Source organism: Eptesicus fuscus, chromosome 7 (assembly GCF_027574615.1).
Source record: "Eptesicus fuscus isolate TK198812 chromosome 7, DD_ASM_mEF_20220401, whole genome shotgun sequence".
Classification (NCBI taxonomy): Eukaryota; Metazoa; Chordata; class Mammalia; order Chiroptera; family Vespertilionidae; genus Eptesicus; species Eptesicus fuscus.
The window spans coordinates 85,626,059-85,693,763 of NC_072479.1; the positions used below are offsets into that span (position 1 = coordinate 85,626,059).

Genomic DNA, 67,705 nt, shown 5'->3' on the forward strand with positions numbered 1-67,705 from the left:
AATGTTCTCAGTTTTATTGATATAATAGGATAAAACTTGGAAAAGTGAAAGAATTCACCAGTAGTACAGAGTGACTTGCTTAGCTGGGCCACCAAAAGTTTTGCTTTCAAAGGGATTAATTTGCATAGTTGTGTTGTTTCTTCAATAGCATGATTTTTTTTTTAAGAGCACATTATTCTTGGTCAGGGCTTTCTAGAATAATAAAGATTTTACAATTAATATATTTCATTTCTTTTTCATTTGACATGGGACATAGACTGGAAAATCATCTCTTTTCTTCTTTATAATACCTGGAAACTATCACAGGTCAATGGACAAAAGGAACACACTATTTGGATATTTAAAAGGCTTTCAACAGCAAACCTAATGATTTGTTGACTTTAGAATATTTTCTAATCCTGAATAAGTGCTTTTTTATTTATAAAATCTTAAGTTTATAAGTGAAAATGCCTGGTTTTATAAAGAGCTCAGTTACATTTGTGTGTTTTTTTCAGTCCTGGTGGATGGAGTTGTTCAGGAAGCAATTTTCCCATGTTTGTGTTGGACTAAATGAATCAAATATTGTTGGACTAATTTGCACAATTCCAGACTAATTGGAGAGAGTCCAGTCATAGCAAGAAACTGATTATTCTTCCTGGAACAGTGCAAATCACTGCCTTGGAACCAACCAAATGGCCACTGCTTTCCTAAACAATTGATTCTAATCACAGAGGTAAGATATATAAACAAAGGAGGAATCATAGAGACTATGTACTTTACAATGGCCATATTCCACAAAAGCAAACATGAGGCCAGGTCAAAAAGTTTTAATTTGCTTACATCCAATGTTTTACTTCACCCTTTATGTCCTAAGATTTATTGTTTTTACTAAGTGCCAAGGATTGCTCTCAATACTTTTAATCCTCATAAAACACATTTAATCCTCATAAAAACTCTATAAAATTGGTACTATTATTTTTCTAATTTTTCAGATGAGAAAATCAGTTTCCAAGAGGTTTCAATGTGTCCAAGATTAATCAGTCTGTAAATGCAAGAGCTGCTGAAAAGAAACTATAGGCTCAAAATAGTGTCACTTGGGCTAAAAGCCCATGATACCAAACTTAGATTTAATACCTGATTTTAACTGCAGTTTCAACTTTTTGCAGAAATATAATTTTAATCAACCAGTCTGGAATTTTCTAGTCAACACCAATGAGATACACTGTCATGTAGGCCCTCTCCATTGCCCATAAGAAGAAGAGACCATCTACATGATAAAACACTTGCCTTACCCTCTCTTCCACCCCAAAGATGTCCTGGTCTAAAATTAATCCTTTACTTTCTTTTGTTAATGGATCCCCTGCCACACTCTTCTTCCTCTAATACCTTCTTACTACACTTCTATTTGCTGCCAAATTCAAGGCATAAATGCCTTGAGAAGAATAAAGCAACTTTGTATGTTGGCAATGCAGGGAATAGCAGATCTTTGTGCATGGAAGGGAAGGATAAGTAACCAAACATAAGACTCAGGAATATGGAAACATGTGAGACTACAGACTAGCCAGAAACAGTATTTTGGTGCTGTGTGAAAAATTCTACAATATCCCAGATCTTGGGGGATAGATTCACCCACAGGACTTGGAAATCCAGTCACTGTTCTTGCTTCATACAGACGAATTATATTATCCCATCTCCTATAATGCCCTGGAACATATTAATATCTTAAAATAGTATCATGCCTTATGAATATTGTTTCAAATCTCTATTGGAAACTATTAAAGGAGTGCTTTTAACTTGCAAAAGCATAACTTTAAGTATTATAAAGAAATATTACTTTATTCTTTTTCCTCCTCAGTATGCAGGTGTACTGAGCTTTTTAAATTTCTGTGGAAATTATATTACTTTATAGGACTAATCTTAGCAGCAAAATTAGTATAATTTAAGCTAGATTCCCTGCCCCTAATATCTCCACAATTGCCTGTGCCTGAAATTCTGCTACTAAAGAGACCTTTCTTTTGGCCTTGAAGCATTTTTTAATATACACTCGCTTTACATTATAATACCCATACCCCAGATTAGCTAGCACTTTCATCATTATTATTAAAATAAATTATAATGACAGAAGGAGGTTCTTCAAGGGGGGATAAAAATGGAATGTATGGGGTTCTAAGACAAACTTTTCTATTTCCTATTTAGTCAGAATTAGCCCAGATATATTTCTTCCCAGATGCTATAAGAATATTTCTTTTTTAATGAGGTGGCCGTTAACTTTTCTTTACAGAATATGTTATGGATTTCATAGATCAATAAAATAACAAAATAACAGTTAGAAAATTGACAAAAGATGGCTGATTTTTTTTTATTTTGCAAAGGAAGGAATTGAAAATTAAAAAGTACAACCATTTATTTTTACCATTACTCTATAAAAGAAAGGACATTTGGTATCAAACATGTGAGAAGAATGTAAACTCAGAATGAAGAACCTAATTTGTAGTCAGGTTTCCTTATTTCCCCAAGGACTAATGCAAACTTTGTCAACAACACCAATACCTTATTCTCTGATATCCTCACATCATTTGAGAAGCATTACTCTAGTGGTTCTCAACTGGGGATAATTTTGCCCCCCAGACATTTGGCCATTTCTGGAGATATTTTTTGGTAGTCATAACTGTGAGAGGTACTACTGGCATCTATTGAGAAGAGGTTGATTCTGCTAAACATCCTACAACACACAGGACAGTTAACACAACCAAGCGTTATCCAGCCCCCGATTTCAGTAATACCAATATTGAGAAACCCTGCCTGGCTGGTGTGGCTCAGGGGTTGAAAATCGACCTATGAACCAAGAGGTCACAGTTCAATTCTTGGACAGGTCACATGCCCGGGTTGTGGGCTTGATCCCCAGTGTGGAGGAGGTGGCCGATCAATTATTCTCTCTTATTGATGTTTCTATCTCTCTCCCTCTCTCTTCCTCTCTGAAATCAATAAAAATATAATTTTTTTAAAAAAGATTGAGGAACCCTGATCTAAGAGATCAAAGGAGTAAAGAAATTCCAGTATTGATAAGATAGCAGTTCAGAGCAATGCTTCTTAGGAAGGTCAACAGTGTCTTCTTTCCTGGGTTCTATGATTCCAACTAGGGACTTTGACACATAGTTGAAGCCACATGAGTATGAGTTGGTTACCATTTAATCCAATGCATTCCTCATTACCGCTCATTTTCCAGGCTCCATTTGCAGGAGAAAATGTACATGAAAGTAGCTGGCACAGTGTCTGGCATGTAATAAAAGTTTAATAAATGTTGTTTTCATGTTTTTCCTTCTAAATCTTTGTTTTTTTCTGATAAAAGCAAAAATAAACACAAAATGGCTTCATGATTTGACAATTCAGTTTGCTTGCTGCCTCAATTTCACTATATCCTATATCTTGTTCTGCGTTCTAGCTGCTCTGCTCATGCTGAATCCTTTTACTTGACAGATTCTTTCTTACTTCTAAGTTGTAGAACATTTTTAACTTCATTTGGGACCTATGGCTTACTCCAACAAAGAGGTATCACACTTTCAAGGAGGTAGCTGTCCCTGCTGCTTAGGTCTGTGGTAGGCACCTGTCTTACATCTTCTATTGCTCCCATCCAGGCAGTTATCACACTATGTTATAACTGGTTTTGAAAATTTCTCTCCCATTAGGTTGTAAATCTCTTAGAGTAGGCATCACATATAGCTTATTAATTAATTGTTGAATTCCTAGTGCCTTTTTTTAAGGTTTGGCAGGTAGTAAGTGTCCAAGTAATTATTTGTTAAATGAATGACGAACTCTTTTAAACAAATTATCCTGCTTTTCATATCTTGCCTGGAGGCCTTTTCAAGTAATAAGTAGTAGGCATTGACAGGAGTCTAAAACAAGAGGGAAATGATGAACTCCCATGTGTTATATACAGTTAGCAATTTGGATGCCTTGGAGGTATCCCTGAAAGTTCATGATCACCTATGAATGAATTTATTAGAGAAAGGCAATTGAACCAGATTCTTGAATTATGTCATACCTTGTTCCATGAGTGTCATAACAGCAATTCAGATTAAAATGCATGATATTTATCATCAGAGACACAAAGTCAGAGTTATAAGGAAATGTGGACTGGCAAAATAAGCTGTGAAAAAGTATTTTTGAAAATATGACTCAGGCCATAGCAACACAATATATTTCCATTAAATGCATTATTATTGTGCCACTGTGATATTAGAAAGTGGCAGGAAGACTGAGTTGTAAAGTTACATAAAATAATATGGCATGAGTCATATATAAAAATATTGTTTTAAATATCAAAATGGTAATCACACTGAGTTAGATGTCCAAACCAGAAGGGTTACTCACGGTAGTTTGAAGATTGCTCAAATGGTCACAGTGAAGTAGTTCAGACCCACTCAGTTAAGATTATTTCACTTTTACATTACTATCTTTTCATTTATCAAGTAAAGGAAAAGATGCACAAGAAAATAAGGATATAACCTCCAGCACTTCCCTTCAACTTCACAGAAGTCCCATCTTAATTTGTTTTATCAATCCAGGAGTTGACAGGAGAGAAAGTTCCACTGGTTTAGAGAATCCAGAATCACAGATTAGCTAACTTTTATCCCTTTTATTCTGGGAGAAGGTGAAAATCATACCTTTATAGATTTGGCTGTGAACAAAACCAACTCTATGTCTATGACCCAGATGTCTTTAAGTTTTCATGTTGTGATCTTTAACCAACCTCACTGTCCTTAGCTGACACACCAGAGCCTTCTAGTTTATGATTATCTATATTCCTTAAACAGTAGCCATAAATATTTTTGTTGGTGATGATCTGAATGGCATGACAACTGAGATAAATATCAAATAGGTGATAGTATTAATTATAAACAATCATTCATCACAAGATGACCAGTAGGTATAGCATTCTTTGTCCCTTTGTCCTGTCAATCATTACTACCTGAGTTATCCTATATAATAATCCTATATAATAAAGAGGTAATATGCAAATTGACCATCACGCCCTCACAAAGATGGCTGTCTATGACCAGACTGGCAGGGGGGTTAATGAGGGACAACCAAATGACTGAATAAGCAGGCTGTGTGGGGCAACCAGGCCAGTAGGGGAGTTAGTGAGGAACGACCAAACAACTGAACGGCAGGCTGTGTGGGTTGACCAGGCTGGTGGGAGGTCCATGAGGGGTGACCAGGCCGTCAGGGGGATTAGTGAGGGATGACCAACTGACTGAACAGCAGGCTGTGTTAGGCGACCAGGCTGGCGGGGGGTGGGGGCAGTTAGAGGCGACCAGGCCAGCAGGGAGACAGTAAGAGGTGACCAGGCTGTTGTGGGGGGGGCAATAAGAGGTGATTAGGCCATCAGAGAGCAGTTGGGCATGATTAGGCTAGCAGGGGGGCAGTGAGAGGCAACTAGACTGGTGGGTGGACAAGTGGGGTGACCAGGCTGGCATGGGGGGCGCAGTTAGGGGTGGCCAGGCCAGCAGGGGGGGGGCAGTTAGGAGTGACCAGGCTAGCAGGAAAGGGGCGTTTGGGGGTGACCTGGCTGGCAGGGGGGGCCGTTAGGAGAAATCAGGCTGGCATGCAGAGGCAGTGAGGGGTGATCAGGCCAGCAGCGGGGGTCAGTTAGGGGTAATCAGGCCAGCATGCAGAGGCAGTGAGGGGCAATCAGGCAGGCAAGCAGGTGAGTAATTAGGAGCCAGTGGACCAGGATTGTGAGAGGGATGTTCAACTGCCATTTGGACAACCAGCAGTTGGACATCCCCTTAGGGGTCCCAGATTGGAGAGGGTGCAGGCTGGGCTGAGGGGACCACCTCCCAAGCACGAATTTCATGCACCGGGCCTCTAGTACTATATAAAAAGAAAAAGTCCTGCAATAAAAGTCTGTTAGTGAAGAATAATCTGTAAAGACTGCTGCATCATCTGTCTGCTCTGACCCTACATTGTTGTGAGTAAACTACCTCATAATAAATTCTATTATATTCTATGAAGTTGCCTCAGCAGTCTTTGGTTTTAAGATACTTTCACATTAGGGTATCCATTATACCTTTGCCACACCATCAGACAGTACCTCACCACTCCTACTTAATGTCCAGGTTCCAAATTAAACATTTTTTTGGCCCCACAGCTTAGTAACCTCTTCCAAATTTGCTTTATTGCCACATCATCTACCTTATTCAAGCTAAAGTGTAATAATAGTCCTGGTATGGAGTATAACATTGATTTAGGCTCCTGAGTTTGATATATTAACAAAATAAAAACTTGAATATCCTCAAGTGACACCTCTTTGGTGCAATCCTCTTTGATTCAGCCATTCTCCAGGTAGAAAACTTTCTAAAAATTTTTTTTTTCTATTATTGCATTTACATGGTTTGAAGTTGATTTGGGGGTTATCTCAGCAATTATATCACCCTATTCTTGAAGAAAATGAACTATATACAAATTTTTTATTTCTATTGAATGATAAACTCTAAAACACATCCAATTAATATTCTTTAGCCAATAAATAAACCTCTGTGTTGAATGGATAATATTAGTTGAAGTCCAAGGATGGAAGCAGCAATTCCTAGGCAAATGGTGGTTTCAGTGATGAACTACATAATTATGAATACCATATCATATTTTTATCATCATTACAAATCTTTCTTTACCTTATCCATTCCTTGTCCCATGACTTTAATATTTTCTCTAGTAAAGAAAAAAGTTATAAAACTAAAGATGCCTGAAGTACCATATCAGTGGTAACATTTTGTATGACTCCATTTGACATTTGTCTCTTTATTTGTCTGTCTGCTTGGATGAAGTAATAGTAGTTAGGATCGGTGGTGGTCACTTAGGCAAAATGAAATATAAAAACTGACCCTAAGTGACTTAGGGTAAAATCCTATATTTAACAGTGTTGAACTTTGCCCATTAAAAATAGTAATAATAATAAGTGGCTCTATAAACCCAGTCACATCATAAGTATTTAGTTTGCCCTTCATTATCCACCTATTTCTCCTTTTTTTTTTTTTTATTTTGTCACTCATCCACAGGTTGCTATTGTGTGATTAGAAATTTCTTGGCAATTCTAACAATCAATCAGTGTTGCAGGAGATAAAGATCTGAGAACAAGAAGGGCGATTTCACTTGTCAAGCTGGTTGTTCCTTTATAAGGAAAAGGTGATTTCCCTTTTAATGGATTACAACATCAGGAACTGGAGAGCTTAGTATAGTTTAGTTTAGTTTAAAACATAATTGACAGCCTATACATTACTAATCTTGGGCAATATTCTTATTTGTAGTGTTTGCTTAAACACTTTATAAAGGTGAACTAGAAGTTCAAGATGTTCTCAGGAACTGTGAAATAGATTTCAAATTTCTGAAACTTACAATGGACTATCATTATTTATACAGCTGGAAATCAAGAAAATGTATCCCCATTATTTCAATAACTTTTAAAAGATATAATGTTAAAATGACACTCCCAGGCATTGCCTCAGATTCAACTCAGTGATGGTAGGAAAATAAACCAATATTGTCCCATGCCTGATGAATAGCACCCAGCTGGAGTTGCAGAGTAGCCAGCCAGATCTTCACCAGTCTTTCCCTTAACATTGGTTATCGTTTTTCCCTTTGTAAATGTTTTTTTCCATATAATGTTAGCAATGTCTGTGATATCAAGCAACATATATGTGATGTAATGATTCCGAATCTTTATCCACATTTTCAATTTTTTTCAGAGCAGCAAATTTTTATTTCATCTGTCTATCTGGAATCATATTTCTGTTGTATTGCAGTAACTCCACACTTAACATGCTAAACTTAAATCATCACTTCATCTATATGTTCATTTTGTCTTCTCTCTCTTGTCTAATTGCAACAGCATTCAATATTAGTGTCGATCTCACCCTCTTTCTCTTCTTCATCACATATCAAAACCACCTCAAGTTCTAGCATTAGAATAACTATATGTTATTTAATATTGCTCTTCCTCTGTAACCTAGGATAGTCTTTGAGCAAACTCATACTTCTCTTACTGCTATTTTGCTTTCATTCATTTCTGTTATCTATGAAGTACAGAGTTATTATATTCATTGCTCTTCAAAACTGAACCTACTATTTTTAAAACATACCCAATATTTGATTATAATCATAGTTCTCTTCAAAAAGCTGTTACTTCAGTAATAATTTCTTCAGTTTCTACTCTACCTGAAAAAGTCATAATCATGTTAATATTTCCAACTCAAACCTCCATTTTTCACTCTTTTCCAGCTTTCACATATATCTTTTTAATGTGATTCCATTGAGCATTGCTCATAGTTTCCATAGAACAGTGTTTGTATCACATGGCATTGCAATTTATGCTTACATATCCTGCTGGGTGAACAGTGAACTATTCTAAGAAAAGAAGTAGTCTTACTCATCTGTTTATCCTCAGAATCTGGTTCAATACTAAGTCCTTCCCAACGAACATTCTCATGATGCCCTATAGTTTATTTTCCTCTGCAACACTTGCCATAATTGTAGTGAAATAATTAATTTTTCAATTAGTTATTTAGAATTTGCCTTTCCTGATAGAATAGCTCCAATAACTTATATTCATCTCTTCATTCCAATCATATACCATAATTCTGGCAGATAGTAGATAATCAATAAATATATACTAAATGAATATGTGAATAGAAGTATTTCTATAATAGGAAACACCAATAACGTAAATAGTATTGAGTCTGTCAAGTGACAATGATGTAATATCTGTTTTCTATTATATATCCCTTTCCTCAGTAGAAACATACTGAGAATTTAGAAGATAGTACATTAATCCATGTCCTATCATATTCTTACCTATGAAAATATCCTTTAATCTCAATTTATAGTTGTGAAAGAAAATTCTTCCCAATCACTTACTGTCTGAGTGACCCTATGAAAATTAATGACTTTTTCTGGTGCTTTATTTTTCTTATTTGTAAAATGAGAATAAATAATGAATTTAAAACTGTATTTCATAAAGATTAAATGGGATACTGTCAATATCAGCATATAGCACATTGCCTGTTAATTAAGTACTAAGCAAGCAGCCTCCCTCTTCAACACATTCCCCCTTGCTTTATTGTCATTCTCCCTCTCTTTCCTCCTTCCATACTTCTTCCCTCCTTTCCTTTTTTCCTTGATTTTCTTCTTCCTCTCTCCCTTTCCCCTTTTCTTTCTTTCTCTCTCTACTAGAAGGTAAACTCTTTAGAGAACTGTGTCTTATTCATCTTATTATCTCTAGAAACTAACACTGTTGCTAATAAATAAGTACTCACTAGGTCTTGTTGGATTCATATCTGAATTTCTGGAATAAGAGTCCAATAATCTCAGGACCATGTTGACCAGATAAGATAAATTGAGTCATTTACGCAGAAAAAAAAATTACATTTGGAAAATAAAACTATTTTAGATAAGTTTCATTACTTTGTATTTTTTTCAGCATTGAGAATAAAGAATTGGTGGCTTTGATTTATAAACAATCTGCCTTGTGGTGCTGCTTATCTTGAATGCTGATGAATGAAAGTTGTGAGCTTCCATTGTTTTGGAAGCTAGTGACTTAATTTATCTTATGAGTATGGGGGGTGGAGTGTAGAGAGTGGTTCTAATAATAAGTCTAAGGCATGAGGGAAAGGTATTGGTCAAAAACAGAGCTCACAGCTTGACGATCCAGTGGAGAGAGAAAGTAAATCTTAAAACTGGTAAGGCAGGTCAACAATTGAGGATTAACAACTTTAGAGGAAAGGCAGAAAAAAAAGTCCTGAATAGGAATGGGAAAGGGAGCCATGTTTTAATTCAACTGAGTGAACAACATCGTCAGAGTTGTCATGAACACAGTTCTGCACTGGAATGTGAAATGTGGTCATCAAGGAGCCCTTGTTGTCACATTCCCTAGGTCTCATGGTTGCTTGTATTTTACCTTCCATTACAGCTCTCATCCTATCTAGTAAAAGGGTAATATGCAAATTAACCATCACTCTGTCACAAAGATGGCGGTGCCCAGTCCTCTCAGCCCCACCAGAGTCCCTCAGTCCCTGGGGGAGGGGCAGCCGCTGAAAGCAGGCAGCATGAGCGGCCTGGTGAAATGCTTGCTTCATTGCCACGGATGGGCTTCTGGCCAGGGGGAGCCTCTGGGCAGCAGGCATGGAGCAGCCAGGCCCCGCAGACAGCTACTGGCACACAGATTCGTGCACAGGGCTACTAGTCTGTTATAATTGGTTATGTCCTTTTTTCCTTTGTATTTGCTGTTGCACTGTTGCAAGCCTATTTCTAAAAGACTGGCACCAGTTCTTGTCTTCTGTTACCTGTAATAACTACATCTATATTTGAACTAGAAAGGAAACATGATGAAAGGAGAATTACCACTGGAGACTCCGTCAAAAGTTTGCCAGTTTCTTTGGTATGGTTCATTTTCCTGGTAGAAATGGTTTACAATCAAAATTATGTTAAATCTTTTTCTTTTCTACCAAAAGTGACTAGTATGTGTGTATGCAAGCACAAAAATTCAACACATTTTCTTTCTTTTTTTTCTTATATTTAAGATACAAAAGGATATTGAACATTGTAAAATAAGAAAATCATAGTAAATGTTGAATGCATAGCAACTTTTTAATGCTGTATTCTGTAATATGAAATTATAAAAGAATGACTTAATAGTTTCAATTATCTGTAAAATGAGCCTGCTTTGAGATATCTATTTGTATCTGGGTTTTGGCAACATCAGATATGCTACTTCTCTCAGAAGCCTGGAAATTTTACCTTTCGGGGATTGCCCTAACCACAGCTCCTTAGAGGGGCAGTTTTCTTTCATGTGCTAATTCCTACAAATTAATGCTTTTGATACTGCTGCTAATTCCTACAAATTAATGCTTTTGATACTGCGGTCAGCCCTGTGAGCAAGGTACTACTTTAAACTAATGAACTCCTAAGTGTCACACAACTGCTTTCTTTGTTTTTCTCTTTCTTCCTGTCCAGCCTCTATAGCTAATTCCAAAAACAGCAGCATCAGTGAATTTAAGAAGGAAGTCGTATATTAAATAACAACCCCCTGGAAAATAAAGGGAAAGGTGATCTAAGTGTTATTGATGGTTCTTATGATACTTGCTCCAAAAAAGTAATTGATCCTTCATTGTGTGGCTATAAAAGCAACACTGTACAGAGAGAGGCAGAGTAGAAGGAAGGAAAGACAGTGGAGAGTTGAGGCAGCTGCCTTCTAATAAGAGAAAAAGAGAGACAGAGAGACAGAGATAATAGTTATAGTGAACTCTTTATTGTTCAGGCATTGGGATAAAATGGTGCTCACCCTGCTTCTGAGCACCCTCTGGCTTCATTTTACTGTGGCTGTGGCTTCAGAACCGTAAGGGAATATTCTGCTCTCTATTCATACTAAAGCACTAGCAAAGGAACCTCATTACACCTGTTCTGTGTTAGCATTTGATACTTTACCACTTCTGAGACTGAGTGCTGGTTTGCCTTATACATTTTTAAACAAGTGCATAAAAAGAATTGACATATTTTTTAAGATACCTCTCTCTGTATACTTAACATTTATTGTAATGAAAAAAATGTGTATGTTTCAGGGCCATTTCAATAAGCTAACATTGCCTTTTATGCGTGTTCTGCATTTCTCCTACGTAGGCAATATATTCTATGGGTCTCCTCTGTGATTCAGAGTCACTCTACAGAGAAAGCCTGTCTCCACCTTTTAAACCTTAATGAGTCTGTATCCTTGAGTATTGTCCTAGAGTATGATGAAGTCAATGTCACTATTTTTGACCAGCCTGTGGAGGAGGAGAACTTCTATGCTTGTGCAGATTTCCAGGTGAGGCACTGAATTTGCCATTTCAGAACTTTGGATGGGAACATGAAATTATTATTTAAAATTTCATTTTAGAGGGATAACAAATATGGATTTCAGGTGACTTAGGAAGCTAGGGAATAAAACAAGAGAATTTCTAAGGCAAGAAAAGAAATGAAAATTAACATAGGCAAAAAATGTGTGGGATATTACCGTTTTCTATTACATGGAGTGATTAAATGTAATTACTGCTTTTTGATAGATCTGTTCAACAATATGAGAAAACAGAATCTAGGTAAAGGGAAGCAGAATTGGAATTCGGGGCAACAAAAGAAATGGAAGGCAAGAAGACATAAAAAGAAGTTTATTAAAAACTTTTCAGCCAAAACCGGTTTGGCTTAGTGGATAGAGTGTTGGCCTGTGGACTGAAAGGTCCCAGGTTCGATTCTGGTCAAGGGCATGTACATTGGTTGCGGGCACATCCCCGGTAGGGGGTGTGCAGGAGGCAGCTGGTTGATGTTTCTCATCGATGTTTCTAGCTCTCTATCCCTCTCCCTTGCTCTCTGTAAAAAAATCAATAAAATATATTTTTAAAAAACTGTTTTCATACTAAAAAAAAGAAATTAAAACAAGTAATCACAGTCTCTCATTAAGAAATAATGAGCTTAAAATGCTCTCAGACTGAGAAGCCAAATTAAGACATTGTTCACCTTCTTAATGTCTACAAATAATTGTCCCATTCTCTGTTCTTTAACATAAACAGGTTTCTCAAAAGTCCTCTGAACAGTTAGCTTTTGTGACATTGTTGGCTAAGGGTGATACTCTTGAAATCTTTGAGAGGAGGTCCGTAGCACTCATTTCAGAAGAGACAGTAACCTTCGTGCAGACAGATAAACCCATCTACAAACCTGGAGAGGATGGTAAGTCAATATTCACATTTCCTTTGTATCCTTGACCTTACGAACACATTCTTCAAATTTAGGGCAACCCAAACATGGGAATTTTAGTCTTAAGTTTATCCTTAATGTTATAGAATCATGGATCTCTAGAATTTTTGCTGGTTGAGTAGGCCAATTATAAAATAGTTCCCTCAAGCTCCAGTAATTGAATGCTTTGCTTCTTAAAATTTTGCATGCCACTTTTATTTTGTACAAATTCTAGTGACAGGCATACATAAAACAATGGTTACAAACATGGGATGTGGAACAAAATTATTTGGTTTGAATTGTTGCTCCATAATTTACCAGTTGGGTGCACAAGTTAAATCTCTATTTAGACTCAACTTTTTAAATCTGTAGAATGAAGATAATCAAAATATCTCACTTATACAAATATTGTGAGAATAAGATCAGATTGTCAATGTAAATCAGTACTTAGGCCATAGTAAAGACTCCATAAATGATATTTATAATCACTATTATTATTATTCATTTTAGTAGAAGTAATCATAAATCTGAAAACCAAAGCAAAGCCCTTATATTTTCTTTATTATTGTAAGTAGAAGATAGCATAAAGAACACTAACCAAGGACTCAAAAGAATTTGGTTTTTGTCTTAACTTTGTTAATGATTTATTGGCCTTTGCCAAGCAAATTCTGATCTTAGAGATGTAAAATAGAGGGCTAAGTGAGAGCATCTATATATTATGTTTGATTTGTTGAAAAGAAATAAAAGAATTGAAACAGAATTTATATGGTGAGATTTTTTTTTTTGGCTGCATTATATTCTCTCTGTGGAGTTATTAAAATGCTATGATGGACAGGTATGTGTAAAAAAATAGCTAAGATGGTTTTCTAGAATTCTGCTCAAATTAATATACTGTAATGTTTGTTAACATCAATACATTTTTCCCAGAAAAATTATGTTTAACTCCTACCATACATATTTCACATTTGTCCTTCTTTGACTCATTCTGCCACAAATTCTGGTGGTGGCAGTAGCTAGTGTCAGCTTTAGTAGCAACCAGCGTCATCAGCAGAAGAATTACAATTGTGCAATAAGAGATCTTTCCAAATGGAACTCAAGGGATCAAATCAGAGTTAGGGGAGGAGGGCAGTACTCTATGATAGGAAAGCAATTTATTTCCATGTCTTTTTGTAAACAATTATACCTAGGAGAGAAATAACAAGAAAAAATATTGCTCCCCCCCCCCCCTTTTCTTTTAGTTCAAATTCGCATTGTGACACTGAATACCAAGTTCAAACCTGTTGAGGAGTTGGTGAGTTCAATAATTTCTAATGATACACTGAAATTTAAGCAAGGTAAACAAATCTATTGCTATACAAAGTGTTGTCAGGAAGTTTTTCATAAGTATGAAAATAGATTCTAACATAGAGAACTTTACAGGTATAGTTTCATTGCTAAACCTCAAATTTAAACATAAAACTTTCATTTATCATGAGTTAATTTATACTTCTTTAAGACTATTTTTCATCATGTAAGGATGGATTGCCTGAAACCTTTTGTCCTCTGGGAAAATGAGAGTGAAGACTCAATACTTAAATTAAGTCGAATAATCTTTATAAATGCAATATGTGGCCAAAAACAGTGCACTATTACAATATTAACCTACTTTGTTTTCCCTCTTGCAGTATCCTTTAATCAGACTTCAGGTAAGAAATCGTTTTTTTCATTTCCATTATTTTAAATATTCAGATAAATAGTGATTTGTGTCTGGTTTTCATTATACATAGTTACAAGTTGAGATAACTGAAATAGCGGAGGAGAAAATCTTTATATACACAATATAAGACATCAGATGAAGAACTAAACAAAGGGCTGTCGCTTTTAGTGTAGTCTGTGTGGCAAGTGCAGTAACTTAGGTTTTCAAGGAAAAGAAAAGATTGAGCTCTTTTTAAAGGAGGTTTATGTTTAAAATTGCTTAATTTTGGCTGCTGGCCCTTCTCAATCCTATTTTAGCCATATCTTATTTTAAGGAAATAGAAAGCATATACACCTACAAATTTAGAAATTAGCTAAGAAGGTGATTTTATTATTATAATAGAATTTTGGTTTTCAGGAAATAGTTAATGGAGTCTCTTTCTACTAACTCAGATCTTTAATATTGTGCAGTATGGTAACTAAATGTATTTGAAGTCTTATGCCTATCAGAAAATAACAATCAACTCAAACATATATATTTGAATTTCTACATAAACTATATGTACCATTATTATTAACTAATTATGAAGGTTAGTACACTGAGATCTAAGTTTATTATTATTGACTAGAGGACCAGTGCACAAATTTGTGCACGGGTGGGTTCCCTCGGCCTGGCCAGTGATCAGGGCCATGGGAGGGGCAGGCCTGCCAGGGGGAGGGACCGTGGGAAGTTGACCCCAGCAGCAAGCTAACCAATGGCCAATTCCATGGGGAATTGGGCTCCCGCTTCCCTCCTGTCTGGTTCTGGGGTGCAGGTGAACCAGATTTGGGGCTGTCAAGGCCCCAACAGTAAGGTCTGGGTCAATGTGTGTCATAGCTACCGGCCGGTCGTTCGGTTGTAACAGTCGCTTAGGCTGTTATATATATAGATTATGTGTGTAAATACATACTTCAAATAGTCTTTTTAATTTGAATGTTTTTGACTTTGTTATCTGAGTGAAAAATAGGTCATCTTTCTAGTAGGATAAATATCAGGTTAGCCATTTTTAATCTTTCTGCATGATTAATTATCTATGAAGAATATTATCTTCACAGCCTATTTAAGCTAGTATTGTGTTCCATAGAAAGCTTAATTAACATTAGTTTAAATGAGTAAAAATGTATTGTCTACATGAACTATATGTCTGAGTCTAGGCACTTCAGTGTTAGGACAGTAACAGCATAATGTTACCAAGGACCTAGGCTTCTTCTGCTTCTTTACCATCCTCAATGTCTTGTTTTATTTTCAATGCCAGCTGAGTCTGATTTTCTTAGAAAGAATTTTTACCCAGTGACTGACACTTACATTTAATTTGCCATCACTGAGTCACATGGGCAATCCTTCTTAACCTTTTGCACTCGGATGTCGAGTGTGACTCGACACGGTTAGCATTAGAATAAAGGAATTGAGAAAAAAGCAAGCAAGTGCAAAGGGTTAAAAGGAAGTCTGGAAAATTAATTTAACTTTCTAGACATTATTGTAGAGGAAAGAAAAGGTGAGCAGAAAATAATGTTTTTGTTTCTTTGTAGAAATCTTTTCACCAGAGTTTCTTTAATCACAATTGGATGATATCAATAAATGTATTAAGTCAAGCTCACATAAGCTACAATAGGCTAAAGGCAAATAAAAGAGAAAGGATGGCATTATCAATCCTTTCTTGTTGTAGAACTTCTATTTAACAGCTGTCGTATGCAGTGTGGAATTCATGACCAACTTACTTACAAACCAACCAACATGTTTACAGGGATTTGTAAAGATAAGCATCTCCTGTGCATCTATTGGTGTTTGTCACTATACTTGAGAGAGCACCACTCTGAAGCTTGCACACTGAGTTTTTAAGTTCTTTAACTATGCAACTATGGTTCAGAAAGATCAAAATCAAAAGCATTAATTATAGATTTTGTTCATTATCTTTTTTGGGCTTACAAGATATACTATAAGGTTGAATTTGAAGATCTGAGGAAATTATGTTATTTTTACAATTTGAGATATATATATATAAATATATATATATATATATATATATATATATATAAAAGCCTAAGCGACTGTTACTACCAAATGACCAGAATGACTGGAACGACCAGTCCACCAGTTGCTATGACACACACTGACCATCAGGGGGCAGATGTTCAATGCAGGAGTTGCCCCCTTGTGGTCAGTGCACCCCCACAGCCACCCTCCCTCAGTCCCTCCCCCCTGCTGGCCGGCCCCCTTATAGGCCCAAATTGGGGGGCCCACCAGCCAACCTCCTAGGGTCCCTACCCCTGCCAGCTGGCCCCCCAATAGACCTTGATCACTGGCTAGGCCGAGGGACCCCACTCATGCACGAATTCATGCACCTGGCCTCTAGTTCAATAAAATGATAGAGCTTTCTTTACTTCCCATAATTACAGAAAGTACCCAAATGAAGAAGGAAAGGATAAAACTCTTATATGACCTTTGTTTTTATTTCTTCTTTATTTTCTAGGATCCTCAAAACAATGGGATTTTTCAATGGGAAAATGTGGCGCCTTTTCAAAATATTACCCAACTCTCATTCAGATTGATTTCAGAACCAATGTTTGGCGAATACTCTATTGTTGTGAAAAGGGCATCAGGAAAGACGTTGGCACACCCATTTACTGTTAATAGATATGGTAACCAATTGCTACTTATAATTGTTGTATATAGATGAAGCTTTCAGAGGACTCGACAAAGTAACTTTTATGTTAGAATTAGGAAAAGTAGGTGAGGCTTTATTTGGTGTTCTCCCATCTTCCTTTCTTGGCCTTTTCTGCTTTGTCATCTTTCTTGCTCCTCACTCTTTGCCTTCATCCTTTTTTCTGACCCTTGCCTTTACTTCCTAAGAAATATCTCATTTTATAAAATCTACACAATCTTCTTGGAAGTATTACAACAAATAAAATGTAAAGTTATGAGAATAGAGAAGAGAAAGGAAAGGGAAATAATTAATTATTAATGAGACACCATCACTTACTGGTGCAACACAGAATTTGGGACAATTGAAACATGGTCTATACAGATGTACACAAAGGAAAATATGGTGCATAGAAGGATACTTAGCTACATAATTGTAATAAGTTTTGCTCTTCAGTATTTGTAGGGACTGATCTATATTTCTCTTTATTTCCAGTGTTGCCTAAGTTTGAAGTAAAGGTCAATGTACCACAAACAGTAACTATTTTAGATGAGGAATTCCAAGTGGATGCATGTGCTAAGTAAGTATTGATTCAGGAGATTTGACATCACATGTCAATTCAAGGCTCAGAGTGAAGGAGAAATGAAATTAAGCATGTAACTTTAATTATTTGTATGCTTATATTAAAATTATCAGACAAGTAATGAATTGCCATTATAAGAGATTTTGAAAATATGAAGCAAAACATAAGAAATTATCTATAATTAATTCTACTGATGCCATTAATACTAGAATTTATTTTTCTCTAATCTTTCATGAAGTTTCTATAATTGCAATCCTACGTTTCTACTCATTATAATTAAGAAACATGTTTCCATATATGCCAATATTTTCATGAATTCTAGTCTCTATGGTTATATCAAATTTACTTAATCACTTTTATTATATAACATGTAGGCTGTTCCATTTGGTTTTTCTAATCCTATCTAATAAAAGGGTAATATGCAAATTAACCATCACTCCATCACAAAGATGGCAGTGCCCATAGCCACAAGATGGCAGCGCCCAGTCATCTCAGCCCTGCTGGAGTCCCCAGTCCCGGGGGGGGGCGTGGCAGCTGCTGAGAGTGGGCAGCCATGGCGAAAGCATTCCGCACCCGGCCACGGATGGGCCTCTGGGCTGCGGAGAACCTCTGGGTGGTGGACTCGAGCAGCCAGGCCCCACAGATTAGTGCATGGATTAGTGCGCAGGGCTACTAGTAATAAATAATATTTAGCATATGTCTTTGTGTATACCAGTAAGTGTATAAGAAGTAGCTTCTGAATTAAAAATTTCTTAAGAAAGATTTCAAGAATTGGAATTACCAAAATGAAATGTGTAACATTCTTTTAGTCTTTTGATTGCCATAATGCTCTCTAAATATGTTGTGCCAATGTACAATTCCAACACTGCCTGTCTCATTGAATCTTCATTATCTTGGGAGTTTTCATTTTTTCAAAAAAAGAACATAAACTTTTGAAATGTCTTGGTGAAAAAGAAGGCACTTTATCAATTTATTTGAGTTAATTTGAATAATTTTAATGTAAAAAACATTTCTATGTGATGTGAAAATTTTTATTTTATTTTTGGAGAATTATTTCTAATGATATTTACCTTTTTTAAAAGTGTCATGTATTTTTCCAAATTTCTAAAAAATAATTAAAAATAGCTAATATTTAGTGAGTGCCAATTACTGTGCTAAGCATTGCATTTATTATATTCTTACCACCATGCTATGAGATAGATGCTATTATCATTTTTATTTTATATTGAAAGATTATGTCACAGAGAACTGAAATAACTTATCAACATTAATGGAGCTTTTTTGATGGCAGAACTTGGATTTAGACCTATGTTATCTGACTTCAGAACTACTCTCTTAACCAAAAACTCTGTAGTACTTTATGTAACAAAATTTAAAATATTAATATTTGCACATATTTAAACAGTTTAATTGATGACATGCAAATTACTTGCCTTTTAATATTTTAAGCAGTATATTAAAGATACATTGGGTTAAAAGGGCAATCTAATAAACAAGTTAGGGTAGTGCTCATGGATGCCACAAAGTATCTTGAAAAAAGTTTTTAGTTTTTCTATATTATTTAAAATGTTCATTGTACTCTAGAAAAAGAAACATACTTTTTGAGTTTCAAAAAGAGTAGCTGAACATATGCCAGAATTTCATAAATGTAATATATAAGAGATCATAGACTATCTGTGTTAAAAGATAACAGGATAATCAACTTAAGCTTGAAGAAATCCAGGAACCTAAGTTGGCTTCATTTAAAAACCCTACACAAAACCAAAGTTGTTAGTGGGATTCACAACTATAATTTATCTGCCCAATGGCATGCTAATAACACATACCAGAAGAACCAAAATATTTATCAAATATCACCTACATAAAAGACTTGCTAAACTAAATATTGATATGGGATTGGATCATCTTGAAACTTCTTTAATGTTATATTCTACTTAGATTTGACATTAAATAGTACTTTAGTATCAGCAATAATAATATCCTACAACAGGACCAGGCAATTGAGTCAGGAGCTGTGCGTGCTACAAGGTTATTTCAGGGCAGGCTATGTCTAGAAGTTAACATCAGTGAATCAGTTGCTGGGATTCCCACAGGGATTGGGCCTAAACCGGCAGTCAGACATCCCCCAAAGGGTTCCCCGATTGGAGAGGGTACAGGCTGGGCTGAGGGAACTCCCCCCTCCATGCACGAATTTCATGCACTGGGCCACTAGTATATATATAAAAGGCTAAGTCACCAACCATCCATTGTCTGACCAGCTGGCCGGCCAGCCCGCCAGTACATATGATGCGCACTGGCAATTTAAAAATAAACGTTGATTTGCGCATGCGCAATACATACTGTATAAAGCTTTCACTGGTGCCAATCTAGACAGAGTAGGAATATTGCTACCTGAACCGGTTTTTGGATATGGTCAGTTATATGTTGCTTTTTCTAAAGTTCAAAGAGTGTATAACATTAAAGTTAAAATTGTAAATACTTCATCACAAGGGAAATTAGTCAAGTACTCTGAGAGTGTTTTTACTCTTAATGTAGTATACAGGGAGATATTAGAATAAGTTTAATCAATTTATCAGTCATTGTTTTTATCAATGTTGTTTTTATATCATGTTTTTGTTGTTTTTATATCATGTCTTTGTTGTTATATCATGTTGTTATTTCTTCTAATTAATTTCCTTTCAATGGGCACAAATCCATGCACCAGGTCACTAGTACTACCATAAGAATTGTACTTCATAAATAAAAGAAATAAGGTATTTCAGGTATAACTTAGCCTTGCTTCTCACATGTAACTAATATTTAGAACTGACAGAGGATTTTTTTAAAATAGTTTTTATTGATTTCAGAAAGTAAAGGAGAGAGAGAGAGAGAGAGAGAGAGAGAGACATCAATGATGGGAGAGAATCATTGATTGGCTGTCTCCTGCAAGTTCCACACTGGGGATCGAGCCTGCAACCTGGACGTGTGCCTGACCACAGAATTGAATCCTCCTGGTTCATAGGTTAATGCTCAACCATGAGTCATGTTGACAGGGCCTGACAGAGGATTTTAATGATTTGAATTGAGTCAAAATCTCAGAAGCATTAAGAATTTTTAAATAGAGAGAAATAAATTAGGGAATGGAAAGAAAATGGACTGTGGAGTGAGGAAGATCTCAGTTTAAATTTTAATCCCGTAAGTTATAATGTGTTACTTGATCTCAGTATACTAATCTATAAAATGAGATAATAATACTATCTCTCAGGGTCCCCGAGAAAAATGAATAAGATATCATAATGTACACACTAGATATATACTAGATCCACCAGTTAGAAAAATATATTTTAATTGATCAATTTTATTACATTGAGTTTTGCCATATGCTAATTTCACATATGTTATCTGTGTTTCTGAATCTTAGTGGGCCTAATTCTCAACTAACAAAACAAAACAAAACAAAACTCAAATTAACTGTATTTGCCTTTGGTTAAACTTTTAAAGAACTTGTATTGATATTTTTTGTGTGTTTTAGAAGAAAATGAGATATGTATTTAACCCCACCCCATAAAGACACTTTACTTTTGGTCAAAGCATATTTAGTTTACATATATATTTTCTGATAAAGAAAAAAAGTGATGCAAACAATTTTTATATTTCTATCAGATTAAAATATAATTTTTAAAACTAAATTTAATCATTAAATCTTATTCACTGAAATTTTAGAGTCTACATTACCTTGAATTTGATTTAAAAAGCAGCTGAATCCTGCTGCCTGATCAAATACCTAATTTAACCTAAATTCTGAGGGGATGATATCACCAAGAGATGAGAATTCCTAATAGAATTTGATCATTGAAGTACTCATAGTTTAGAGATTTCATATGTAATTTCTGAAGAAGGCCATAAAATATTACCATGGTTTTGTTCATCAATAATTACCAATACACCTTCTCCTCCTAGGTACACCTTTGGTCAACCTGTGCAAGGAAAAGCCCAAATCAAGGTGTGCAGAGAATATTTTTCCCCTGGGAATTGTGAAAGAGACAACAATGAAATATGCGAACAATTTATTGTGCAGGTACAGATCATAATCTTTATTTCAAAAAAAGTTCAATTTATTATTATTCTTTCTTTGATTTCATTTATAAAAGGGATATAACACTTTTCATCTTGTGAATAACAGAGGTTGCAGGTAGATAAGGTAAAGAATGAGGAAGAAAATACAATGTTTAACAATAGTCTCTTATTCTCTAGGCTATGTAAATTGTTACCCACCTATGGAATAATACATTTTTAGAATTGAAAGCTGTTATTGGCTCCCTTATGTTATAAACTGAGTGGCCAGATTATTATGATTTCTGAAAGCATAATAATCTGGCCACTCTCTCTCTCTCTCTCTCTCTCTATATCTATATATATATATATATATATATATATATAGAGAGAGAGAGAGAGAGAGAGAGAGAGAGAGAGAGAGAGAGAGGCCCAGTGCATGGGTGCGGTCCAGCCAGCCTGGCCAGGGGGAGGGGACATGAGCAGTTGGCTGGCCTGCCTGCTGGTCGAGCTCCTGGTCGAGGGGAAAATTTGCATATTAACCTTTTATTATATAGGCTATACACTGAGTGGCCAGATTATTATGCATTCAGAGATCATAATAATCTGACCACTCAGTGTATTTTGTCTAGGTGACCTCCCTGATCTTTCTTTGGAGAATCATTAATAACCCTTTAAATAAATGAATCCTTCATAGTATTCCCCATGCAAGCTAGAATTGTTCTTATGAAAGAAAGGTCATTTGAAAACATCTGCATTTATTACTTTAGATTTGAAGTTCATTTTTAAAAAATATCATTCAGTTCCATGTTTATCTTTTTAAAAAATTTTATTGTTGACACTATTACAAATGTCCCCCATTTTCCTCCTCTTTGCCCACCTTCACTCACCCCTCTCCCTCACTCTCCACCTACTCTCCCCCACTCCCTCCCTTCCGCCCCAACCAGCCTTCACCACACTGTTGTCAGTGTCCATAGGCTATGCATATATGTTCTTTGGCTAATTGTTCACCTTCTTTTATCCAGTCCTGCCTCTACCCCATTCCTCTCTGAGATCTGTCACTCTGCTCCATGCATCCATCCCTCTGTTCCTATTTAGTTCACCAGATTATTTTTTAACTTGTTCCCATCCACATTGTTTCCAGGAGAATAACCCTGACATCTGTAAAATATGCAATATCTCCTTACTTTGTTTTAATTGGTGATGAAAACTACCTCCCCCCATCTTTTGTAATTCTGTGGTCATTTCAACAAGTCTGTGAGATGGAGCCATTGGGTGGTGGAGGGAGATAAGTATCTGTGCTGAAATTCTATATTCTTTAAAGACTTTTGGATCCCTAACTTTTTCTTTGTATCTTCTCTTTATCTTTCAGTTGGAAAATGGTTGTGTTTCTCAAATTGTAAATACAAAGGTCTTCCAACTTTCCCGTTCTGGATTTTTCATGTTATTTCATATCACTGTAACTGTGACAGAAACTGGGACAGGTAATGGTTGTATTTTATTGGCAACTTGAGGACATATGCAGCTTACTAGAAAGAAGTTTATTGAGTTAGTAACACTCACCAACTACAGGTCATTAATTGCTCAGTAGAGTAAAGTGCAGTACATTTGCTAATAGGTCAACCTGAGGGTTGCTTTTGAATAAGATTTTTCTAATAATATTTAAAATAAAGGTATTATGTAAATGCTACACTCAACTTGGAACAGTATCACATTTGTTTGCCTTGCTTAAGAGCTACTACAAAAAAGTTGAGTAGTTGTGACAGAGACCATGGAGTCCAAAAGCTTAAAATAATTACTGTCAGATCCTTTACAAGAGAAATTTATCAATCTCCGACCTAATACAACTGGGAACATTGCAAGTGCAAAAGTTAGTGAGAAATTCATAAGATTGCACATAAATGATTCATCTTCCTTAACACTATTTTTCATTTGTTATAGGTGTGCAGATCAGTGAAAAATCTTCTATATCTATCACTTCATTTCTTGGGACAGTGAACTTTGAGAACACGGACCCTTTCTATAGAAGAGGAATTCCTTTTTTTGGCACAGTAGGTTTGACTAAAATATATATATTTATATATATATATATATATTCTCATTTCACTTTCTTGGATCATAGGTTGCCCTTTGAAATTTTCTGGACATGTTTTTCCTACTCTCATAACACATTGCAACATTACTACATCTGACATACTGGAAAAAGTCCTAGGCTAAAAGAAAGTGATAGATAAAAGTATAGCTGTTTTCATATTATATATTTACTTAATGAAATTAAGAAATTTAAGAAAATTACAGTAAATTCTTAATCAGAATTTAAGAAAATTACAATAAATGATTACATTTATGAATAGAAAATTTCTTCTCAGTAGCGATGTGACATTTTGAATTTTAAAAATCGATGCTTTTCTCTCTCTCTCTCTCTCTCTTTTTTTTTTTTTTTTTTTTGTACAGCTTAAATTTTCTGGTCCTAATAATGTCCCGATGGTGAACAAGCTATTGCAATTGGAGCTCAATCACAAATTTATAGGAAATTACACCACAGACGAGAATGGTGAAGCTCAGTTATCCATTGACACTTCAGATATATTTGATGCGGAGTTCATCCTGAAAGTAAGACATCAAAGAGTAGACGCAACCCCACAGAGCATTCCAATGTTGGGAATTTTGAATGTTAGGAATCTCTTAAAAGATAACTTATATTGAGAATGTATTTTAACAGAGTTTCAAAATTTAGGGTATTTTATATATTGGCTTGTTCATTAGATAATACATGAGAATACTTATTCAAGAGGATGAGATAATAATAGCCCATAATTATTATAAACTAGAGGCCCGGTACACGGATTCACGCAGGGTGTGTCCGGCTGGTCTCGCCCAGTTGCCCAGTCCCAATTGGGGCCAACTGGGGCCAGCCAGCCAGGAAGGGACCACGGGAGGGCTCCAGGGCATGTCCAGCCCATCTCTCCCAGTCCCTATTGGCCAGACCCCAGCAGCAAGCTAACTTACTGGTTGGAGCATCTCCTCCCTGGTGGTCAGTGCGTATCATAGCAACTGGTCAAAAGGTTGGTCAAACGGTCAAACGAATGGTCAGATACTTAGCATATTAAGCTTTTATTATATAGGATTCTATAACAACTTATTTTCCTCTGAGAAACTAGAAATAGCTCATGAAAAGTATTTGACTCTTTTCCTTTGATCATTTTATGCGTAGATTAGGAGTTATAATACTATGATTTCTCTTTTTCTGCTTCTTAAACAGAATTTTACAATTAAACAATTTATCAATGTTTAAGTGTAACTTGAAAGACACAGAACCTTAAGGCTCATCTCTGATTTCAATTACAAAGTAAAAGTAAATACTTCATTGTAAGCCTAATGAAACAGACATACAATTATGGCCATGGTTTGTGTACAAAAAAGAGGAGAGTGCTTATATTGTTTTAAATTCTAATAACTTAATGTTTAAAGTCAGCCACAAGCTGAGGTTTCTCTCTGCTTTGAAGGGATTAGAAGCTTTTCATTCTGTAGTAATTACTGTCCTTAAAAGACAGCTCTAAGATCCTTTGCTTTCTTTTATCTTATTAGGCCACATTTGTTCACCCTAAGAACTGCTATGTTCCCAGCTGGTTGACGCCTGAGTATTTGGATGCCCAAATATCAGTCCCACGCTTTTACTCCCAAACCAACAGCTTCCTGAAGATTGTTCCTGAACCAAAGCAGCTTAGATGCAATCAACAAAAGATTGTTAATGTGCATTACTCCCTGAACAGTGAAGCATACAGGGAAGAGTCAACTATAAACTTCTTTTATTTGGTAAGTCTTGGCTGGTGGATTCTTGGATTTTGTCTGTCTGCTTAGCATGGTACAGTTTAGAACTTGTCCATCAGTCATGCATGCCAGTCTGAGGAGGCCAACCCAACCTCACTTTGCTGGTGAATGCTATTGGCACCATTAAAAACAAACACAGAAACAAATAAATGAACACATAAAAGGATTCAGGCAATTTCCCTAAGGTTGAAAAACGTACCCTTCTGAGTCTGCTATTTTAAGAATTTAATTATAACTCACATCAAGTAAGTATTTATGTCCCTTTGTGAGAGTAAAATATTAGGCAGATACCAGAGACTAAGTGGAAAGCTGATTTTGATAAATATTAAAAGAAATTAGCCCTTTTTGTTCTGTCTCCATATTTATTCATTTTGTCTCTAGAAGGCATACTGAAAGGTGAAAAGCTACAGACTTGGAAATTACAACTCCTAATTAAAATCCTCCACCCTCTCCTAGTTTTCATGCAAGCTAGTTGATATTGGACAGATTGTTTAAACTTCCTAAGCCTTAGCTGCCTCGGCTGTATATTTGTAATTGGAAATAATAAGACATCTCCTGGGGCCAGTAGTTTGTGTCAGACACTGTTATGAGGGCTTTACATGTGTTAACTCATTAATCAACCTTCTGAGTAGCTCAATTTTACAAATAAAATAACAGAGGTAAGGAACTGAAATGACTTGGCTTATTCAAAGCCAGGCAGGCTGGACAATTTCAGAGCTTTATGCAACCCTTACTCAGTGCACTGCATACTATTTAACAAATTTCTAGCACATAATATATTCTCAATAAATTGTAGTGACTTTCTCTGTTCTTTTCCAAGTTTTGCAAAGTCCATTTTTAATATTTGTTCATGGAAAATATCCTATCTTACAGATACATCCCTAGATTGTTCAGAATTACAGAATTAACACTAGGTTGTTCATTATTTAATAATTTTATGATATATTAAATAGTATGATTTCAGATATTGTGTTTTCTTTTTGCTTCACAGATGATGGCAAAAGGGGCTATCTTGCTCAGTGGACAAACGGAAATCAGAGACAAAGGTGTTTACAATACATTAATATTTTTTAAATATGTACTCCACCTTCATTTTTTTTTATTTTTAAGAAAATATTATAGTGCTAGAGTCAAAAGATTAGGTTAGAAGAGTGCTTAACATTACCATTTGTGAGTGGAGGGCAATAGTTAGCATGATCCAACATAACTTACTAAATATTTTGATGAAAGAGACTTCAGCCAGTTTCTTTATTGCCAGGTTATTAAGTACACTAGAGGCCCAGTGCATGAAATTTGTTCAGGGTGGGGGGCGGCGGTGTCCCTCAGCCTGGCCTGCACCCTCTTCCAATCTGGGACCCCTCGGGGGATGTCCAACTGCTGGTTTAGGACATCCTTCTCACAAACTGGAACAGCTAGCTCCTAACCACTCGCCTGCCTGCCTGCCTGCCCTAGCCACTCTGCCTGCCTCCCTGATGGCCCCCTAACTGCTCTCCCCTGCCGGCCTGATCCCCTAACTGCTCTCCCCTGCTGGCCTGATGGCCCCTAACTGCCTCTGCCTCAGCCTTGCTACTGTGGCTTTGTCAGGAAGGACGTCAGGAAGACATCCAGTCTAATTAGCATATTACCCTTTTTTAGTATAGATTGTAGAAAAGTGATGCCCAAAACCTAAATACCATTATTGACTCAATTATGCAGTGTTCATATTTGTATATAGAGTTTCCATTACTTAATTCATTTGTCTTTAAAGTAAAGCCCAATTTGCTCTTTCTATCCATAAGCCATTCCCTTTTATGTAAGTGTACCCAGTGAGCCAGGAACCTTTTGGCATTGCATCCGTTGATGACATCTCCTATTTACACAGCCTGGAATGGACAGTTCTCATTCCCGATCAACATCAGCGCTGATCTGGCTCCTGTGGCCGTCATGCTCGTCTACACCCTTCACCCCAGTGGGGAAATTGTGGCTGACACTGTCAAGTTCCAGGTTGAGAAGTGCTTTAAAAACAAGGTGATGTGTGTGTGTTTTTTCTATTTCTTGCTGGTCCTGAGTGAGAGAGGTGAGCACTTTTCTCCCTGTCATCTCACTCCTATAAACTCTACAAGGTATTCTCAATAAATGTTGGTGTAATTAAATTATTAGGGGATAAGAGAATCGCCAAACAGAATGAATAAATTTTGGCAGCAATGCCAATCCTGAGATGATGGGAGGATGTCCCTGGAGGGGAAGCGAGGGTGATAGTAGGCAGGAAAAATATAGGTACAGAAATCTATAAAGATGTATTTGGGGGAAAAACTGAGACTATTCCAATTCTATTCATATGAAATTATCTTACTCTCATTCTTTTCTTCCTCTCCTTTAGGTTAGCATCAAGTTCTCTGAGGAGCAGGGACTCCCTGGCTCCAACACCATCCTCTATCTAGAAGCCGCCCCTGACTCCCTCTGTGCACTCCGGGCTGTGGATAAGAGCGTTCTTCTACTGAAATCAGAACAAGAGCTGTCAGCTGAAAGTGTAAGCGCTCCGATTTCCCAATTTTTACCTGGACTGCTGCAAGTCTAACCCTTCAGATGATATTTTTTAGATGGAACATGTTGAAATATCAAATATTCTCTTCCTTTATTCCTTCACGGATTACATACTTAATTATTTCTCTCGTCAGACCCAGCACTTATAACAATACAGAATTCAGTTGATAGTTATAACAGGGTAGGGATCATATAACAATGTGATTTTGAAAAAAATAACATCTGTAATTATATGTACGTGGAAACCTAGAGTTAAATCTCTGTGTTGAAAGATATGCTTGGCTCGTAGCGGGTTTGGCTCAGTGGATAGAGCATCCGCCCCAGGACAGAAAAGTCCCGGGTTTGATTCCAGTCAATGGACACTTGTACCTAGCTTGCAGGCTTGATCCCCAGCCCTGGTCAGGATTTGAGGCAACCAATCGATGTGTCTTTCTCACATCAATATTTCTCTCTGTGTGTCTCTTCCTCTCCCTTCCACTCTTTCTAAAAATCAATAGAAAAATATCATCAGGTGAGGATTAACAACAACAACAAAAGATATGCTTGGCTACAATTTAAAGTTATAATCTATTGATTCATTTTATATTTTCATAAGCGTTTTCAGACTAGCAATCCCAGAATTTCACACCAATTTGTTTCAGTTAAATGTTGGATATTTTCCCCTTATTTTTAACACAAGTATATATAAATATGGAAATTTTTTAATTTTATATTATACCTTACCTTTAATATTATTTTGTTTTAGTTTCAGGTGTACAGCATAGTGGTTAGAGTCATATGCTTTAAAAAGTGGTCCTCCCATTATTTCTAGTACCACCTGGCACCATACATAGTTATTACAATATTTTTTACTATATTTCCTATGCTGTACTTTACATCCCTGTGACTATTTCATAACTACCAACTTGTACTTTTTAATCCCTTCACCTTTTTCACCCAGTCCCTCAAACCCACTCCCCTCTGACATCTATCAGTCTGTTCTCTGTATCTTCGAGTCTGTTTCAATTCTGTTTGTTTGTTTTGGAAATTTATGATCATGTTTAAAACTAAATTAATCATTTCAAAAATGTATTATTAAAACTATGCCTATTGTCCTAATCCACTTGGGCTGCTGTAGCATTTGGGCTACCACAGACTAGATAGCCTATAAATCACAGATATTTCAGTCTGAGATCCGGATGCGAGCACAGTCAGGTGCAGTGTCTCTTCCTGGTGACAGACTTCTCCTTGTGTCTTGATGGAAGGAACAAGGGCTATTTCTTGGGGACCTTTTATAAGGGCATTAATATCATTCTTGTGGGCTCTGCCCTCATGACTTAATCACCTTCTAAAGGTCCCACCTCCTAATACCATCACATTGGGCATTAGGACTCCAACATATGAATTTTGAGAAGACACAAACATTCAGACCGCAACACCAGTGTATTGTAGAAAATGTGCAAAATAAAAGGATAAAAATGAAAATCTTTTAAAAATCACTAATAATTGTAAAAGTTAGACATATGTACATTTTTGTTGTCATTTTTATTCAAATTATTAGTATAAGTGAAAGTTTATTTTGAAAGTAACAGATGTAAAAGTAAGCCAGCTGAGCAGTGAAGGCTTAGAAAACAAGTTACAGAAGCAAAAGAAGGGCCATTGGAGCCTAGGAAAGGGAAAGGCAAAGATAACGCACCTGAGTGGAAGAAGATGGGGAAGGAAAAAGTATAGGTGTGCTCCTTGAAAGAGGCATATGTGTTTTACAAATCAGATCTCATTGAAAAATGCAATTTTGTATTTTGCCTTTAACACTCTAGAGTAAATCTAGTTTTAAATATAAATCTATAAAAATTAATTAATGACAATATCTAATAACCATGAATCAAGACATAAACTGTATAATTTTTCCATTGTAAAAGTGTTTTACTAAAGTTTTGTTATGAGAAGGGCAGGTTATCTGTATATTAAGTTCTAGGTTTCTGCTTTCTTTAAGTATCTTAAAAATGCCACTCCCCTATTGCCTTGCTTTGAATATTGCTTTTAAGACTTCTGACATAAGTCTAATTCATTTGTCCTTGTAAGTTATTTAATCTTTTTTGCCTGAGGGCCTTGAGGGCTTTTTTTTCTTTATATTTTAAATTTGATAGTTTTAGTAAAACACCTGTCAGAATTTATTGTTTGGGGGAAATTTTCCTAAAAACACAGTGACCCATACAATGTATAAACATAGATCTTTTATTTTCAGGATTTGTCTTGAATTATAATTCTAAATTTTAATTTTTCCATTGTTTCTTTCCCTCCTTCTAGTAAAACTTTATAAAGATGCTTCATCTCTACCTGCTTCCCAATTCAGCCACTTTGCCTATGACCTGTTTTAATTCGTTCTTTCTCTCATTTTTATTCTCTTTTTTTCTATGCTAGTTTTTAACGTTTTCTTTCAGTCTATTTTTTTCTTGAGCTCCTAATAATTTAGATTTTATTTCTCTTTTATCTTACAGCAGTTTTGTTGGAATTCATTTTTTCCAGTTCTTGATAACTGGTGGAAGAATGAGTTGACTCAAAAGTGTTGGATTAAATTGATTCAATATTTTTTTTAAAAACAAAACCACAATAAATAGTTATGGCACAATTTTTCCAATTTTATAAAAATAAAATGAATGCTTAAAATCACTGAAAACCATGTGATATTTTTCCACAGGTGTATAACCTGCTTCCAAATATAGAACTCTATGGTTATTTCCATCATGGTCTCAACCTTGACGATGGCAAGGAAGACCCTTGCATTCCTCAGAAGGATATGTTTTACAATGGTTTGTATTACATACCTGTAGGCAACTATGGAGATGGAGACACCTATGATATTATCAGGGTAAGAACATTTAAAACTTTTTTATTTATTTTATCTCAATTTTAATACTCATACTGCATATCTATGTTTTATTATTTATGTAGTTTTTTCCTATTCTTTGAGATAGAGATCAGTAATCTGCTTAAAGAACACACAAAAATTGCCTTACAAAAAAGAGATATTCATTTCTGTTGATTCTTTTGTTGAAAATAAATTAAGTGGCAGCTAAAATTATAAAACCTTGTGTTGGAAGTAATGAGATAGTCTTCAATTTGTTGTGGTAAACTGAATGCAGAAATAGTCAAATAAAGAGTCTAGAATATTGTCTGGGCTACCAATTAGATATGCTAAGACCTCCATGAAAGAATCTTTATCATTGAAGTCACAGATATAAAGGAAAAAGGGCGTAGATTTAGACAGACTTTAATTTAAGTCCAAGACCTCCAAATCATTAACTCTACATTGTATATGTGTGTGTTTGAGTGTGTATATGTTTGATATTAATTAGGATCAAAGTAGTGCTATTTGTATTTTTCCCTTAAAATTAAATGAAAAATGATGTTAAATACTTAGCAAAATCCTAGCACATAATGAGTGGTGGATAAATAAGACTATCATTTTTCATTCAAATTAGATATTTTTCATACTTCAAATACAAGTGATTTAATTTCTAACATCCCAGACCCTTGCTAGGAGAGGAAATCTGTATATTTAGCACTATAATGCAGCTGATGGACCTGTTTTAGGTCTTGTGTGGAGGAAATGCACAACTTTTCTTTTGTTGTTTGTTTATTTGAAGGCCATGGGTCTGAAAGCCTTTACCAATCTCCGTTATCGGAAGCCAGAAGTATGTCCACTAGAGTGGAGGCCATTCTCCAGGAGTTCATTTCTAATCGGACACTTGTCTGAACCGATGTACAGTGCCCCACCTAAAATTGCATGTGAGTAATCTAGAATTCTGTGTTTGGGAGATGGCCAAAGGAGTATTTTGGATAAAACTATGAAAAATAGTATTTTACGTGTGAATTATGCTTTTTTTTTTTTTTTTTTTTTTTTGCTACAATTAGACATCCTGCAAAATAGGCAAAATAATGCAGGATGAGAATGGTTTGGGCTAAAAGGAAGAACTGGCTTCAAACATGAGAGGAAGTTTATTTTTATTGGTAGAACATAATATCAGAAGCGTATAGGAGCAGGCAAATGTGTGATGATATGGAAGGACAGTCATTATAAGTGAGTATGATACAGGAGAATGAGGGGTCCTTATGGGGCTTTATATCCTTATTATGTATAGACCATAATTCACAGAATTCAAGGCAGAGGATATTTTGATTCTCAGATAACCAAACAGATGGCATCAGAACAGTGTGTTCAAATACTATTTCCATTTACCACTGGAAGAACTGGAAGCACAAAACTCAGTCATAGTCTTAGATGAATAAGTTAATTAGGTAGAACTCCAATGCAGAAATTTCATCAGGGAAGCAAAATGAAACAAGGTCATCAGAAGAGAACCCAAATCAAAGGTGTATTCCAGATCTGAAAACACTTAACATCTTTTAAATCCCTCTGGCCTGCCATGAGGATTAGTCCAGTAATTTAAGTGGGGTTGATCCTGAATATGGATATCAGAAACACCACTTGAGAAAAATGAAAGGCCTGACAGTGTTATACAAGGATAGACTCGCTGAGTTCAAGAGGCCCTATAAAGTCCAGAAGTTGAAACCATTTTGAAGTCCTGGTCAAGAGGTTGAAACTGTCTACTTTTCTGCTACTAGATTAAACCATATTAACGGAGCTTTATCAGACACATCTAAACTTTTCAGTGTCTTTGACTAAAATGGACTGAAACCCAAAGTCATTCATTTTATTTAGCTGTTCATTTATTAGTTCACTCAACAAATATTTATTGGGGTCAGAAATTTAGTTACATACAGTAAAAGCAATGGCTTAATCTCTGCTTTCCTGGAACGTTTAGTCTAACAGGGAAGCCTTACAGTGAAACAGGTAATTCCAAAAATGTGGGAAGAGTACATTAAATGAAAATAAGGTCAATAGAAATGACCTAAATTTTTCAAGGACCTATTATGTCCTTCTGGAAAAAGTTACATTTATACTAAGGCCTGAAAGAAGTTCTATGAAAAAATAAAGTAGAAATTAAAAGCACTCCAAAAATGGCAGAAGATGTGGTTCAAAGTCAAGTATCAAGATAGCTAAAGCAAAAGGGATAAGCAGACAGGTCATGAAGATCTTGTAGGGCATTTACATTTGGAATTAATTCTAATGCAGTAATACACTACTGACAAGTTTTAGCAGACAATCTAATATGTGTTTTCAAAAGACCTCTGCTCCGTGGAAAAAGGGATTGGAACTTGTGCTGTCTAAGACTGTCTGTATGAAATGTTATAAAAGCTAGTAATAGAGTTGAGAGACAGTGGTGACTGGACTATTAATAAAAAGGCTATTTTCACTTGGTTGGTTATGATAAGAAATGCAGGATGTAGGGGGCGAGGGCCAAAGACAATTCTTAAATTTCTGATTTGGGTAAGTGGGTAGACTTATTTTGGTACCTGTCATGGAGATAGGAAATAGTGGAGAAAAGCAGGGGAAGATATAATGAGTTTACTTTTGGGACAGTTTAATTTGAAATGCCTGTAAAGCATCCCAAAAGAAATGTGCACAAGGGTGTTGCATGTGCAACATGGAGCTCAGAAGAGAGGTCCAGATGGGAGACAGATTAAGATACCTCAGCATAAGTATTGTAATGAAACTATGTGTGAGAATATCAATGCGGACACAGTGCACAGTAGGAAAAAGAGGACCTGAAACAGAGCTTTTAGGAACAAATCAAGGATAAGAGATTCCATCCTCGAACAAAAATGGGAAAAGAGATGAGAAGTCAACTAGAAGGAGCTGGTATTATGGAAGTTAACTAGTGACTCTTGAACAGGACACGGTGATTAAGAATGTCAAATAACCTAGAGACGAAGCAAGTACAGAGTTAACAATATTAATGTCATTAGAAGCTTTAGTGAAAGTCGTGTTAGCCTAGCAGAATTGGCAGCTACCAGACTGCTTTCTGGCCAACACCAGGGGTCAGATGAGAAACTGGATTCAGTGACTAGACATCACTTTTTCTAAACTTAGCTGTGGAGGAACAATGTAGGCTGACTATTTGTTGTTAATAATGGGAGAGATATGAGCATCAAAATGCTGATACCTAGATTGAGATATACGTTTATTGACAATGAGCCTCAGGAGCAAATTCTTATACTGCTTCACACTGAGCATATACAATTAAAGACATAGCTTATAGATGTGTGTCATTGAAATGTGTATTTTCATTCTTCCAAAATAAAGAATTTCCCTTTTATTTTACCTGGTGAAGTCGCCAATGAGGACTTAGGCTTTGTAGAATGGACTATCACAGAAACAGTAAGAACGAACTTTCCAGAGACATGGATATGGGACCTCGTCAGTGTCGAGTGAGCTTTCAACAATTCTCTTTCTCATGTGTCTTTATTTCTATTTTATTTTTGTTATTATTTATTAAACATTATTTCTGGGTATATAAAGCAGTACCACATCTGTAAAATTATGTAATACCATTCATTTGTATGTGTTGACCTAATTTTTTTCTTCAGAAATTTTCTTATTTACTAATTTCATGCATATAGATGTAACATGCCTCAATTTAATAAAGAAAAAAAAAACACAATTCCTTGTTTAAAGGGATGTGACCTTTTTAAGGTTAAAGTTCATAAAAATACAGATCTCAAGACTTATTTAAACACTATAACCCTTTTGTAACCCTTCGTTAATGCTTGCTTATTTATTTGTTTGTTTGTATTTATTTGTTTGTTTGTATATTTATTTATTTGTTTGTTTGTTTGTTTGTTTGTTTGTTTATTGCTTTCTCTGGACTGATTTTTAGGACCCAGTTTAGACAAAAATTTCATTTTGCTAATAATCTGTCCTTGTAGTTCCTCAGGTTCAGCAAATGTTTCATTCCTCATCCCTGATACTATAACTCGATGGGAGGCAAATGGCTTCTGTGTGAATGGTGATGCAGGGTTTGGCATTTCGTCAACAATTGCTCTGGAAGCCTCCCAACCTTTCTTTGTTGAAATGACCCTACCCTTTTCAGTCATTCGAAATGAAGGATCTGATGTGATAGTCAATGTCTTCAGCTACCTGAATACATGTGCGGAGGTAAGTTTGTTCCCTTTGCTCTGGAGACCAAATCTAATAAGGGCAAAAAAGGCACTTAATATTTTCCTGGAATTTGGCCACATTCTTTTCATTCTCCAATGCAAAATGGTGCTATAAGGTAATAAGACTTGTTTCCATAGTCCTCAAACAAAAACAACGGCTTTCATTCACAGCGATGATTTAAATACTGCTTTGAGAATGTCAATTCATAATGATATGTGTTCTGGCTTATTTATCTTTGTATAAGAAGAGTCATTTGGTATGTTTTATCTCTGATAACTTAAAATAGGTAAAGCAGAATTTTCTCAAGTTGGGAAGAGGAATAATAACAGCAAAGCATTTTAGCATGCCACCCTCATTACCATGACTTTTTTTCTCTTTTTTTTAGATTTCTGTGCAACTGGAAGAATCTGAGAATTTTGAGGCACATATCAGCACCCCTAAAAACAATGGCGGTGAGGTTATTCAAGCTGGAGAGAGAAAAACATATGTCTGGACTCTTATACCTAAGAAGTTGGGTAAGCAGCTATGTACCTATGCCAATCTCTGGTGGAAAACCAGCCCATTTTTATTGACCCTATTTTTCTTAAATTGTCTATACCCGTGGTCAGAAAACTGCGGCTCATGAGCCACATGCGGCTCTTTGGCCCCTTGAGTGTGTCTCTTCCACAAAATATCACGGCCTGGGGGAGTCTATTTTGAAGAAGTGGCGTTAGAAGAAGTTTAAGTATAAAAAATTTGGCTCTCAAAAGAAATTTAAATTGTTGTACTGCTGATATTTGGCTCTGTTGACTAATGAGCTTGCCGACCACTGGTCTATACAAACAATTTTCTCGATCCCATTTTTAATCCTCCTTTTTTTTAATTCTCAATTTAAAAGTCTTATTTTTATTAGCTAATTTCTGGTTGCTAATGTTTGAGTAAAGGAAAACCACCCTTCATTTGTATAAAAGCATAATGTGATCAAAATACAATAGAAATGCTAATTTTTGTGACCTATAAAATCTATATATGTTATCCCGAATGAAGGCCATATTTTTATTAATGCTGACCAATTCCTTCACTTCTCACTTATTCCTTTCTCACCTATCAGCATGAACCCATGTCACTTATACAAAAATTGCTCCTCAATTACAATTGTCAGGATTTGCAAATTTATTAAATACTAAAGGGCCCACTGCATGAAATTCGTGCAAGAGTAGGCCTTCCTTCCCCCAGCTGCCAGCACCGGCTTTCCTCTGGCACCCGGGACCGGGGCTTCTGTTACAGCCCCAGCTGCACCCAGAAGGTCGTCCAGAAGGACATCCATTCTAATTAGCATATATGCCTTTATTATTAAGGATATCATGAGACACCAAAAACCCTGAATACTTAGATGGAGATCAAACACTGAAAAGCATTGTCTCAGTGTATATATTACCTGCAACATAGAAAAATAAATTTGCAAGTATCTTCTTGAAAATATAAGGGAAGGGAAAAGTTAAAAGGATTCTAATAAACAAAGAATGATAGATGTGGTAGATGCATGATTGTCATTATCACTAATTTAAAAAATTAAGTGCCATTAAATTTTTCTTTATTTCATGTCCCATATTTATTGTATTATTTCTCTGAGTTTTTAAAATTTATTAAGGTGCCTGGCTGGTGTGGCTCAGTGGTTGAGTGTCGACCTATGAACCAGGAGGTCATGGTTTGATTCCCGGTTAGGGCACAAGCCTGGTTGCAACTCAATCCCCAGTGGGGGCCATGCAGGAGGCAGCCAATCAGTGATTTTCTCTTATCATTGATGTTTCTATCTCTCCCTCTCCCTTCCTCTCTGAAATCAATAAAGATACATTTTAAAAAGTTAAAAATTGTACCATTTATTAAAGTGACATTGGTTAGAAAGATTATATAGGTTTCAGGTGTACAATTCTATAAGATATCATCTGTATACTGTATTGTGTGCTCACCACAAGTCAAATCTCCTTCCATCACCAACAACCAGTATTTTTATGAGATTGTTTTAGTTCATCTGTGATATTTATCTGCCTAAAACTACTTTCCCTTTTAGATTTTGTTTCTCAATTTTTCTAACTACACAGAGTTTTCAAAATTTTTACCCTGACAATTGAGTTAGAATACTGTACTAACTTGTATGGTTTTTATGGCATTAAGTGGGGAACACAATTCTAAGAGGGAAGTATCGAAGGCTTTCCTAACAAGAAACAAAATACAACAATAAACAAGAACAGTATATTGGTTATTCATATTGGTATATAGGCAAATAGGTAATATTAAATCAAAAGAATTATATTTCTCAATCCTCTGATTTTTTACAATTAAGGAAACTGGAGATTATATGACCTTGATATTACAGGGGGTTAAAAGAAAATAGATTGCTTGCTAGCACTTGATTTAAATCCAGTGCCCTTTCCACAATGTCATATTTTCCTGTTTTTGTTTACTTGATCTCAGGATAAGTTAGGAACCCTAGTTATCTGATGTTATGTCCCTATATTGTCATCTATAACATAAACAATATCAAGGAATCTCCTCATTGACTTTGCAGAACTATTATTTTTCCTTAAAATTTCTCAAGTTCTAATTAATTAAATGAATTGCTTATTTAATATAAGGAATCTTGCCCTGGCTGGTTTGGCTCACTGGATGGAGCATCAGCCTGGGAACTGAAGGGTCCCAGGTTTGATTCCGGTCAAGGGCATGTACCTTGGTTACAGGTACATCCCCAGTGGGGGGTGTGCAGGAGGCAGCTGATCGATGCTTCTCTCTCATCAATGTTTCTAACTTTCTATCCCTCTCCCTTTCTCTCTGTAAAAAATCAATAAATATATTTTAAAAATATATATATATAAATATATATATAAGGAATCTTGAAACAGTTAAAACAGAATACACCAAATTATTTCCTGTCAGGAGAAAGAAGAATGTATTTTAGTCTAAGCTTAAATATGATAGAATTCAATTCCTCTGATTGAAAATGTGGTTCACAAACTCTCTATAATTTCCCATCATAGAAGGGCCCAATGGTCAATCTAATGTATGTTTGGGAATGTTTTCCAGGTAAAGTGAATATCGCTGTAGTTGCTGAGTTCAGACAAAGCAGTGCTTGTCCAAATGGAGATGAGCAGCAAAATCTAAACTGGAGAGATACTGTGTTCAAAAGTTTGTTGGTAGAGGTATGTACATGCAAAACTATCAAGCTCTCCCAGGTGAGAAATAGAATCTAATAGGTTAAATATTAAAAGACATTCCCTTTGAAGAGACTTCATTGACCACAGTTACTTTTGACACAGGCCATGTCATCTGGCCCAGAATAGTAAAACATCACTTAAAACAAGCTTGATGATTTTTTGTTTGCTCCTAACTCACAATGTTTTCTGTACACTTATTTTTATTCCCTTCCCCTTTTTAATTGACTCCAATACAAGGCAAATCTACTTGCTTTACAATCCTACGTAGTTTCCATCATCCTCACCTGCAAAAAACTTGGTCTATTGGAGATGCTAAACAGTATCAGCATCTGTCATGTCCCAAAATGAAAAGTTATCTTCATCCAAAATATGGGAGTACAGGGCCTAAAATGGATGTTGGTAATGTACAGTGACTTCCAGATATAAACAGAAGGGGACAGTGAATGGATCTTCTCCCAAGGGCAAACACGTCCAGCCATGCCTATGTACGTTGATGCTCGATTACTTTTCCTTCATGGAAAGATCATCCAGACTCATTACTTTGTGCTTGTTTTTGTTTACCCTTTGACAGCCCGAAGGTATTGAAAAAGAAATGACTCAAAGTTTCTTTATCCATACAACAGGTAAGAGGATCTTTTAGGTGGTAGACTTAGTCCTAATGAAAATTTATCAACACTTGTCATGTTGAGTACCCCAGAGATTTCATTTTAATTACCTAATGGGGGATTATTTTTTTCACTTCCTAACTTTATGGTATAATTTTTGCCATAAAAAACTATAGTATTTAGGGTGTTTTATTTTATTTTAGTTTAGTTTTAGTTCACCCAACTCATTGGTCTGCCTCAAACTATTTTTCCTATTTTATATATTTTCTGCTCCTCTTGTCATATGATTGTGACAAACTGTTGGACAGTGGTAAATCGAGATTATGCCCAAATTACTCATAATGTAACCTTTGCTTTTGTACTCTTGGGATGAAACAATCACTGCCCCTCAATTGCTTGCTTAATGGCCTCACAGTACTGTTTTATCTAATTGATAATGATATGATTTTAATGATTTTAGGCATCTCTTTACCTATTGTGTGTGCTATTTTATATGTCATAGTCAGCAGTTTTTGACATTTTTTTTATACTTAAGTAGTATAGGCACTAAACTAATGGAGAATAGTGGCCATTATCTAACATACAAATGCATATACCATTTTCTGAATGTATTGTTACTCTAAACTAGATCAAAACCTCAATTTATGTCTTCTAACAAGCAACTTGTAAAATTTTTTTTAAAAGAAATATATTTTATAATGTGTTTGTCCCACAAGTCTTTTTCTATTGTTTATGAAAGGAAGCCATCACATTGCTTATTTTATTGATATTTTCTTTCCAGACACTAATGTCTCCATGCCAATAGTTTTGGATTTGCCGGATAATGTGGTAGAAGGATCAGCCAGGGCCTTTATCACTGTTGTGGGTAAGTTGGTTAAATTTTGTGTTTCACAATTATTTGAAAAGTCTTGATTGAGGTGGTCTTTTAAAATTCCTTAAAATAACAGGATGGAGAGATATTTCCTATGTTATCCATTGGAGCAAAATTATTGTTGAGGATTATCCTTTAAACTTGTTTTTATATGAGGATCTGAAGGAAATATATCATCATTTTCAAATCTGTGTCCCTAGGAAACATTTGTTCTGGTGGAAGGTAATTGGTGTTTAGAAAACAAAGAATTATATTATATTAATATGAAATATTGAATTCCCCTTTGGAGAATCAGAATAATCTTTGCTTGTTTTAAATGCTGGAAATATCCCCAGTAATAGGAGAAATCTGTTTTACAAGAGTAAAACTTGTTTATCTATCATTAACATTAACACTTTTAGGAAAAGGAATGGATTACAGCAGGGTTCCTCAAACTTTTTAAACAGGGGGCCAGTTCAGACCGTTGGAGGGCCGGACTATAGTTTAAAAAAAAACAAAACTATGAACAAATTCCTATGCACACTGCTAAGTCGGCTGCTAAACAGGACAGGCAGCGACGGCAAAAACACCCGGCGGGCCGGATAAATGTCCTCGGCGGGCCGCATGTGGCCCGCGGGCCATAGTTTGAGGACCCCTGGATTACAGTTTATAGTTCATAGGGTCAATTTCTCAAAAAACAAAGAAGCAAGCAAACATAATTTTTTAACTTTCTCTTCTCTGGTAATGAGATTTTTTCAGAAACAATTTTCATACCAGAAATCCCATTAATTTTACCCTTCATATCTGTCTCCTTTTCAGAATTACTTCATGAAAATTTTCCTTGTTTCCACCTTTTAGACTCAATTTTTAAATATTTTCTACTTTCACTATGCCTCTTTAATCTGTACTTATCAATGCTCAGATGCCAACTTTAAGTGACAGTAACTTTCTGCTTTTCCTATTTTTAGGGGATGTTCTAGGACTTGCGATGCAGAATCTTGAGAATCTTCTGCAAATGCCCAGTGGAGGTGGAGAGCAGAATATTGCCCTGCTAGCGTCTGATACTTTTGTCCTTGACTACCTGCAATCTACTCAACAATTGACAGAGGAAGTTAAATCTAAGGCTTTCTCTTTCTTATCTAACGGTGAGAAGGTTCAAGTAATTTCTGCCCATAATAGATGAAATCAGTTGTTCCTGATACCAAGGTGTCTAAAAGCTGTTATTATGAGGTAGTCCCATGGGGGGAAAGTGGATCCAAACTGAGGTACATTCTGAGTTTGAACTATGTTTTTGTTTGTTTGTTTTGTTTTGGGTATTTTTGAGATTTTTTAGACTTTAATACCTGTGTGGTCATTTAGTTTTACAATTTAAATCTGCAGCATTTCAAATTATGAGTTCAGGTGTTTTTTTTTAGTGCCTAGTATTTTGCCAAGCTACTTTGTGTGTCCCTGTTGCTGCTATTATTGTAGCTAGAAATGGTTCATTTATCAACTTCTGTATGTATCTTTCAATTGTGTTTCATTGCAATGAAGTGATTGAATGTATGTGCAGAAAAAATACATAAACCTTGTAAAAATGTGATGTTAAGGAAAAGTCAGAGGTATTATTTCTTTTCAGAAAGATAACACACAAAAAATAACCTTAATGAAATTTTGTAAATGCCAATTATTGAGCTAGGCTCAGTCACATGTAATATCTCTTTTTTTATAATTTTATTATTTTACTGTTATAACTATATTAGAGGCCTGGTGCATGAAATCCGTGAATGGAGGTTAGGGGGAGGGGGTCCCTCAGCCTGGCCTGCACCCTCTTGCAATTCCACAGGGATCGGGCCTACACCGGCAGTCAGACATCCTTCTTGCAATCCAGGACTGCTGGCTCCTAACAACTCACCTGCCTGCCTACTTGATCGCCCCTAACCACTCTGCCTGCCTGGCTGATGCCCCTTAATAGCCTCTGCCTGCCTGCCTGATCACCCCCTAACTGCTCACCTGCCTGCCTAACCACCACTAATCACCTCTGCCTGCCTGCCTGATTGCCCCTAACCACTTGCCTGCTTGCCTTATCGCCCCTAACTGCTTGACTGCCTGCCTGTTCGCTCCTATCTGCCTCTGCCTCGGCCCCTGCTGCTGCAGCTTCATCTGGAAGTATGTCCAAAAGGTTGTTTGGCTGTCTGGTCTAATTAGCATATTTCGCTTCTATTATTATAGATTGTCACATAGCATCATTAAACCCTGACAAGGTAGAAGTTATTTTTTCTCAATATAGATAGAGAACCTGAGTTTCAGAAGTTAAATTGAAATCATCATCTAGTAATTTATGTCTATCTAACATCAAAACACAAGGCTCATTTACCACATCGTTCTTTTTCTTCTAACTTTCTTATATTAGAAAATAATTTCCCGCAATGCTGTATTTTAGGCTATCAAAAGCAGCTGTCTTTCAAGAACATTGATGGCTCATATAGCACATTTTGGCGGAGGAATCAGAAAGGAAGCATATGGTGAGACATGGAAATTTTATTTTAAATAATGTAGTAATGATCTGAGGAGGGCTTATGAGAGAATGAGAGCAGTTGAGTTCAGTGGAAATATAAAAGCAAAGTGGGTTTCCAAGTGAATTTACAGACGTGAATCAGATAATACTAAAATAGTTGGTTATTCCAGTTCTAAAGCAGTATACCTAGAGTCTTCTGGCACATTTAATGAGAGCCCCTCTACTTCCATAGCTTGTTAAACTCCATGGGAAAATGCCACAACTTAGTCTGCATTTCTCAGAGTCCCATGTTTATTCAGGAAAGTACAACTAGATGTCCCCAAAGCACCTAGTTACACCCACTCTCTCACCACATAAGGATAATCTAATGAACTATATACCTAGAACTTGGTGTATAAACACGCTGGAAATTACCTACTCTTATTTTCACATATTGCTATTCAAAACATTTTATTGGCCCAAAGGAAAGAGCCACTATCCATACCCATTAGTCAACATTAGACAAATTGGATGCACCCATTACCCAAAGGGGACAATGCTGATGAATCTGTGGAGTAGCTAACCTTATTCCTTCCTTAGTCCAACTTTTGTCTAACTGGTGGTATGCATTACAGGCTCAGTGCCCTTACCTTTAAGACATTTGAGAGAATGAAGAAGTATGTTTTCATTGATGAACAAGTTCAACAACAGACCTTCATCTGGCTTTCGAGCAAACAGGAAAGCAATGGTGGCTTTAAAAGTGATGGCAAGATTTTCCACCATGCCTGGGAGGTGAGAGATTAACAGTAGTATGTTTTCCTTGCTCCTTTGTTTTGTCTACCTTCCCCACCTCTGGCCTAACTAACCTGGAACGTGACTATTTTTTCTTGTGAATATTACTTTTTCTGAGTCTGCTGAAGTCATAGGCCTGTGGTGTAATAGTCAGCAGCATCACTGCTAGATATAGCTCCTCATAAATCTATTATTTGCCTTACTGTCTTTAGCCCTTCCATAGAACCAATCTATTTTAAGATATAAACTGGAGAGAGGAGGATGGGGAGAGCAAAGGAACTTAGAGAGGAAACTTTCATACGTTTGGAGCCAGAAGATATATTAAAGGAGGGGGCCTTGAGTAAGGAATTCATTCCTATTCATGGGTGACAAAAAAAATTTAGGCGGAGTATCTAGTAAATCACATCGTTTCAATGAAGCACTCTTCCAATACTTTCTCAAGTCAAAGCATGAAGGCCTAGCTTGCCCTAAGTCAAAACTCAGATGAGATGATGTATGTCTTTGACAATAATCACTCCTTCCCTTTTCTGTCCATCGTTAGGTAAATCACTAGCATTCTCCCTCCTGTTTTCCTTTGTAGACTGCTGCCCACCTCCACCCCACCCTCTGTGTCCTTGATTCCCTAACATTTGTATTTCCCTCTATAAATCCCATATCATGATATTTTATCATACCCTGATAGCCTCTGGGATATGCTGGGGTTTTCTTTTGTGTCTTCTTCATAATCACCACTTCTATTTTTGGATTTTTGGAATGTAAAGCTAATCCACTTCAAAGTATAGGTGAATAACAACTCTGAATGGTATTTAGTTTTCATGTGAATTGTTTTCACATTGCTTTACGATTATGTAGTATGGAAAAATGTCTTCGAATTATTTCAAACTTACTCCTCACAGTAGGAAGCCCCTGATAGAGAATAGCACTTGTTCCTGTGTGGAAAATCAGAATTTTTCATGTTCTCTTCTAAAACATCCCCACATTTCTTCTTAATGGCTTCATTACTGGTCACTACATCAGTTTGTCTGATCTTACCCAATCCTTTTTCCATAACTCTGTGTGTGTGTGCATTTTGGATTGGATCAGAGAAAGAAGCAAGGAGAAAAATAAAAACCTGCACTGCAGAGGAATGGTGATACAACCTGCTACAGCTTAAGGGTGTGCTTTGGGTCCCCACATCTTATTTTAGTGCCGACATCTCCAGTTATTTACACCTTAATAACTGAGCTCCTCAGAAGTGTCTTTTTTATTTATATAGAAGAGAGAAGTCACCTTTCGCTTAAATAAATAAAACAAGAATTTAATATTAGATCAGTGGACCCCAAATGACTTATGAATGTTATTTGCATCAGTATCACTAGAACACCCATTAAAATTCATTTCCCTATTACGTATTCCTGACTTTTTGAATCAGAATCTCTTGTGTGAATACTGGTTTATTTCATAAGTTCCCCAGGGTAATTTTATGCACAGTTTGCAAACTACAATAACTTATAAATGTTTTTCTAATTTTATACCACAAGAATCCATGAGACCTGATCATTGTTATCACCTAGGATACTTTTCCGGAGATGTTTAGGAAGCTTCACAGCAACTTTCTGTTGTATCCCATGAGAAATCGTTTGCTTTTTCAAATTAATACCAAATAAAGTAAAATACGGCTCTTCATATAAATTTCTTGTAATTCATGTTTAATATCAGGCCACAAAAATACAATTATATATGTCATTAAGTATACTTGAAATTAATTGTATGTTTTATTTCATTATTACATTGGATCTTGATGAATTTTTATTCAAACAGCATGGTTATTAACAACTTAATTTAAAAATTACACATTTTCAGATTTATGAATAATGGCAATTGATTTCAGTGCTTCTTTTATCCCTTGTCTCACTTCAGAAGGATAGCTGTTCTTTTGTGCTCTACCATCCTGTATGACTCATTGTTCCTTTGTGTTAAGGAAGAAGAAGAGGAGGAGGAGGAGGACATTTTACTCACTGCATATATTGTTGGAACATTCCTTGAAGCTGGGCTCAATTTTACTGTAAGGATTCCCATCATCTTTCTTTTTTAGTCAGCTGAATGCATATTGAATAGACTGTGAAATAAGAGTGATTTGAAATTCTTACACCAGATGAAACATCAAAAGAACATTTCATTCATTACCTCTCTTTGAGTTGATGTTACTCAAGCTATTTTTCATTCACAGAAATCTTTGATGAACACTATTGAGATTTTCCCTAGGGAGAATATATACTAGTATATGTTCACACACAGGAGGTTTTCATTCTGTTTTCAGTATTTACAGATCTTCTGAAGTTCAGCCATGAATTTTAGATTAAGAACCCATGCACTAAGTATAACCATAACCTAGGTTCTGTTCTCTAACCAATTCAATGTGTAAACATTTCAACGTAAGTGTTGTTCATCTTGGCTGCCTCCCAATCCAAAGGTTAAGTTATCCGATTGCACACTCTGTTCCTGAAAAAAAGATACCAGGAACTTTCAGGATCATTGTCTGTCTCAAAATCCATCTTTAGAAATATAAGCTTCTATTTTAGGTATTTGAATAACACATCTTAAGTCTAAAAGTAAATGTGTATTCTTAGCCACATATAATAAATTTATATTATTAACTAAAATATGACTGATCAGATATAGAAACCAGCATTTTAAGATTATTTAAATTTTATTTCTCAAACACTAGTAATCCATCTAAAATTAATTTTATTGATACTTATAATGAAACATACATATGCAAACATATGAACAGGTTTGTATATAAAATATATTTTAAGGAGACATAATCTAAGGTGTAAAGTGTGATTAGTTTTTTCAGCAAGATTATGAAGTGTTCACGTATAACTTTAAAATATGTTGTTTTTCTACATGACTAGTTTCCTGCTCTGCGACATGGGCTCTTCTTCCTGGAGGAGGCATTGGAAAATGGTGTCACCAATGGCTATAATCATGCAATGCTAGCTTATGTTTTTGCATTAGCTGGGAAAGAGGAGCAGGTGGAATCCTTACTCCAGATCCTGGATCAATCTGCTACCAAAGAAAGTAATTATTTACTTTTGCTAATAGAGATGACCTTGGGAATAAAGTGATAAAACTTCCTTAGCATTCATATAGGAACACTCTCTTTTATTTTTTCTGTTTTCTTTTCTTTGTTTTCTTTTTTTTCTTTATTGATTAAGGTGTTACATATGTGTCCTTATGCCCCCATTGCTCCCACTCATGCCCTCACCCCACTGATGTCTGTGTCCATTGGTTAGGCTTATATGCATGTATACAAGTCCTTTGGTTGATCTCTCCCCTTTACCCCTACCCTCCCCTACCTTCCCTCTGAGGTTTGATGGTCTGACCGATGCTTCTCTGTCTCTGGATCTATTTTTGTTCATCAGTTTATGTTGTTCATTATATTCCATAAATGAGTGAGATCATGTGATATTTATCTTTCTCTGATAGCTTATTTTGCTTAGCATAATGCTCTCCAGTTCCATCCATGCTGTTGCAAACCATAAGAATTCCTTCTTTTTTACCGCAGCATGTAGTATTCCATTGTGTAGTTGTACTACAGTTTTTTAATCCACTCATCTGTTTCCAAATCTTAGCTATGGTAAATTGTGCTGCTATGAACATAGGGGTGCTTATATCCTTTCTGACTGGTGTTTCTAGTTTCTTGGGATGTACTAGTAGTCCTAGAAGTGGGATCACTGGGTCAAATGGGAGTTCCATTTTTAGTCTTTTGAGGAAACTTCATACTGTTCACAGTGGTTGCAACAGTCTGAATTCCCACCAGCAGTGCACAAGGGTTCCTTTTTCTCCGCATCCTCGCCAGCACTTGTTATTTGTTGATTTGTTGATGATAGCCATTCTGACAGGTGTGGGATGGTACTGCATTGTCATTTTGATTTGCATCTCTCAGATGATAAGTGACTTTGAGCATAGGAGCACTCTCTTGATTTGTATATTTCTATTTCCCTTATGGAATTTCCAAGTGGCCCTTTGTCTTTAAAGAACACTATATATTTTCTGCTAGTTTCTTCTTAAATGAGTGAAATAAAGGAAATCAAGCATAGTGACCATACCATAGATAATAAAAACTGCTTGTAAAACTTAATCACATACCACTTTTGACCTTAGGAAGTTGCTATATTCATTTCATAAGGCTGCCATATAAAATACCATAGACTAGATGGCTTAAATAACAGTTTATTTTTTCACTAGAGGCCTGGTGCACGAAATTTGTGCACTGCACGGGTAGGGTCCCTAGGCCTGGCTGGCAATCAGGGCCAATTGGGGCCTTCCTTCTCCAGGCTGTCAGCTGCTGGCTGGGGCCTTCCTTCATTCCACACTGCCCCCTGGTGGTCAGCACATGTCATAGCGAGCGGTTGAACTCCCAATTGTTTAAACCTGAGGGGATAATTTGCATATTAGCCTTTTATTATATAGGATGGTTCTAGATGGTAGAATTCTAAGATCAAGGTGTCAACAGGTTTGGTTTCTTCTGAAGCCATATTCTTGGTTTGTAGATAACCATCTTCTCTCTCCATGTTCACATTGTGGGTTTTTTCTGTGTGTATCATCCCTGGTGTCCCTTTCATGTATCCAAATTTCCTCTTCTAAGGACACTAAGTAGATTGGGTTAGGGCACATCCTAACGGCCTTGTTTTAACTTAATCACCTCTTTGAAGGCCCTGTCTTCAAATAGAGTCACATTCTGAAGTTCTGGCATTTAGGACTTGAACATGTGAATTTTGAGGGATACAATTCAATCCATAACAGAGGCCAAGAATGGAATTTGCATCATTCTTATGTGCAATCAGTTCTCTTTATAGGGACTGTGTTAAAATTCTTTCTTTTTCTCAGATAATGTAATATATTGGGAAAGAGCTAAGAAATCCAAGACAGAAGCACCCCCATCCTTTATTCCTCCGGCACCTTCTGCCGACACTGAGAAGACATGCTATGTGCTGTTGGCCATCATTTCCCAAAAAGCTCCTGACCTCACCTATGCTAGTCAGATTGTGCAGTGGGTCGCTCAACAAATGAATTCCCAAGGAGGCTTCTCTTCCACCCAGGTAATTGATGTTAGTCTGGTGTTAATAACAATATTTGACAGCAAAGATAATCATAGAAAATACCTGCAAAGATAAAGGATATTTGCTGTTATAAATCCTAATATAGTCACTTAACAATGATTTATCACTTCTTGTGTATCAGGGACTCTACTAGGAATTATTTATGTACAGATTAATAAAACGAGGTTCCTTTTCAAGGAATTTTGCCTGATCTATATTTCCATTTACACAGTAAAAAAAAAAAAAAATGTAAGTCTAGAAGAGATTGTTGTCATAAGCACCAGTCTTGGTGATAACTTAGATAGCTGTTGATATTATGGTTAAAGTACATATCAACCAATAAGAAGTATTTTTCTTTATTTCTGTTGTCTGCACTTTGGGAAAAACAGATGAAATGAGTGCATAACAGGAAAAAAACAGTTATGAAAAACAATTATGTGCTAGTATATCATTTCTTAGCAGGAAAAATAATTTTAAATGCAAAGAAATGCAGTTTTATTCCCACAGGGAAAATATTCACTCCCCTCTATTTTTTTTCAGTCTTAGCTTCTGACTAAAACCATGTTTGTGAATCTCCTAACAGCTATCTCCAAATACAGTCACGTTCTGAGGTTCAGACTTCTCTCTTTGAAGATAGTTAGGTATAAGCATTGCCCAAGGCAGCTTAATTACATAACATCTTGATTTTTCAGAAAGTGTTTGGCACTACTTACAAAAGCAGAGATTATACTTTATATAATCCTTTAGAAAAATAAAATCTGATTAAGAGTTGTAGAAGAAAATCAATTTAAATGGTAGCAACTAGCACAAGCAAATATATGTTCCTATCCTTTAAGATATTGCTTCTTATTGTTCTACTAGAGGCCCAGTGCACGAAATCGTGCATGGGTAGGGTCCCTAGGCCTGGCCGGCAATCAGGGCCAATTGGGGCCTTCCGGCTGCCAGCCGGGGCCTTCCTTTGTTTTGCACCGCCCCTTGGTGGTCAGTGCACGTCATAGTGAGTGATCAGTCTCCTGGTCAAACTTCCATGGGGACCATCTGCATATTAGGCTTTTATATAGAGAGATTGACCTGTCTTGGGAATGTTTCCATGGACTGATTTAAATTTCATTGTCAAATGATAACTAAAACTGCAGCATAACGAAGCTTGTACTCTTCCATGCAGGACACTGCTATCTGTCTTCTTGCCGTAACCCGTTACATGAAGCTAACGTTCTCTAATGGTCAAAACAATGTCACCATTAGCAACGAAGAATTCAGTGAGACTTTCCAGGTTAACGATGACAACCGCTTACTAGTCCAACGTTCAGAACTAACAAAAGCATATGGACAATACACAGTAGATGTAGAAGGAGAAGGTTTTGCATTTATTCAGGTAATGGAAGTCTACCTGAGAGGGAGATGAATGTTGCCAGTAAAAAGGTCAGGCTATCAGTTCAGTTATATATGAAGTGCTATTTTACCATTTTACATAATTCCATCATTATTTCTACTCATTCTCTCATTGATATGCTCTACTCAATAGCTGAAAATGCAAGTTATTTTATGAAGAGGTATTTAATCTTAAGGATAACTGGGTTTCTTGAGGAATGTCACTGTTAAAAAGTATTCTGATATAATTTATTATTAAATAACGTATTTATTAAATTATGTTGTTAAAGATTGTTGTGTATTCTGAAAACTAAACAATTACATTTAGCCTTATTCCCTGATAAGTAGAGACATAAAATAAAGTACATTAATCATGGAAATAAGAGAAACAATAAGTCCTTCAGGTTTTACTACAAAAAAAAGTGGATGGATTTTTTAATGATTTGTTATCTTTCCTAGGCTACCCTTAGGTATAATGTGCTACCATCTAAGAAGGAATCTGGATTTTTCCTTTCCTTGGAAATGGCAAAGAAAAACTGTTCCGATAGATTCCAGAGTAATTTTGAGCTGACAGTAACCATCAAGTAAGTGTCCATTTTAATACCAACTCCCAGGTTAGAGAGAAGGTAATCCTATATCATAAAGAGGTAATATGCAAATTGACTATCACTGCAACACACAAGATGGCTGCCCCCATGTGGTCAAAGGTGGCTGCTTCCATGTGGACACAAGATGGCTGCCACAAGATGGCCAGCACGGGAGGGCAGTTGGGGGAGAACCAGGCCTGCAGAGGAGGGCAGTTGGCGGGGCACCAGGCCTGCAGGGGAGGGCAGTTAGGGTAAGGTGACCAGATTTTAACATTGGTAAAGCGGGACACCATTGACGGGGGGGGGGGGGGGGGGGAGGTTTAAATATATTTTATTGATTTTTTTACAGAGAGGAAGAGAGAGGGATAGAGAGTTAGAAACATTGATCAGCTGCCTCCTGCACAACCCCTACTGGGGATGTGCCCGCAACCAAGGCACATGCCCTTGACCTAAATCGAACCTAGGACCCTTGAGTCTGCAGGCCAACGCTCTATCCACTGAGCCAAACTGGTTTCGGCCCCGGGGGGAGGGGGAGGGGGTTCTTGATTAAAAATTTGGTCTATATTGTAATCACTTTTGGTTTTTTTAATAAAAGGAAATTCACTTCTTAGATCATCGTTGAATTTGCATCCTCTTTTCTTACTCATTATGTTAAAAATCTAAAAAAATAATTTAAAATTATATTATAAATTATTATATGCATATTGCTTAAAAACACAGTAAGTAGGTACATAATTACATGAACATATTTTATTGTAGTTTATAAATTAAATTAATTTGATTGTTATAAAGTAACTATATTTTAAAAATTATTTTAATCCTATATTTCTTTCTAAATAATAACAATACTAACTTGTATTATTTTTCCTCTGAATTTGCCGTAATGTAAGTTGTAAGTGTCACTTTCAAGGCCGGCACTAGACTTTTTGCCGCCACTATAAAATATAAATAATACGAGTACTGTCTGCTAAATTCAAGAAAATTTATGTATTTATGAAATAAATAAATAAATTACTTACCTAAATTATCTGAATAGCTGATTTGTAATGACATCACTTGTTTAATTAGCTTACTAGCACGCAGTATGATGTGTATCGTCTGAGAGACAGTTACAAAATGTTTTCTTCGTTGCCAATCCCCAAAAATGCCATTGTTCATTAAGTCCAAACAATGGTGGTTGAATTCTAACAACTGATCAACAATGCAAACTTTGATAAGCAGTTCTCAATAATCAGTTCTCAACAATTATTTGTTATTATTAAATTTTAACATTATAAAATTAACAAAAATAATATAAAACTCATATCCTGGCTAAATAGCCACATGGCCGCCGAAAACCGTATATTCCCTTCCCATTCTCCCACCGTTCCCTAGCTTGTCGTGCATTCTTTCCAAAAATCGGGACTTTTTTAAAACGCCGCGGGACACGGGACAAATTGTTAAAAATCGGGACTGTCCCGCCAAAAGCGAGACGTCTGGTCACCTTAAGTTAGGGGTGACTGGGCTGGCAGGGGTGGGAAGTTAGGGGCAACCAGTTCTGTAGGAGAGGGCAGTTGGGAGTCACCAGGCCTGCAGTGTAGGGCAGTTAGGGGTGACCAGGCCCACAAGGGAGGGCAGTTGGTGGGGAACCAGGCCTGCAGGGGAGGGCAGTTGGGGGGGAAGGCCTGCAGGGGAGGGCCCAGGCCTGCAGGGGAGGACAGTTAGAGGTGACCAGACTGGCAGGGGAGGGCAGTTAGGGGCAATCAGGCCAGCAGGGGAGCAGTTAGGCATCAATCAGGCTGGCAGGCAGAAGAGGTTACGGGCAATCAGGCAGGCAGGCAGGCGAGTGGTGGGAGCCAGCAGTCCTAGATTGTGAGAGGGATGTCCAACTGCCCGTTTAGGCCCAATCTGGGATCGGGCCTAAACGGGCAGTGGGACATCCCTCAAGGGGTCCCAGATTGGAGAGGGTGCAGGCTAGGCTGAGGGACACCCACCCCCCTTGTGCACGAATTTTATGCACCGGGCTTCTAGTATATATATAAATAATTATTTTAGACAGTAGCAACATAAGAAAATATGAACGATAGTAACCAATGATGATTTTACTTGTTGGTGCATAATTTCTATAGCATAATCACTTTATGGCTTTTTGTCTAGACACCACAATTTAGTATATCTTAAACTAAATCAGAGCTAGAATTATGCAAATATAATTTATATTGTGTGCAAGTAAAATTTGCAAGCTTCTGACACACCAATACTGTAACAATGCTTCCTTTTTTTTTTTTTTGTTATGGAAATGCTGTCAGTTTTGGACAATAAAGATACTATTTTTCCACCTAAAAAGAAGCACAGGGAGGCCTAGAGGAAAAAACCTACAAATGCTATTTTATAACTGTACAGAGTAAAATTTCAGATTTTTATTTTTCAGATTAGGAAAGCAAAATATGTATCTTAAAATATAAAATGAAGACACCAAAGAGTTTTAACCTTAGTTAATATGTGAAGAAACACTGAGAAAACTATCATGAACACCAGAGCTAAAATAAGAAGTAAATACATTGTAGAACTCTTAACTTCATGTCCCAACAAACCTTTCCAGTATTAAGGACATAGCCTAGATCTCTCAGGGACATGTCTATGATTCTACCAATATCTCACTTTTTAAACAAAGATTTTCTTTAAGTTTTGTGCAAATCTAAGGCTACTATCGGTATATGTAATATCAATTTACAAGCTTTGTTTATAAGTTCTGTCTTTGAGACTTCAGGTCATCTTAAAAGCATGGTTTAGGTAGATTCTGGTTTCAAATAATTCATTATTTACTCCAACTTATGTTGCTTTGTCTTGTCTCATCCATTATCATTCTAGTTATGTCTATTCTAAGATGATTAGGAGTGACTTTGCTTGCCCAGCCAGTGTTGCTCAGTGGTTGAGCACACACCCATGAACCAATAGGTCACCAGTTCAATTCCCACTAGGGGCACATGCCCAGGTTGCAAACTAGATCCCCAGTAGGGGCATGCAGGAGGCAGCCGATTGATGTTTCCCTCATCAATGTTTCTATCTCTCTCTAAAATCAGTAAAGACATGTTTTTAAAAATAAATAAATAAAAGAATGACTTTCATCAGGTGTTTTTTCTTCAGTTGTGCCTTTCTTCCCGACCTATGGCTAATTAGCATGTTTGTACCCACAACACTTACCATAAAATAAGTCACTTTTCTAAACTGATGTCTACACTGTGCTTTGTTTTAAATTTCAGATACATTGGAATGCGCAATATCTCCAAAATGGTCCTTGTTGATGTAAAAATGCTCTCAGGATTTACTCCAGTCATGTCATCCACTGAGGAGGTAAATAACAGAAGTCCAAGCTTTCAGCACAGGAAAAGCAATAGTGTGTAGAAGAAATAACTGGTTAGCAAAACCAAGCTATGGAATTCTTCATTTAAACAAATCTACTCATAGTTCACATTTTTGTTTTTGCTGCAACAGTGGAGGGGTGGTATTATCAACTTAGAACAATTAGCAGACATTATTTTTCATAGCTTATAATCTATTTCTTACTTTAATTCTACTATGCTTATGCAAATATAATGGCACAAGGGAACATTCCATAATATAGATTCCTGACAATTGGTTAAATAACAATTATGAAGTATTCAATACCAGAATAATACCCTTTAATATTTATTCCCCATCCTTCCCTGACAATTTCTTCAAAGCTTGAAAACAATGGCCAAGTGATGAAGACTGAAGTCAAGAATGACCATGTTCTTTTCTACTTGGAAAATGTAAGTTGAGCAATAATTTGTCCATGGTTTGTTCTTTTTTTTTTTTCTTCTGAGGGTAATTGAATGAGTCTACTTCTTGTAGATATACATGACAGGGTTTCTCAAAAAATATGGGACATTAAAGATTATCAGTGGTCTTCTATCCCAGTGCTCACCTTATCCCTGTTAACTCTAATATTATTCCATGTGTCTTGACTGCCTGACTAGGTAATTCTCAAGTTTAGAAGCATAATTTTTCTGTTTTTCACTCCTCATAGCATCTAACATAGTCTGGTCACAGAGTAGATGTATAATTCTTTTATACTTTTGACTTGAACTCCAATGAAGGTGACATGAGTTCTAGAATCATTCTTTCTATGTGTATATCATTACCAGTCACACGAATACCTACATTACTGCTTTCAACTAAATTTCTTGCACCTCAATATAAGCAATGGAACTTAAATTTATATACAATTTAATGTTACCTAATTATTTAAGATTAAGTCATTCCATAAAATAATGTAAGATATTAATACCCTGGATCTATTTAATTGGGTAGATCATGAACTTTTGGAGATATTTTCTCAGTGATTTTGTTTCCAGATCTACTCTGATGTATTTATAATTTGTGTCTTTATAGGTTTCTGGTCCAGCAAAGAGTTTTACTTTCTCTGTTGAACAAAACAACCTTGTGTCCAACATTCAGCCAGCCCCAGTTATAGTCTACGATTATTATGAAAAAGGTAGGCAAGCAACAACCACGCCCTAAAGCTAGTGAACATAATATCTAAATCTAACAATCCCTGAGCTACCAAATTTTCCAAAATCACCTTCAGTCTACAAAGACTATACAGTAGATGGTTTTATACTGATTTGTTTTTGTTTGTTTTTTACTTCATGATATATCTACTGGGTGGGCCAGTTTCCAATTACCAGAGTTTTTCAAACCTAGAATCCTTCAAATACAACGTGTAAGAGCATCCCTGTAACTTGAAATATAAACTATGTTAAGTGTCAACTCCTTTTTGTTGCTGTTGTTACTGCCAAGACTTACCATTTTATGCTACCTTTATGAATTTCAATTTGAGAAGGGGAATAGGCAATATTCTGAAATGTTATAGGAAAAGTTGTTAGATTAGGTTCCAAACCAATTACTAAGGTGTCGTAGAGACCATACAAAATTTCCCTAGATTGTTAGTGATATCAGTTCCTTTTTGAATGTCAGATAAAGTTTGTCAGGAAGTATTTGAATTCTGGCTCTGTCATTTACTAATAGAATATATTTCATTAAGTGCCTTAAACTTTTTTTTTAGTCTTCACTGGAAGATATATTTTTATTTATTTTTAGAGAGAGAGGAAGGAGAGAGAGAGAGAGAGAGAGAGAGAGAGAGAGAGAGAGAGAGAGAGAGAGAAACAGTGATGTGAGAGAAAAACATTGATTGGTTGCCTCCAGTACATTCCCCAATGGAGATCAAACCCACAACCTAAGTATGTGTCCTGACCAGGAATGGAACCTGCAACCTTTTGTTAAAAGAGATGATGCTCCAACCAACTAAGCCATCTGGCTAGGGCAAGTGCTTTAAATTTTAATAAGATATTTTTGGATTTCAAAAACAGAAGTGATTGACTCTCTTGCAAAATTACTGAAAAGATTAGACCTAATGTATCTACAATTGTCTGACTTAACTGATTATAGAAAGTTGGAGATTTAATAAGGATGAATTTTTCCTTTATTTTCCAGATGAGTATGCCATTGTTTTTTACAATGTCAACAGTGTTTCAGTTTCCTTTTGAGAAAACAAAGCACAGGAAAAGGTAAGGAAATTGAATATATCATAAAACATTAAAAACACATCTGGTAAGCAAACGAAAACCTAAACATAGAACAATGAATGACACAAAGAGAGGTCTCTGGTATTTATGGAGTTTTGGATGCTAGATGAGTATTCTATAGTCATTAAGATTTTATTAATTTCTTTAAAATAGCTTGAAAGAATGTATAGCTATGTATATGCCTTTTACAAATCTCTCATTTAAAAAAAAATCTCTCATTTTTTGTTTTATAGGTTGATAGGTCATTATGCTGTATATGCATGCACATATATTTATACATAGTCATGTATATGTTAAATGTGTATGTGGGTATATTTGTGTGTGTATAAAGGTATGTTTGTATATTTATATATTTATTTATATTTACATATGTTTTTAAATCCCAGGTGGAAAGCTATTTTCTTTGAACAAACTTATCCTTCTAAATCAACCTGAAAGAACACCATTCATAGTCTGTAACCTGTTATGACTTCTCAGATTTTATTTCCTTATTACCCATTAAATGCTGTGATTTCACATTTGAGTCTATGACTTTCTTTTCTTTCAGTACTTTATTCATAATTTCCATCCTAAAAAATGCTGGACTTCATTTGGTAGCAAACTATATAATATTGTCAATACTAAATTCAAGATTTTAGACATTATGACATAAAGAAAATATGGAATCCCCAACATCCAGAGAAAGTCAGAGTTGATGAGGAGTAGAGAAAGAGACTAAAATTAGAGAGAATTTCATGTGAGTTCAAGAAAACAAAAATAAAAACCAAAACACAACAAAAACACACAGAAACATTTCAGTAAAAGATTATCAAAAAATGAGGGGGGATTGCTTAGAGAGTCACAAATTGACAGATGGATGGACTGAGAGAATTTATGTTCATGATTGAGAAGGTAATCCAAGGGCATTTTATCATAATAAACTTATTTTTATTTTTTCTGAGCTTATCACTTACTACTGAAAAGTGATACTCAAAGTCTGTCCTTTGCTTAACCTAACACCGTGGTCGGCAAACTGCGGCTCGAGAGCCACATGCAGCTCTTTGGCCCCTTGAGTGTGGCTCTTCCACAAAATACCACTGCCTGGGCAAGTCTGTTTTGAAGAAGTGGCGTTAGAAGAAGTTTAAATTTTAAAAAATTTGACTCTCAAAAGAAATTTCAATCGTTGTACTGTTGATATTTGGCTCTGTTGACTAATGAGTTTGCGGACCACTGACCTAACACTATTATCAATGTAATGAATTCAGATTGAGAAAAGTGAGCAAAAAGAAACTGGAGAAAATAGGAATGGGAATGAAAACAATTTCGCTACTAACTTTAACACGGGCTTCTGACTGCTGAGCTACTGCTGCAGACAAGAAAAATCCACAGATAAATTTTCCAGTTTTGGAGTGAAGAAATTTGAAAACAGAGTGACCTCGACTCTGTCAATATTCAACAAGTTTAAAATATAGTATTTTAATAGAAGATGGTTAGACTTAATTATTTTTGTAGCCTCCCTTCTAATAGCTAAATTACAGCTGGCTCTTAATAAATGGTTAATCATAGATGCATTGTTAAGGTCCATCCATGTCTAATGCTACAGAAGTTTATTTTACTGTGTTAATAATTTCTTCATACCATTTCAGTTTTCCTGTTTTACCAAAACATGCCGCATCCGTTGTGTAGATAAGACATCATTATTCTTGCCCTAGCGGGTTTGGCTCAGTGGCTAGAGCGTCGGCCTGCAGACCAAAGGGTCACAGTTTGATTCCTGTCGAGGGTGCATACCTTGGTTACGGGCCTGGCCCTGGTCTGAGTGTATGCAGAAGGCAGCCAACTGATGTATTTCTCTCACATCTATATTTCTCTCTGTCTTTCCCTCTCTTTTCCACTCTCTCTAAAACTCAATAGAAAAATATCCTCAAGTGAGGATTTAAAAAAAAAAATACATCATTATTCTTATATTTTAAAACACCCCAGGCTTTGCCGAAACCAGTTTGGCTCAGTGGATGTAGCATCGGCCTTCGGACTCAAGGGTCCCAGGTTCGACTCTGGTCAAGGGCATGTATGTTGGTTGCAGGCACATCCCCAGTGGGGGTTGTGCAGGAGGCAGCTTATGGATGTTTTGCTCTCATCGATGTTTCTAACTCTCTATCCCTCTCCCTTCCTCTCTGTAAAAAAATCAATAAAATATATTTTTTAAAAATAAATTAAATAAAACACCCCAGGCTTGAACAAAATAAACTGACAAACAAAATAGATCTAGAGACATGGAAGCATGGAACAGACTAATAAATCTCAGAGGGGTGGGAGGGAGGAGAGAATAACCATAAGGATTTATATGCATATATGCATAACACATGGACACATACAATAGTGTGGTGAAGGCCTAGGGGGGATATGAGCAGGGTGGAGGGGGTCAATGGGAGGAAACAAAGGAGACACCTACAATACTTTCAATAATAAAGTTAAAATTTTAAAAATAAAATAAAAACACCCAGGCTCTATAGCTATTCAAAGATTCCACTCAAGGAAAAATGTGACGATTCTAGTATATTTTGTGCAAAAGGTTCAAGAAAAATGAAGGGAATTTACTTTGAGGAAAATCATTTCTCTTGGTGGGAAACTTTATTTTTCCAAAGTAAGTGATCAATTCTTAGTCTGCATTTTATTTGACATGTAGTGAGTATTAGTCTGCTCACATAGTAATATTGTTCCTCAAATGACAAGCAAGCAAGGAAGGTATGCAGAGTCAACTACTTGCTGTACCTTGAGGCACAGAGAAAGTCTTGGATTTAATATTTACATTCGCAAAATTTCTTGGTGTTACAATGAGAATGGAAGGTAATAAGGAACTTTGAAGACTATAGATGAGCAATATACATTACCTACTGTATTCTTTAACCGAATGTCCAATAAGCACCTCAATAAGATCCATCATCTACACCCAAAGAATATTCTACTGAGAATCCTATCCAGTGTGTGATAATTTCATCACCAAACAATCATGTGAGTAGCAACCCAACTCTTTCCCTCTCTCATCTCTCACACTTATTAGTTACTATTGGTAATTCATGAGAAAAGGAAAAAGACTAAAATACCAAGTAGGAAATTTAGGGTCAACTTTATTGAGGCAGTGAGATATGAGCAAAAGCTTAAAAGAGGTGAAGGAGTTAGCCAAATAGATGTCTGAGGGAAGAAGATTCCAGGCAGTGGGCGTAGATAGAAAAGGTGAAATGTGAGGGCATTAGGTAGAAGTGTGTCCTCTGTGTTCGAGGAGCAGCAGCTAAGTCAGTATGGCCAGAAAAGAGAAAGCAAGAGGAGCATATAGAACAAGGTAAGAAGATGAAAATCATAATGAGGAGATAGAGTAAGTAGGCAACTGAGGGTAAGTATTAGGACTTAAGCTTTAACTCAGAGTGAAACTGGGAACCAACGCAGGGTTTTGCATGGAGGAGTGACCTGATCTGGTTATGTTTAAAAATGATCACCTAGCTTCTGTGTCGAGAACAGGCTGTAGGAATGCAAAGTAGAAGCAAGGAGACCTGATAGAGGCCATTGCAATAATCCAGGTAAAAAATAAAGGCTTAGATCAGGATTGTAGGAGAGCAGATGGTAAGAAGCAATCAGATTCTAGGTGTATTTTGAAGGCAAAACCAATAGGATTTCTCTCTCTCTCTGATCAAAGGCAAGTGACTGGGTTGTGGATTCAATCCCCAGTGGGGGGCATGTGGGTGACAACTAATCAATGATCCTCTCTCATCATTGATGTTTCTGTCTCTCCCTCCCTCTCCCTTCCTCTCTGAAATCAATAAAAATATATTTTGGAAAAAAAAGAAAGAAAATAAAAAGTCAACAGGCGAATACTAAGAATCCTAAAGGCAACAGATAAAATAATAGTAACCACAAATTCTGAAGAGAGGGACAATGTTATGAAAAGCAAACCTTTATGGGAGATATCCTCTCCTTTGAGTAGGTTCAAAGAATGCCCAATGAATGATTCTGGAAAATCAATTTCAGGAGATTTTCAATTTGGTATGATTTTTGAGCATAAGGGTGCCATTCAGTTTACTGGCATGGGTAGATGACTAAATCTGGCATTTATGTGAGACTCTTTTCTACTAAATATTGTTGCTCAGAATATAAAGTGAAACCAAAGCTGTGGTTATCCCTACAGATTTACATTTTATCCAATATTTTTTATTTGGAACTAGAGGCCCGTGCATGGGTGGGGGGGGGAGGGTGTCCCTCAGCCCAGCTGCACCCTCTCCAATCTGGGACCCCTGGAGGGATGTCCCACTGCCCGTTTAGGCCCAATCCTGGTAGGATAGGGCCTAAATGGGCAGTCGGACATCCCTCTCACAATCCAGGACTGCTGGCTCCCAACTGCTCGCCTGCCTGCCTGCCTGATTGCCCCTAACCCCTTCTGCCTGCGAGCCTGATCACCCCCTAACCACTCCCCTGACAGCCTGTTTGTCCCGAACTGCCCTTCCCTGCAGGGCCCGTCGCCCCCAACTTCCCTCCTCTGCTGGCCTGGTCACCACTAACTGCCCTCCCCTGCAGGCTTGATTGCCCACTACTGCCCTCCTTTGCAGGCCTGGTCCCTCCCAACTGCCCTCCCCTGCTGACCTGATTGCCCACAACTGCCCTCCCCAGCTAGCCTGATTCCTCCCAACTGCCCTCCCCTGATGGCCATCTTGTGGTGGCCATCTTGTGTCCACATGGGGGCAGCCATCTTTGACCACATGGGGGCAGCCATCTTGTGTGTTGGAGTGATGGTCAATTTGCATATTACTATTTTATTAGATAGTCTAGAGGCCTGCTGCATGGGTGGGGGCCAGCTGGTTTGCCCTGAAGGGTGTCCTGGATCAGGGTGGGGGTTCCCTTGGGGCATGGGGCGGCCTGGGCGAGGGGCCTGTGGTGGTTTGCAGGCTGGCCACGCCCCCTGGCGACCCAAGTGGAGGCCCTGGGATCTGGGATTTATTTATCTTCTATAATTGAAACTTTGTAGCCTTGAGCAGAGGCTTGGGCCAGCCAGGGTGTGCAGGAAACTTGGCTTCCTCCATTGCCGGGGAAACCCAAGCCTCCTGCCTGCTCTGTGGCTGCAGCCATTTTTGTTGGGATTTATTTATCTTCTATAATTGAAACTTTGTAGCCTTGAGCAGAGGCCTGGGCCGGCCAGGGTGTGCAGGAAGCTTGGCTTCCTCCATTGCCAGGGAAACCCAAGCCTCCTGCTCTCTCCGTGGCTGCAGCCATCTTGGTGGGTTAATTTGCATACTCGCTCCTAATTGGCTGGTGGGCGTGGCTTGTGGGTGTATCAGAGGTGTGGTCAATTTGCATATTACTCTTTTATTAGATAGGATATTCACAGGCAATTAGGTCACTGCAGTTAAGTTGGAGAAAGTTCTATAGCCTATGGTTTTCCCTCAATGCTACTGTGATCCTGTGCCCAATATTGGGCTCAGGGCAAATCCAATACCGGTGCAATGAACTCATGCTTCATCCCTATACTACCATAATCCTCACAAGTTCATGTACAGTTATGTGTGATTTTGTAGAGCCAACATATATTAGGTAGTGAAGTAATTCAAGCTACTAACACTTTCTTCCTGCAACATTTCTTCCATCTAAAGAGCATTCTCTGAACACAGTTACTAGCACTTTCATCATCCAATGTTAATTTTCTCTTGGCATCTTGTGGACGTTTCTTTGTCCTAAAAGAATTATACAACCTTGATAATAGTTTTCTGCTAATCCAATTCACCTTACTTTGGGGATAAAGGATGATTTACCGTGGATGGCAAGCACTCCATTTCTGAAATCGAAGAAGAGAGACTTCAACCAGAAGGATTCACTTTTTAAGAGCAGCAAGTTAAATCAATGAAAATTGAATCAGTGCAAATGGAGGGATGCAGTCAAGTAATTAGATCAGCCCACACAGCCCCTGATAATCTAATCAAAGCTTCAGATTCTTTAAACATAAAGATTTATATTCTCACTTTCATGGGAGTGCATAAATTTTCTAGGGGCTCATGAACTCCCTGAAGCTCATTTATGGAATAGTAATGTTTAAAATCCCTGGATAATTGAATTTTTCCTGGAGAGTCTAGTGTCTAAACACAGTCAGATTTATCCTGCACCAAAAGTTCAGGAAGATTAGTAGTGGTGCCAAAGAAGGCTGAGTATAACTTTATTGAGAGGCTAGCCAAAAAAATAAATAAATAAAGAGGGCTTCCATTCAAACTGTTTTTCACTTCTGGAATTTGGATTTGAAAAATAGAATAGAAAGTTGGCATTGTGATGGTAACTTTAAAATATTTGATAAATTCCTAAGGATGTTTTTTACTCTGTCAAGTGACAGAGTGACAGTTTTTCTTTCTCAGCTCATAGTTTTTTGTTTGTTTTGAATAATTCAGCCAAAGGTCTTACAGAGAAATCAACTAAAGGTGGTGGAAATCATGACATGAGAGAGCAATGTACTACTTTGTGCCTCAGGGTTGTTTGCACACAAAGTTCTCCATCTTTAGGCAGAGCTGAAATGAATTCCAATTCCCATAATATTACATTTGATTTGGTGTTTTGTATAGAAGGCAAAATAAGGATTGGTGGATTCCTTTGACTATTTTACACTCAAAAGATGACCTTTCTATTTAAAAGCAATTTAAATTTCAATTTAAAAGTGTGGTGTCTATATTCTTAAAAATATCTTTTCTATTTGTTAGTATGCTTTGGGAGACACAGGTGATAATTATTTTGGGTCATTTTTCTCTGAACATCAAAATTATTTCCTTTTCAAATCTCTTTCAACTCATAATTATTTTGCTCTCAGTTCATACGTATTATCTAGGCAGTAATTCTATTTTGAGCCAGGCTTAATCTATTTTGATTTTAAATTAATGTTTGTTTTTTTCTTTTTTTAAATATGTTTTTATTGATTTCAGAGAGGAAAGGAAAAGGAGAGAGAGAGGTAGAAATATCAATGATGACAGAGAATCATTGATCGGCTGCCTCCTGCATGCCCCCCACTGACATATTATATAATGTGATTTCTTATTATATTTATTGTTTATTGCCTGGCTCCTCTCACTGGAATATAAAGCAGAGATTTTTGTCTTGTTGGTCACTGTTCCTTCTCAATGAAAATTATATCTAGGGATAGCAAGTGTTCAATAATTATTTGTTGAATAAATGGATAAAGAATCATGTGCTCATAAGACATCACACTTGTTTGTCATTGAGAAGTTGATAGAGAAGTAAAAGTGAGAAAGTTAGATATCTATGTTTACATCTAAGAGAAGAGAAATTCAGGAGAAAAGAACAAAAATTATCAAGTCTTTAAGGTTCGCAAGTGCTAGAGGAAAGCAAGGAGTTTGGTAAGACTGAAACAGATAAGGTAAAGGATTCAGCAGGTTGGGGATGTGGGGACTGGAGTGTGCAGGCATGGAAAATGCCATTCTCCTGGACAAACTTTCTACTAATAACTCAGAGGAAGAACATCAAGTTAGAAAGAACATTGTTTTGCCACTAGGGCAGTTTTTAATGATATGTCTGAAGAAAATATTACTGTAGTCTAAACAACTCAGTTGATAAGTCCACTGGCCTGATCTCTGAACCAGCATGGTAATATTAAACATGAGTCTTTCTAATTAAAAAAAATAGCACTGCCGAAACCGGTTTGGCTCAGTGGATAGAGCGTCGGCCTGCGGACTGAAAGGTCCCAGGTTCGATTCCGGTCAAGGGCATGTAACTTGGTTGCGGGCACATTCCCGGTGGGGGGTGTGCAGGAGGCAGCTGGTCGATGTTTCTCTCTCATCGATGTTTCTAGCTCTCTATCCCTCTCCCTTCCTCTCTGTAAAAAATCAATAAAATATATTTAAAAAATAGCACATTTCTTATATTCTATTTTATCATTGTCTTGGCTCTCAGAATTCATGCCAAGAAGTCCTTAAAAAATGAAAATGTGTCCTTTAAACCCCAGAATTGTCCAGCCTGTTCTCTACCTGGTCAAACATTAAAAAGGAGAAAAATATACAGAAAATCAGCAAGTTATCATGAAGGATTAGTGATCACAACCAGAATTCCTGCTTCTTTTATTACAAATATTGCTATAAATGCTTCATATGCTAATGATTCTAACTCTACTCCCCCAATGTACACTGTGGTGGCAAGGACACTTTCATTCTCCCCCATTCACAGTTGCTCAGTCCTCTGCAAACACATTTTTTCTTGAAAAATAACATTGGTTTAAAAATACAAAGGTAAAAATAACTTTCACAGTTTTTTAAAATAGATTTATTTTGAAAGTTTTAAAAAATTGTCATACAATTAACATGTCAGAATTACCAGCAATTTTAAAGTCAGCTCTTTTAACATTTCATTATTCTCTAATTCTTGTAAATACTATTATTATTAGAGTCAAAACTTAGGTTTTGGTCTGTTGTTTTTTTTCCATACAACAGTAAATAAAGCTTTTGATGTATGATAGTCTTCAAGTTTATCACTTTTGATAGATGAGTAATATTCTACCAAGGCAATATATGACATATATCTTGTTATTAAAAATTTCCACTCATCTAAAATTTTACTAATATTAATTTTCACTTTAATGAAAGATTTGGTATGTTCATTATTACTCTTTGTGAGGGAATTTCTTGACTAAGTCAGTTATACTTGGTGCTCAAAACCATGGATCTTACACATCAATTATGTATAGCAAATATCTCCTATACAAAGAAGAGCTTCTAAGATAAAAATCAACAATGATTGGAAAGGAAGTCTTATTAATAATAACTGACATTTGTATAACACTCACTCAAGGCCAAGTACTTTCTAAGTGCTCTACATATTTTAATTAATGTAATCTGATTATAGGAGAATTATTATTAAGCCAAGTTTATAGACGAGGAAGCTGAAGCATGGAGAGGTTATGTAATTTGCCCAAAATGACACAGTAATTGAGGAGCCTGAAATTCTATCCCAGGTTTGACTATTGAGAATTCTCTTTACCACTACGTTGTGTGGCTTTTAGTAGTTAAAATATTCCCCTAATGTATTGCAGATTGCTTCTTTTTCCACATGCTTTTTCTTATATAGATACTAGAGACCCAATGCACAAAATTCATGCAAGAGTAGGCCTTCCTTCTCCCAGCTGCCGGCACTGGCTTCCCTCTGGCACCCAGGACCTGGGTTTCCCTCGCAGAGGGAGGCTCCACACACCTGCCACAGCCAGCTGGTCAGTGGCCTGGGCCTTCCTCTGCTGGGCAATTGTGGAGCCCCCCAATTGATCGCCTTGCCAGCCGGTGGCCTGGGCATCCTTCTGCGGGGCAATCATGGGGCGATGGACAGTCCCCTGACCAATCGCATCACACCTATCTTGGCTGGCCTGGTGCCAGTGAGTGTCATAGCATGGTCATCCAGAAGGTCGTCCAGAAGGTCGTTCGGTCTAATTAGCATATTACACTTTTATATATATATATATATTATTGATTTTTTACAGAGAAGAAGGAAGAAGGATAGAGAGTTAGAAACATCGATGAGAGAGAAACATCGATCAGCTGCCTCCTGCACACCCCCTACTGGAGATATGCCCGCAACCAAGGTACATGCCCTTGACCGGAATCAAACCTGAGACCCTTCAGTTTCCAGGCTGACGCTCTATCCACTGAGACAAACCGGTTAGGGCACATATTATGCTTTTATTATTATAGATTACTTTAGCTCAGAAAATATGTCAAATTATTTTATTATTTCATTCAACAAATACTTTTTGAGAGCCTTTTAAAGTGATTACTAGAATTCTATTACTATATTTTTGTTCACATGAGTTAAGCTACTACCAACTACTAAAAATTGGAATTCTGTGACATTGATCTTTAATTTTGATTTTGGGCTAAAATCTGCCAGTCAGGTTCATCTTTGACCACAACCTATTTTAACGTTACTTTTAGAATCTCTAAAATTGTGCATGATCAATAACCCTATGATTTTTTTAGTAATCTATATATATATATAAAACCCTAATATGAAAATAGACTGAACAGTGGAACAACCAAACAACCGAAGAACTGGTCTCTATGATGTGCACTGGCCACCAGGAGGTGCACACGCAGAACATGGCAGGCATCGGCCATGGTGGGATGGTGGAGCAGGTGAGCGGGGGCACCAGACCAAGGCGGGGTGCTGGTTGCTGTCATTGGGATGAGCCTCTGGTGGTTACTGGACAGTCTTTGCTCCCAAGTGCCCCAGTCCCACCTGGCACTCACACCTGCTGCTGGTGCTGGCCCCACTTGCACCTGCTGTGGGTGCAAGCGGAGGCTGCCAGTCCTGATCACCCCTGAGGGCTTCTCCACCTCCCCCTGCTCCTCAGGGGTGACCGGGGCAGCAGCTGCTGCTAGCACAGGCCCCAATTGCTCCGCAGAGTCAGCGGGTGTTAAACGCGTGGAAGCCGTGGCAGCGGGAGCAGGGTTGCCGGCAGACAGGAGACCGGGGGCCATGGCAGGAGACACTAACTGCTTTAACTTACACTGCAATGTTCTAATGGTAGAAGTGAACTACTACTTATTACTATGTTTGCCTTTCAATATACAAGAAAACAATTTATAAATCCCAAATTGGGTTGTCAAGAGCTCTGACATTGTAATGCTGGCCCTTGTGACATCACCCCCACCCTCACTGTCAGCCAAATAGAGGAAGAGCTCTCAAGTCCAGGCAGAGATTTCTGGGGTGTACATGGGGAAACCAGAGATGAAAAGAGAGGCCTGGGGGAATGAGGAAAATCTGAACTCTGGGCAACAATGATAAAACTCCCTGTTTTATTTTTCTCCTCATCTTTCACTCACTGAGGCTTTAGAAGTGTGTTTAAAGTGTATTCTATACATCGGGGACTGCTGGTATTTGGAAGATTCATTCATTTTAGCATCCTATTCTCAGCCTTTAAGCTACATCAAGAAATTACTTGTCTATATTTTTATTAAGCCTTAAAACTTTTCTTGTGTGCAAATGGTGTCAACATTTTTCTAGAGCTGTACAAAAACAATAAATCTATACTCACATCAACAAGGTGATGAATCACTATTGACAAAATATTTTTATATTTCTCAAGCTTAAATTAGAGTGTTCATCAAATAAAGGTCATTTTTCTTAAAAAATAAAATAAATTAATTGGCTTTATATTCTAGATATTAAATTAATTAAGAAACAATAAATATATTTATATGAGTTGTTATATCCAAATGAATTATCATTTCCTTTGTAAACAAAAAAATATAAGGATAGCTATAAAAAGCAAAAGTTAATCTTTTGAATAATAGAAATATTATCTTCAAACTGATTTTTTTTTAAACCCTGGGATAAATTTTCTTTGTTTCCTTAAAGAACTATATAAGATGAAGTTTTGGGAAATAAGTGATGTTCCCTGGACTATGAAGAAGGGATTTGAGACATGTATTTACATTAATAGTTCTTTTTTAAAAGAAAAGAGAAGTGTCTACTCAGTCCTTTACCCATTTTTTAATTGGATTGTTTGTCTTCCTGCTGTTGCGTTGTATAAGTTCTTTATATATTCTGGAAATTAACCTATTATCATACAATGAAATACTATGTGGCCATAAAAAAGAAGAAAATGCTACCTTTTGTGACAGCATGGATGATCCTGGAGAGTATTATGCTAAGTGAAATAAGCAAATCAGAGAAAGACAAATACCATATGATCTCACTTATATGTGGAATCTAATGAACACAATAAACTGATAAACAAAATAGAAACAGAGTCATGGATCCATGGAACAACAGACTGAAAACCATCAGAGGAAAGGGGGAAGAGGGGCACTGGATGAAAGAAGGTGAGGAGATTAGCCAAAGAACATACATGCATAACCCACAGACACAGACAACAGTGTGATGCTGGCCAGAGGGAAGGAGGGGGAGGGGCTTGGTGGAGTTGGGCCAAGGCGGGAAGGGGGGAGGACAGGGAGGGAATGGGGACAACTGTAATAGTGTCAACAATAAAAATAAAGTAAAAAATAAAAAATTATAAAAAGGAAAAAGAAATCAAGAATATTGATTGATTTCATCAAATTA

General features: G+C 36.7%; 1 protein-coding gene across 1 annotated transcript; it reads left to right on the forward strand.

Moving 5' to 3' along the window:
- The first annotated feature begins 11,303 nt into the window (after positions 1-11,303).
- LOC103285405 (ovostatin homolog 2-like) lies at positions 11,304-55,609 on the forward strand. Its single transcript, XM_054718628.1, is given in 35 exon segments — positions 11,304-11,368; positions 11,650-11,833; positions 12,573-12,729; positions 13,974-14,026; positions 14,400-14,420; positions 16,920-17,088; positions 17,586-17,670; positions 21,613-21,730; positions 23,078-23,189; positions 23,647-23,756; positions 24,160-24,318; positions 25,294-25,521; positions 26,528-26,582; positions 27,398-27,543; positions 27,896-28,045; positions 30,737-30,907; positions 31,686-31,827; positions 34,275-34,371; positions 34,870-35,098; positions 35,487-35,616; positions 38,162-38,277; positions 38,864-38,915; positions 39,679-39,762; positions 40,716-40,892; positions 42,170-42,251; positions 42,859-43,036; positions 44,994-45,059; positions 45,913-46,078; positions 47,891-48,102; positions 49,268-49,477; positions 49,933-50,057; positions 53,303-53,393; positions 53,765-53,833; positions 54,456-54,558; positions 55,557-55,609. Coding segments are annotated over 35 exon segments (4,365 nt in total).
- The last annotated feature ends 12,096 nt before the right edge of the window (positions 55,610-67,705 follow it).